Source organism: Mesoplodon bidens (assembly GCF_964165515.1).
Source record: "Mesoplodon bidens genome assembly, chromosome: 1".
In the NCBI taxonomy this organism is placed as follows: Eukaryota; Metazoa; Chordata; class Mammalia; order Artiodactyla; family Ziphiidae; genus Mesoplodon; species Mesoplodon bidens.
In genome coordinates, this window is record NC_138176.1 from 198383794 (window position 1) to 198455882 (window position 72089).

Genomic DNA, 72089 nt, shown 5'->3' on the forward strand with positions numbered 1-72089 from the left:
AACTAATTTAACCATATGAAACGCTGATGTAAGAAAGGATTTCTGTGACTTCATTCACATACCATGTGAATTTTTAGGCTACAAAACAAAGTCTGCCAGTAAATCGTCTGAGTCAGACCTTTCAATAGATGATCAAGTAATAATTTTTAATAAATTAAAGGATTAAATGAAAATAAGCTGTTGATCAAATGGTAGCATTCAGTTCTTAAAATTATGTTTATTATGTTTTGAAAGTTGTTAAAGTTTCAAAATTTTTAAATCATGACTCTCAAGAAAATACAATTATTTGGCTCTGCAGTCAAAAATTTATTAAAGCAAAACTTTCAAAAAGGTAGAACTGCAACTCCTATGCAAATGTAAAATGAACATATGTCAAAGATTTTATTCAAATAATTAACTAACAAGGGAACAAATAAGATGGTAAAATCATTTCAAAGAGTATTTCAAAGCTAAATATTTACAGGCTATGTTAGGATAAGATTGTTGGACTAGATATAAAAACTGGTTAATGTCCAACAGGGTAATAAACTGTAAAACCATTAGGGTTGTCTCTTCTACCAGACAGAAATTATTTGCATCTCCCTGGGATAAAAATTGACAAGTTAACCTCTGCTTTAGAGCACTGTTAAATAGTCCATTCAATAAAAGATCAAGCCCAACCTTGCACTGAAAGAACACTTCTGGCTATTTCCAAGTGTCCAGAAACTTCTCTGACAAGTCGAATCATCTTTCATTCATGAAAGTTCTTAATTCTTGATGACACTATTTAGTTTTTAGAGAAAGGTCTTCATCATCTTTATTTGACCCACGTACAATTCCCATATCATATTTTCAGACTAGTGTCCTAAATGGGTATTATTTGTTCTGTGCTAAGATAAACATTAGAATTTCATAAGACAGTGTGTAGATGAATCTACAACTAGGTTATTTTAGTCATGAGCTGTAATCTAATGTATATTTAAAAGTACAATGGTATAAACAGGCTGTTACACAAGTTCAGGGATTATAAATATTTTGAGCATAAGTCTAAAACATTTTTTATTTCAATAAGCTCCCCAGGTGCCTAATAAGCTTAATAAATATGAATACTATGAAGAAAACTTTAAACTTAATGGTAAGACTCACCCAAAGCAAAGAAAACCCCAAATTAGTGTTTTCTTCTAGTTTATGATACCTGTTAACTAATTTGCATACCACATAAAACAATGCTAAATGTACACCAAGAGAAGGCATGAAATCACTGTTAATGATATCAAATACATGCATACACAAACACAATCCAGTATAATTTTTGACTATTCAATTTTTTCTTTTATCATGGATGAAGGCAGCAAACATTCTCCTAGACTTCACTTCTGAAAAGCAACCCATCTACAGAAAAACAAAAACAAAAACAAAACAACAACAAAAAAAAAAAACACCTATAAAATAAAAAGCACACATCTTTAATTTCTAATATTTTTTATTATACATTTTTTAGATATTTATTTTCATAATATCAGCTTAAAAATAATCACATAAGAATAAGCTTTTGTATGTCTGCCCAGGTAAATTGCTCTATTTTAAATTTCTCAAGTTACAAATAAACCCCATAATGTGCTATGTGAACCAAACCATAGCATAATGAGTATACCTGAAAGGCACAGAGTATTCCCTTAGTTTCAGTAAGAGCAGAGTATTACTTATTAGAATGAAAAGCCTGGCCTTCAGTCATCCATTATTCAAAAATAATACAGCATGAATTATTCACTGATTCCAAAACAAAATACACTGTGGAAAAGCAAAGGTGACTAAAATAAACATGTGTTCCTGGACCTTACAATAAGACCCACTAGTGGGAGGGCCAAGCTACCCCGAAATGGTGTAGCTTGAGATGCAAAATTAAAGCCGCTTCTGAGGAACATGGAATTCCCAGCATCAATTTCACAAATATGCATAAGATGGTATATTCCATAAAAAGCATTTTAAAATGCAAATATGCCACATGGATAAGACAAGGTATAAGACAACTTGACAAAGAGTTATTTTAAAGTAGAGTCTGGATCTCCAGACTTCTGTTAGGCCAATTTTTCATTAATGTGCTGATTACTGAGACATAAAGCGATCTTAAAAAGCCCAAATACAGCAGGTAGAAGTGGAGACTCATGAGGGTCCAAGCATACACTGAATGTCTAGGACCAGGGGAGGCACTCAGGGCTACAGAGGAGACAGTGAAGAGAAGATCATCTGAAGACCAGCTCTCCAAGTGTCAGCCAGCAAGGGAAGGTACTGAGAATAGGGCTTGAATGCAACCCTAGAAAAGTTATAATTAGATGATTGAATGATTCCTTTTCCCTTGGTCTGTCTTCTCTTGTGTTCAACATGCTATTTTGACATTCTGCCCCATTCATTAGTGTAAATTATAATCTATAGATATGTTAGCCTTTATCAAAATGTCTTCAATAGTTCTAATTTACAGTGATATTGAGTGACCCTCGATCAGAACACAGAAAATGGAGTGCACTTTAGGAATAACATGCAGAACTGAGAAAACAGAGGATAGAATGCATTATAAACATTCTTAAATTGTATTTTTAAACTGAAAGAAGAAGTCAGTAGAGTAGCTTCTTAATAAGGGATGGGGGGAGGGTAATACTGATTTGTTCAGGATTTGAAATCTCTATGTGACCATCTATCAAACACCATTATGTGGACACCTTCAAGGACATGAAGACTCAACACAGGAATACTATGTCTTCACATCCTTCTACCTCATTAAAAAGTGGGTAGAGTTCGGAGAGAATTATTTGAGCCTAAATAATTTTGGCTGTTTCAGTTCTAGTCATGTGCTTTCACTGAGGAGAATTGATCAGCATGGGGTTTTAATTGATGTTGTTCATATTTTTCATATTAGAATAAGCCAAACAATATATTTAAACACATTCAGTATCCGGTCCTATGGTCAATATCTGGACAATATCAATTAATTCGGTTTAAATATAATTACCCAGAGCAAATTAGAAGAAACTCACTGTTATTAATGAAATATACAGAAATTATAGTATATCCTTGGTAAAGATGATAAAAAGTGTAAAAAGAGCATCCACTTAACAAAAAGATACTCTATAAGTATAGTTTCACATGTATAAATACCTTATAACCGTTGAATGTCTAAGCCACTAGATGTAAGTTGGAGCAAAACTGAGAGAGCAAAACTACCTAACGTATAAATCTTCAGATATGGATGGTTTCTATACTGGCAACAAATACCTTTCTAAAAAGGAATGGAAAATGCAATTCTTGAGCTCAGGATCACAGAGCTGGCTGATCATTTATAGGTACAATAGAATATACACTGGGGGGGTTTACAAATAAACCGCCATTTCTCCTAAGAATTACTGTAGACTCTGAGGTTTCTGCAGATCATATGCCTCCATTTTCCAACATAGAGTTGCCTGTGGGTAGTGTTGAGACTGCTCCATGTTCTAACAATTAGCAACGGAAGGACGTCCAGAACTGTTCCCATCAGAGCAGCAAATTATTAAAGGAGTCACTACCTCTGATTCACACTGTCCTATTAACCAACACGACAGGTATTTTAACACGACTAGATGGGATAATAATTGCAACCTTTCTGTGCTCAGATGTTGCGACTGACAGGTCATGGTGTTAAAGGGAAATGTACACCTTTTATCGCAGTATAATTGTAAAAGCTTTTAGAGTCTGCTTATAGTGCTCAGGCTCATCATATATACTTGATTAAATTCATTTATTTTGTGTATTCATCGCTACTACCTCATCCCTAAAAGGACTTGAGGTTTGTGTACTTGACCCCAAAACAAAAATGCATAAATATATGTAGACCTCTGGCCACAAGACCTTTTGCTACTCATTCATAGGTAACACTTTGGCCCCATGTGCATTGATGTAGGTGAGCAGGATTTTGGCTCTCTGTTCAACTACATCAATAAGCTTCTCAATTCCTTGTCTACCTCCCTGACTCTCCCAGAAAACTTTATCAAGAAACAGAGACTGAAGGAGTTTCTGCCGTAAGTGCTGGCTCTTCAAAACAGAAACTGCAGATTCAGGGAACCTAAAAAGAGAAAATGATATTTCATTCTTCGTAATTGCTTGGAAATATTATGCCTTACCCAATGGCTCTGTCCTTCATTAATCTGGCAGAAATCACACTATCAGATAATACCCTGAGAATCAAAACATTTTTTGTCACTGTCAAGCTGACACATCTCTTAATAATTACATACTAGAAGAATAGGTTTCAAGGGAACTTCATTTTCTATACCATTGAGAACTTGACATAAATACCAATGTCTAACTTAAGGTTATAATATGTAGGCAAAGAGAGGCATGGAATTAGAATGGATTCTGATAACCTGGAAAAATACTTTGCTCAATCTTAAGCTCCACTGCACCCATAGAAACCACTTTAATCAGTCAAGTAGAATCGTAACCTTATAAGTGTCAACATGGGGTTTTATGCAAGGAAATATGAGAAGAAAAATGCTGACAATTTCAGTAAAGTACTCTTCTAGAGGAGAAGATGCATGACTGAATTTAATGAGAAATAATCCAACATGTATGTAGTAAAAAGAAAGAAATCATTCCAAAATGCCCAATTAAATAAAGAACTGCCCTTGGTTCAGATAATACTTCAGGATTTCTAAAAATCTGGGAACATTCTATTAAACCGGAATACTAAATTGTTTTCAAATAAATTTAGCAAAACTCAAGTTTGAGACCCAGGGCATTCCACAATGAAGCATCTCTCTGGAAAACCTGAGGTCAATTTAAAAGGATCCTTGCTGAATTATCTAAAGAGACTGCATTGCGATTTCCGCTCTTCATTTAGGAAGAATAAAGCCAGGGGTCTAGCATATACATTATCTGAAGGACTTAGTAAAATTTCTGGTTCAAAATTACCTGCAATGTTTTGCTGCATCTCCAATTTGGCCTCTCTCCAAGCTTTCATTAAAATGCTGATGAAAGCACAGTACAAATATTGGGGTGTAACAGTAAACTTAGTTGTTCCTTAAAAACTAAAACAGAACATATAAAAACTAAAACAGAGTCCGTGAGCCATAGCCGCTGAGCCTGCGCATCCGGAGCCTGTGCTCCACAACGGGAGAAGCCACAACAGTGAGAGGCCCTCATACAGAAAAAAAAAAAAAAAAACTGAAACAGAACATATACTTGTTTCAAGAGTACAGTCTGCCAGGAGTTTCAGGCCTCTAAGCACCTTCTCCAAAAGTCAGTGGAGCAAGCTGTGGGAGCAGGAATACAGCAATCCACGTGTTCCAGCATTTCTGATGCTGCAGAGAGACCAAAGGCCACAGAGCTGGACATGCTTAAAGTATGCTAATCAGATGCTCTGAGCTCCCCAAAGACATGTCCTATATCATTGAGTGACCATAGTACTAATTAAGTAAGAATTTTTCCTCTATGAAGTACTAATAATCCATGATTTATAAATTCTATGGCCCTTGAACTAATTTAGCTGTTGCAGAATGTACGAGATGAAACTGCTAAAACCATGGATCTCTTTAGCGACTAATCCTTTACATAAAGGAAAATCAAAAAAAATTACCTGACTTTGCATTACACTGATTAATAGAAATATTCTATGCATAAATCTGGGTTAGCAAAGTCTTCAGTTTTGCTGTTGAATGGGTAAATTACATATTCAAAGAAGATTTAACTTTAAACTCATTACTCCTCATAATGCATTTAAGGTTAAATCCTCCTTGAAAGCATAAATAAAACGTTATTCATATTTTTATGAATGTATAGGATAGATGGATTCTCCAGGCATACACTTAATTCTAAGAGGAAATGCAGGGATTTAAAGAAGACCCCATAATACCAGCTCACTAAGTGATGCCTCCGGTATGTAAACTTTCCTACACATAAAATTTCCTGAGCTTAGACACTTAGAGGAGAGAATCTAAGAGAATCCACATATTCTACCTTCAATCCACAAAGAGATGCGAAGAATGAGTATTAACAGGAAAAGACACAACAAAAACTCATGAAAGTGGGGCTCCTGAAACTCTCATTGTCTCTAGTGTCAAAAGACCATAAAATCCACATTACCTAATTCATGGAGCTAGGAAGAATTGTTGAAATATGCTTCAGAGTTTTATTAACAACAGAAATAGGAACAGCAGAAACAACAAGAGTCACTGCAGAAAAATTACTGGAGTTGGACTTGGAAGACCTGCCTTCTACCCTCAATTTTAGGCTCGCTCATGTGTCCCCAGCTGTCACTCAGTTTCACAAAAGGCTGGTTGACTGTTTCACTAAAGCACCCTTCTATCTTCAAGTTCAGACACACACCCCAGTTTCTTACTGACCCTGATTTCTCACTAAGGTACAAAGACTATGAAGTGTGCTTATTGGGGGGAGCACTGAAATGTAGCCTCAACTTCCATGGTTGGGGGTGAATAGCTCAGACTGCAGTGAGATTCCTGCCACTATGGAGTGTCTTAGTTTCCTATATTTCCAAATACTTCTTGAGTGTAAGCTCAAGATACTTTCCCCCATAATCTATGTCAATGGAAGGATTTTCAAATGCTCAGAAACACTCCTACTTGAATTAAACAGCCATTATCCTTGACTACCATGTCTTACTCAGCTGACTGGCTCTGACTTCCGATGCGCTGATCAAAGTCACTGAGTTTATTCTGCCTTTGGACATCCTGCCTTGTCAATATCAGCCCGTCTGTTAGTTCCCCGGTCCTGTGCCCTGGTAATGGAGCCCTGTCACCTGCTCACCCCTGCTCTGCCGCTTCCTATTCCACAGACCTCCACATGACTCCAACCTCACCCACATGGATTTTCACAGTGAGGGTCAAGCAACATGATGGAGGTGAAACATAACAGGACCTTTGTAGGTTGCACAGGTCAGTGACGGTAAAACCTGGTGGCACCCTAATTCTGTTCCCCTTGGGTTTGGTTCCCTTCTCTGGGCTTCCATCCCCAGATTCTCTTTAAGGGCTAAATTGATCAGACACAGGATGTGAGTCTTCTCCAGCCCTTACTACTTATTCAAGAGAAATGTAATGTCCTGCAGAGGTTACTACATCAAGAAACTTACTCTTTGATGCCTTCTAACAGTTTGAAGTTCAAGTTATCTTCACTTCTGTCAAAGAAACCCTTGTTGTCTATAAAGACCAAGTGCCTTGGGTCCTGCTTTCGCTGGACAATGTGGGCTAGAGCCACGGCATCCTGGTTGTCACACTTTGGCCTCCGTCCACTCTGTACACAGGCATCTTCCTTACGAGGTCGGAACCCACAGCAATTTGTATCTAAGCGATTATAAATCTGAAAAGGCAAAACAAAAACAAACCCAAGATGCTGAGTAAAAACAAAACTTGGGAAAGTCAGAAGATTTCCAAAGAATGAGTGCTTTCTAAATAGCTTGACTTGCCAGAATCTAATTGGGGCCAGGCTCATTTAATTAAAGGCAACACTTAAAGTCCAAGGTTCATATCCTTCTGACTCAGCGATGGGTCTAAGCATTGCCAGATCTGCTAACAGCTCCAAAGGCAGATCATCCAAGCTAAGCATCTCCACCCTTAATATTCAGACTTCCCACTGACATCATACACCGATGCATGGCCAGAAGAATCTCTGCTCTGATGCTACTCGGGACAGAAAAGAGAAACGATTGTACTTTGACACATCCAGAGAACCTGAGTTATCTCAGAGGCTCTAAAAGTTTACTGCACCCACTAACCTCTCTGGATTTCAGTATTGCAGTGTCTAACCTGAAGTAACAGAGAAGAAATCTATTGAAAAGATGTGCGATCCAGTAATGATAGCCAAGAACACTCTATGTATGGAGCCCACAATTAGATTTTAAATAAGTAAGCAGAATGAGCAGAACAGTTGGGCCTATTGGTGTTTATTGTGGGTAATAGGGCTACTACCCTCTAGAAGAGGGCAAACAGATTAACTAGGAAAGGGAGAATTGGGTTATTTCCATTTCTTTTGGGCAAGGGAAGAAATAGTATTTATTAATCAGGGTAAAGAAAAGCCTAGGCTCAGGAGTTAGATAAATTTAAACTCAAGTCTCTTCTCTCACACTTTTCAGCTCCGCGACCTTGTATAGATCTCTTTACGTTACTGACTCTCAGTTTAATTATCTGCATAATGGGAATGAAACTATTCACCTTGCGCATTTAGTGGGAAGATTAATGAAAGTGTCTGGATACACACCAGCCCTGACCCAGGCATCTAGAAGATACTCCAAAAAAAAAGAAAACTGTCATTGCTATTGTTGAGACACAACGCACACACTATATGAAGTGATTTACCTCAGAACAAGCTTCCAAGGCAAAAGGTAATTTCTCCATTTCAGTGAAGGAAAACTGAGCCTCACAGAGGTTAAATAATCTGCTCTGCTACTTAAATATTAGTAAGTAGCAAATTTAAGATTCAGACACAGTTGTGTTTGTCTTCAAAATGCCACGATTTTCCCCCAATACGTCACATTGAATAGTTTAAGGCTAGTCGAAGATTGTACATACGCTCAACATTCAAAAGATGGCTCAACACAGAGTGTCATTTTTATTCTTTTGTCACTAAACTCCCATCCTTTCTCTTCTTCCTGGGTTTTTGCAGATCCTGTGGGGCTGTGGCCACTTGCTAAGGAACAGATGCAGAAAGAGTAGTACCAAAATTGAGCCTACTTTGAAACAACTCTTCATTCATTCATGCAACAGATGTTTATGTAACATCTTCTACGCCCTAGCAGTGGGCCAGGCACCAAGGCAAATGTCACCCATGGCCAGCACCCCTCCACCAGCACTACTTCCTGAGGAAAATGAAGTGGTTTAATCTTGTCTCACTACCACAGCAAACTTTGAGAACTGGACAAAGTACCCTCCTCTCTGTTTTCTGCAGGTAAGTAGACTTGGTATCAAATAGCACACTTTGGGAAGCAGGAATTATAAGAGAAGTTAGCATAGGCCAATTTTCTATGAGGTTTATATAAAAGCAGTTACATGGGATGGGGTGGCCCATGAACCACGAGCACCTGCACAGTTCAGAGGATACATTGCTGGCTGAGAAAGTCTATAGATCAGGAAGGGCTCTGGCAGAGCTGGCTCCAGGCAGCCAATCCATAGGGTTATGAACCTAACCAGTGGTTTATCCAAAAATGTCACATCGGCTGACTCCAGGGCATGATGAGTTCGCAGGGCTGGTTCAAAGTTTCCCAAAGGTGGGCAAGAATGCCCAACCACATGACTGCAGGTTAAATGAAAAAAGTATAAGTTGGAAACTATTAGAAAAATGTACTGAGCACTTTCTTCTCAATTTGATTTATTTTATGTAGCAACCTGACTGCCTTTGAATATAAGAGAAACCAAACGATATAGAGAGATTGTATGTGCTCACCAGTTTTTAAGTTACCATAGGGGGGGTCAGGGGGGATGTAAAATTAACTCTTCTGGAGGCTGCTTCTCACCCGATGTCCCCCCTTTTTGGGGTGGGGTTTTAAAACTTTGCTTATTGAACTCAAGAGGATTTTTGAGAGTGGGCTGACAAATTTTGTCTATAAAAATATACTGCCAGTCACTTTCCAATGTCTCTTTTTGATATACATTAGCTAATAATTCTCAAAGAATCCTTTACACTTTTCCCATCATCTTCATATGTTTTTATCCAATTATAATGACATTATATACAGGGGGGAATACTTAATCCTCTTTCATTTTGGCTACAAAATCAAGGTGTGTTGTGTTGGATATGTGTGTTTAGAATAGAACTTAAATTTTAACAACAGATCTACCAGCAAGTTCTTAAATGGTGCTCTGAACCCTAAGCTCTTTCTTCATTTTTTATTTCTAGTAGCGGGAAAGGACCAAGACATATAGCAGTATTTCTGTTGTTTCTACAACAAGGACATGAGTATCATATATGCTATTGCTAAATAATAAGCACTTTAATGTTCAGGCCTAAATTTAGTACTTCTGTAAATATTATACTTTTCTATTTTTAAACTAAAAGAAAGCATTAAAAGTTAGAAGTGGGATAGACCGACTTAGGGCATCTTTTTACTATCTTCTAACATTGGACTGTTTCAAACAGTGCACTTTTAAAGTGTTTTGTCTGATCTCATTTTGAATCACTCAACAGTCTGTGATGATTTCACCACTTCCCTGTCAGACTGTTGTGCCCTTAAAGTCTCACAGACCTTGTTATTGAAAGTGGGTGTGTGCGTTCAGCTTAACTTCTCTTCCAAAAATGTTTCTCATTCCTTTTATTCAGATCTATGCATGTACCTGGTGGGTATGTTAACACATGTTGAGTGTGTGTGGTGTGTGTGTGTGTACACCTACAGATAGAAAATCAGACTGCAATGCTTTAAATACTCTGAGTTTTACTTTGTTTTTCTTAGCATCCAACTATAGTAAATTATGTCTTTGTATTAATAACCTTGTCTAGCAAGGGCTCAAGCAGCTCTTAAATCTTGTTCCTAGCTCTTCCCAGAATTCTGTTTATAGTCTCCCTTTCAAATTGACATTCAATGTACCTAAAATAATTTGACCACAAAGCCATAATCCACTCCCTTAAATTCAACACCATTTTGCTTGGCATTTAATTTAGTTATATATTGAATATATTTCCACTTACACTGAGGAGAGTTTACCCACTTTTTAAGGCCCAATAAAGCACATCCTAGACATCTATATATCCATAAATATGGTTTTAATATATGTACTTGTTTAGTCCACACATTAAAACAATCATTTCATTTAAGTGTCGCATGATCAAGCACCATAGTTACCATCTACATGTCTATGTTCTTAGATAATAATCCTACAAAGAAGCCTATTTGGGGGTAAATCTTGTCAGTTAAGCAGTTAGATGTTGATCACCATTACTACAACTTGTTCAAATTCGCATCTTCTTACTCTTTAAAACAAGGAAAATCTTTTGCAAAATTGATCTTCTGAATCTGAAGACTCCTGCCAATGATGATTTTCTATAAAATTACTCTTTCCTCCTTTAGGAAAATATATCTTTTCAAAGTTTACCTAACTAAAATTATACTCAGAAAATTCAGGTGTTCCTGCCAAATATTTTGTTGATGGGGATATTTTTAGATATCTTGCCTTCTTCTCAAGTTTCTTTTTTAAATCCCATTTTCCTTTTGGTAGTGTGAGTTTTGTCTGTAAGAAAAAGTATCATAAGAATGACTCAAGTTATGTACCCAGATCCCATACCAGGATGCCTCAGCTGCCCTGACTAGCTCTCTAAGGCCCAGTAGAAATATGCAGAAATCCAATCAATCACTCTCCATACTTCTGCACCCCACCCTTTCTACCTGTGTCTTCAAAAAGTGGATCTGTGGGAGTTTCTTATCTCTTTTTCCTCAGAGCAAAGCAATTAAATGATTAATTTTATTGCCTGAACAAAGGCAATAAAAATATTCTAAACATGCTGCTAATATTAATAATGAAAAACATAATAGCAGTCATTTACTGAGTGTTTGGTATGTGCCAGGAATTGTGCACTTAATTCTTTACATGGATTATTCGATCTTTACATGGAGATTCGATCTCCCGATAGCATCCACTTTGCATTTGACTATTTACAAAACTCCTCCAAAACATTGTCTTCTTTGGGAAGACTCAAGTAAACAAAATGATTCTGGCAGAGTAAGATGTGGGTCTTTTTAGAACAGCATCCAGTGAATTGAGTGGGAAAGATTGGCAGGGAGCAAAGAGCAGCGCTGCCTGTGCTCCTCGTTTGCTCCTGGTTGGCGTCTTTACATGGTTCAGTTTCACTAACTGTGGACCATGGAGTCTCACAGCTCACGGGGAGTCCATGGAACACCCTGCATGCAAGAGGCATTTGAAAAACAACACACACATGTGACAGAAATAACAATAGCATTGTAATTTGCAGTTTTTTGGAAGATTCCTTTGAATTCCAGTGATCTCACTTGACACCTCATTTGTTTTTAGAAAATTCACGGAGAGAAAACTTTCAGTACTTACTTTATCTCAAACAGGCAAAAAAACAGTGAGAATTGTCACCCCCACCCTAGGAAGAGAAACACAAGCATATGGACTTCCTTACTTGTCAGCTAATAACTCACGTTGGAAAATCCTTGTACTTGGATTTGTCTTGATGTCAGTCAATGCACTGTTGCCATGTTATCAGTGGAACCAGATTTGGATCCCTGTGGTCTAGTGGGTGTGTGGATCTCTACTAGATCACAGAGAAGGGCAACCTCAGACAAGCACCCCGGCCCCTATGGTACTTGTGATCACAGACCTAGGCCCATACCTTGGGAGCTCAACAAAGCAAAAGCAAAAGCAGCCTTCTCACCAGTCTGCACCTGTATAGCTAGGGAACTCTCACCTCATGAAATAATAGGTTTCATTTTTCTTCTGTGCTACCATGGCAGCAGGTAGCCTGTTAAATGAGTATGCATGCAAATCTGACCAGCAGAGTAGCTGGTGAACGATGAGAAAAGTAAAAATCATTTGCGGTACATATATCTAACTACGGGCATCGGTTCCCCTGTGCCTCGGCCTCTGTAAACAGCAGTCATGGCTCTACACCACCTATACTCCAGAATTCCACACTTAAAAATAACTATCAGTGTATACCAATTTTATGCAGACTCTCCAGTTTCTGTCCCATTACTGAATCATAAGTAAAGACTAACAGTGTCTTTTTATATATAAGTAAAACTATTTTTAATGCTACAATACATTTGGATCTATTTCTACAGATGCAATATTTGAATTCATGTACCTCTGAATAAATACCAGAAGTCAAACATCATTCTGCCACAGAAAGACTCTGGAAAGAGTCACTTGTCACCAGGCAAGTGACAATCTATTTTTAGAGAAAGAAAATTAACGTTCTGTAATTTGCACAAGCAGAGCTGCATGAAAATAGCCTGTCCAAGCCACACCCACCTTCTTGTAAAGATTTACAAAGAGCACTTGGACTAAGAAAAACAGTAAATATTTTATGAAATTCTGATTTATAGAATGGATTCATATGAAGCAAATATTTAAAACAGCAATAAAATAACCTTAATATAAGTACACATTCTTAAAAATACTTTCTTTCAATGAAATGAAACAGCATTTTTAATGAGTTAACATTAAACAGGGTTGCCAATAATTTTTAAATGATGTACATTTACATCTCAGAGAACAGTTTATTCAAAGCTTTTCCCTTGCTTGACTTGATGTGTATTCATTTTTAGCATTCTTATGGAATTTCTATCTGTTTTATTTTCCTCTATTATGTAGTATTTTATTATAAGGATAGTGACAAAAATGAATAAAGATAAACTAAATGACTATACTAAAACACAATTCTGATTATGGTGACAAAGATTCTTTGCTTGACAAAAGTCAGGCTCCTGAACTTTCTCCTAGGCTTTTCACGCACTTCCTTATAAAATCAAGTTTCAGCAAGAACCCTGCAAAGTCAGTTTAACCAGAAGCCCTCACCTTACAGCTACCTTATCATGTTCAATACCTAACCTGGGTCCTCAGCTTCCACCATCCCAAAGGTGCTGTCTGAGTACCTATCTTTAGCAAGAATCTGGTTAAGCCACTTTACCTGGAACTCCCCTTCCCCCGGATGTTTGCTCTTAGCCATTTTTCACCCCATGACCCCTACTCTGCCCCCTGGCTATAAGTTCCCACCTGCACTGCTGTATTCTGGGTTCAGCCCCATCTCTCTCCCCACTGTACTATCCCACTGCAGTGCGGGATTGCAATGGTCCTGAACAAAGGCTGATTTACCATCTTTAACAAGCACCATGGAATAGTTTTTCTTTAACAATGATTAACACAACCTAATGTAACATACCCCAAAGTTATTGAAACTTATTTTTTATGGAAATCAGCTCTCTTTATAAGAAAGATAGACTGATTATTTTCTGGTTCTTTAAAAATAAATGCTGCTTGAGAGTAGAATGTAGATTGCCAGGGGCTGGGGAGTCGGGAAGATGGAAGATGCTGGTCAAAGAGAACAAACTTTCAGTTAGAAGATGAATAAGTTCTTAGGATCAGACTATATTTAATAATACTGTATTGTACACTTAAAATTTGCTAACAGAGTAGATCTTACACATTCTCACCACACACACACACACACACACACACACAAGGTAACTTTGTGAGGTGATGGAGGTGTTAATTAGCTTGACTGTAGTAAAGATTTCACAACGTATATGTAAATCAAATCACCCCATTGTACACTTATGTATATGCATTATATTTGTCAATTATACCTCAATAAAACTAGAAGGGAAAAAAAGAGAAAATAAATAAACAAATTCTGCTTTACTAAATTAGACTTTTTAAAAAAAAGATTATTTTTACACATATGTATAGAATTTCCTGTTTGAAAATGTATTTGTTTCTATGTTCCCTGGGTTGGCAAATAGCTATAAAGTAAAGCCATTTATGTAGCTTAGATATGAAATCCCAGGATACTGCAACAGCATTTTATATCATGCAGTTACTAATTATCAAAATAAACCAAAAGGTTAGGTATCACATTACAAATAAAGAAAAGGCTCAGAGAGGCTAAGTAACCTGTCCAAGGTGACACAGCTAGAGAATGATGTGGATTTCTACTAACTTCTGCCTTTTCCACACTGCCTCCCATCATGGAGAAGACAAGATTCCTGCTTTCACAGAGATTCCAATCGAATGCCTCTAGATATGATTCACTGTGTATCTTCCACATCAACCAACACCATGATTTGCACAATGAAAATACTCAATAAATGTCTGTTGGAAAAAATGAAGGAATGAACGCCAGTTCCTACTGAAATCTGTCTAATGCAGATAGCTAATTACTAAAAGACCTCTAATCAGGCCAGATCTCCATGTTTTCCTGATCCAGTATCTTGTAAAAAGCTCAGAGTGTTAAAATCAAAATCAAAGAATCTTAGAATTACAGAAACGTCATAACGCTGAAGTTACCAGAGACTATACAGGCAAAAGTGAGTTTATTTCAGAAAAGTTACCCTAGAGCCAGAGTTCTCAAACTTTTTTATTTCAGAACCTTTTGGCACTCTTAAAAGTATTGAAGCCCCCCAAAATCCTCCTTTATGTGGGTTATTTATCATATAGAAATTAAAACTGAACAATATTGAATAGTTACATATTAACTCATTTAAAAATAACACTGATACACCAATTACATATTAACATAACATATTTTTACAAGAAATTGCTGTATCTCTAAAAAAATAATAAGAGAAATGGAATTGTTCTTGCAAGTTAAAATGGTGTTAACAGAAAAAACAGCAATGAGTTGAGCTCCTGATTCAAACAATTGTATAAGCAGTTTTCCTCAAGAAAACCACTGGACTGTGGGAAGCAATAGAAGTGTTTTATATACACTTTCCACTTGCTCACCCAAAATATTAAAAAGATGTACACTTACAGGTAGAGACTTAAGAACATTAACAGTTTTTAATTGCTTCATCAAGGACTTTCTTAAGCGCATCAGGCATTCATTCCACGTGTCTTTTCACAGGGGTCCATTGGCCATGAAAGGAGAACAACTCTTGGTAGAGTCTGGTGCCAGCTTCGATTCATCCCAAGGCACCAACAGATTCACCCATGATTGCAAATTTTGTAAATATTGTAAAAAAAAAAAAAAAGCAAAAACTCTGAGTTTTGTGACCTCACAGACCCCCCTGAGAGGGCCACAGAAAAGCCATCACCCCAAACATTCCCATTCAATATGACCACAATCAGTAACAAATGTGAAAAGTCCCATTTATCTTTAGTTATCTGTGTCTATAAACATTTTGAATATGGTTGGGAAGAGCCTGGCACTAATAGAATGCTTATGGACCAGCTCTCCCTTAAACCTCTCTGAGTCTACTTCCTTGGGCAAAACAAACCATGAATCTTTTGAAAATAATTACATACAAAAAATATATATATTGAGTCAGATAAATAGTTGCTTGCCCTCTCATTGTTGATATGGCAATACTGTTGGTTTGCTTTTTCCACTGTTTCCTTATTTACCTCCTGGCAGATTTATCTAGATTCAATGCTTAGACCTCCTGTTTTTCTGGAAAACAGCAGTCAAGGATGGTTTCAAACTGTCTGTGTTTCCATGGCATAGGATCAGTGGCGAAGCCAATCCCAAAAGCTAGCTCAAACAGTGCATTAAACAATCTTTGAGTCTCAAAAGATTATTTATGGAATCACACAGGCTTCCTCTAATCCCTGATCTCTCCAGCCCAGCTATGGATACAAGATTTAGGATTGATGTGTACTGACCATGCATTAATCAATTTCAGCACAACCTAAAAATTCCATGGCAAGGGTTGAAATAAGCAAAAATGACCTGTAATTGAGGAAAATAGACTGTGCTTTGATTAACAATTACATTAGAATTGACCCAGAAATGCTCAGTTGGTTGTCACTTGGCAATATGAAGTTTATGAATATAATGTATTTGACCAGACATTTCTCCTTTGATTCCGACAGATACAAGAGCAAAGACCTATGTCAACCAGCCCACATTTTACACAAATGAGGCTTTAGCATAATCCATGCCAGAAAGCTCTGAGAATAAATGCTAGACAGTAGGTGGAAAGGATACATAAAATTCTAAAGGCTTTGAAGTTGGAAGCAGACGTCTGAGCAACTCTGTGCTTCTTCCCAGGAAGGAGATGCTTTGAGACACAGAGAACCCTTAACAGGAAGTGGGCCAGGATCCAGAGAAATACCTTCCTGCTGTAGAGGCCACGTGGCCAGTAAGCTACACCTCTGTCACGGACTAGGGTTGGTGTGGCAGCTCTTTATCTTCAAAGTTGCATCCTTGAAAAATCAAATAAATAGCTTAAATTCTGTGGAGTGAGAATATGTGGTCTCTAAGACGTCTCCACCAGAGAAAAGATGTCGAAGCCCAAAAGACAGACTGACAAAGGTCAGGGCCTTTGTATTTACTTTCTCCATCCTGTCATGTTCTTGTAGAGAATTTTTAGCACAGAAGTACATTCCGTGTAAGGACCATAAAAAGTGAAACTATTTGCCTTTTGAAATAGTGCTGGTTTCCTAATCTCCACGAGGTTTTGAGATGGCCTAACTCCTTAGTGGGAGGGATGATCTAACAGGTCTATTTCTGCAGGAGGAGACTTTACCAACTTCCTAGATGGAACTGGGTGTGTGAATCAACAAAGGGGCCATCTTTTCTGGGAAAGAATCACACTGAGAAATGAGAGAACAATAGTTCCCAGGCCTGGAGATGACATTGTGTCAGATTCAAGACACAAAATCTGAAATGATGCCTGAGGCCCACAGATTGGGTGGGAATTCTCTAGCTAGAACACAGAAATCCCTCAGTCCAAGTTTGTTGAATTTAATTGAACCCTGTAAGCAGTATCCTGTATGCTTATAATTCCTAGTTTTGTTTATAAAGTAAAATGAAAAGTACTAACATATGCTTATAGGAAAAATAGAACAGATGGTTGTAAAGCAAATTATTTAAATACAACACCTATGAAGCCAAACAAAGCCTTTCATATAATGTTAAAGAGTCCAAAAGCACTAATGTGGTATTTGTCGCATTAAGACTCCAATTCCAATCCTGGGGAAACTTCTTGGCTGCTGCCTTGCAGACCTATACTCTCCAGAATAGAAGCCCCTCTAATCTCCACCTCCCACCCCCCATTTCCGGCATCTTAAAGCTACAGACTGGCTGGACCCTGCCTCTCTCTAATTGTTAAAAGTAGGAGCAATTTTTAAAAGATGGAAATGACAAGTCACAGGAAAATGCATGTAGTCAACTGCATTTACAGAATGTAATTAAAAAACACATACACAGATATCCACTTATTATGTGTGTAAAATAATTTTTAAGTTGGCTGAAAAGGTGTATACTAATCTCATGACAGTGACCAGCTCAGGGAGAAAGTGCAGGAAGGAACATGAAGAGATGGTCGAAGGGAGCTTAACTGACTTTAATGTATTTCTATCTCTAAAGGAAATTCTTAAAGCAAATACGCACAGGAAGTTGACAGGACAATTCTGGAAGTTGGAAACATGATATTTGTTAGGTTCATTGCTGTTCTTTGGTATGTTTTATATGTCTTGATGAGGAGACCTCACGGAACAGAATCTGAGAATAAAATCCCAGCTAGCTTCTCAAATTCTGTCAGCTGAGGACCCTGCAGTTAACAAACACAGAAGAAGGTATTGTCTGCAATTCCCCCATCTATGCAAAAAATACCCTTCACCCCAACTTGACCGGGATGGTAAGTCCATGGAAACTGCCTTCCACGCCCTCATGGTTTCCTACAGCACCAAAGGCTACCATGGGCAGCTCTATGCTGTAGAAAATTCAAAGACAGTCTTACATGGTCCCTACCACTAAAGGCTTGCAGTATTCAGAAATTCAGGAAATCATAGCTATATATACATATATATACTTACAGTAAATTCAGATTCTTACAAACAGGGTGGTTCTAGACAATAACGGTGCTGATCTATTGACTACTTGCTCTCCGTCCATCAGTGTCTTAGTCCCTTGAGTGGTTACCACAAATTTATAAACAACAAATATGTATTTCTCACAGTTCGGGAGGCTGAAAGTCTGAGATCAGGGTGCCAGCGTGTTCGGGTTCTGGTGAGGGCCCTCTTCGGGGCTGCACACTGCCGACTCCTCACTGGGTCTCCCGTGGCAGGAGGGACTGGGGGGCCCAGTTGGGCTTCTCTCCTAAAATCACCAATCTTATTCATGGGGCTCTGTCCTCAGCACCTCCTCAACTACCAAAGGCGCCACCTCCTAACACTAACACCTTGGGGGTTCAGAATCACACAGAATTTGGAGAGGAACAAACATTCAGCCCTTGACAGCCAGATACCAGGACAAGTACTTCATGTGCAATAATTCGTGGTATTCTCAGAACAAATCTCCAAGAGAAGTAAAATCATTTTCGTTTTCATATAATAAAGAAATTAAAGCTCTGAGACATTATAAACTTGTCCAAGGTTACAGAGCTGTCTATTACAGAAGTTGAGATTCGAACCCAAGTCTGTTTTCTATAAATGCTATTCTATGCCATTTCTCTATGAATTTAGTGAACTGAAAACTTGTAGAATTTTTTTTTTCATCTTTATTGGAGTATAGTTGCTTTACAATGTAGTGTTAGTTTCTTTAAACAACTCCCAAGTCACCTCTCTGTTGGTCCCTCTCTATGGAAATACCCTTCAATTTCCCATCAAATAAACAAAAAATATAAATACAGGGAGAACTTTATTAAATAGAAAAAACATTAAATATTTTCCATTCAGTTGATTTTTCATTTTCTAAACATCTCATTATCTGCCTTTAACAAAACTTTACTTCTTTACTGCAAGTACGCTTTTATTTCTTTCACTTTTAACACTTTTTTTCCCACATCTTTATTGGAGTATACTTGCATTACAATTTTGTATTCGTTTCTGCAGTATAAGAAAGTGAATCAGCTATACATATACATATATCCCCATATCCCCTCCCTCTTGCTTCTCCCTCCCACCCTCCCGATCCCACCCCTCTAGGTGGTCACAAAGCACAAAGCTGATCTCCCTGCGCTATACAACAGCTTCCCACTAGCTATCCACTTTGCATTTGGTTCATTTGGCACTTTGGATTTAATATTTTGATATAACTAGGTAAGTTTTCTTTGATCAAAAAAAAACAATGCCCTGAGTAACTGTGACATTTTCAGACACACTGCTGCTAATTGAAAGGTTACAAAGTTGAATAAGGCAGGGACTTGCCCTTGAGAAATTCATAGCTTATTAAAGAAGACAGACTAGTCAAAAATAATTAAAACTTAATAGGCTAAAATCTAATTGTAAGTTTGAAAATATTACACGGGAGTAGAAAAAAATGAAATGGTTTGGGAATAACTTATAATTTAATAAGTAAAAATAATGATAAAATATTTTACTTAATTCTTATATCGATATTTACCTCTACTATTATTTCTGGATGATCAATTTCTTAACTAATATGAAATGCTCACTGAACACCTCTTGTGTAACAGGCGTTATCCTAAATCCTTTATGTGTATAGAAGTACTGAATCCTCAAATAGCCCTCTATAAAAACAATATTATTATTCCTATTTTCAGATGAGGAAACCAAGGCAAAGAGAGGTTAAGTAGCTTCTCAATGTTCAAAAATTAGTTATTAGCAGTTGGAATTCAAACTTAGCAGGCTGGTTCCAGAATCTCAGTTTCTAACTGTTATACAGACTATATCTGAGGTCAAAAAGCAAGTTTTATACCCCTTAATCTTCTTCTGTTATTTTATTTAATCTTTTGAAAGGAATTTGACCAAATCTTGGAAACTCAAATGCTCTCTAGAATACTACCCTTTGTCATCCTAATGGGGGAGAATTTTTATCCACTCAGTTCAGATACCCACGCTTCAAGAATAAAAGGTTACTTGTGCCTCTATCATATTTAACAGACCCAGTAAAATGCCATAGCCTTTGGGAATGTCGATTTGTTAACTGGGTGAAACAGAAAGAATGTTGTGTACAGAAAATTAACAACTGCGTTCTGTATTCCCTTGCCCTTGCTGTAGCATCAGAGCAAGTGATTTCAGTTTGCTTCAGGCATAACTTTTCTAAGACTGCTCACAAAATCCACCGAGTATAATCCAACATATTCCCAAACACCATTTAAATAAGGCATATATTTGACTTTAAAATAAAAATTTCAGTGTAATTGATGAGAAGCATTATTGTATAAAAAACAACTATTTATTATGGTATTCATGAAAAATGGCCTAAGCTTGTTCATTTATTCATTTATTTGCTCAGTAAACATTTTCAAGAAACATCTCTCTATAAACATTGTATGATGCTAAATATAAGAGGCAAAAAATAAATAAAATAAGATCTTACAAAAAATGTAAAATATCTCTGGAGTAAAATCTATTAGAAAAGTCAAAAGAGGACTTCCCTGGTGGTGCAGTAGTTAAGAATCCACCTGCCAATGCAGGGGACACTGGTTCGAGCCCTGGTCCGGGAAGATCCCACATGCCGTGGTGCAACTAAACCCACATGCCACAACTACTGAGCCTGCGCTCTAGAGCCCATGAGCCACAACTACTGAGCTCGCATGCCACAACTACTGAAGCCCGTGCACCTAGAGCCCGTGCTCTGCAACAAGAGAAGCCACTGCAATGAGAATCCCACGCACTGCAACGTACAGTAGCCCCTGTTCACCACAACTAGAGGGAAGGCCTGTGCACAGCAACGAAGACCCAACGCGGCCAAAAATAAATAAATTTTTTTAAAAGTCAAAAGAAAAACAACAAAGTAAGAAAAATTATTTGAGACATTTAGGGTTGGATAATGGCTAACTTTCATCACATAAAAATGTTTTTATAAATCAATAAGAAAAAAGTTATGGAATGCAATAAAAACATTAATGATTTGAACAAGCAATTCACAGGAAAAAAAACACAAATAATAAATGTATGAAAATATGTTATCCTCAACCTCACTTGTAATGAAGGACCTGGAAATATATACAAGACCCCATTATCCTCCATAAAATCAGCAAAAACATTTATTAGTTTTCCACTTCCCAAAGTTGGTAAGAGAGAGGGAAGCAGACAGTCTAGCACATTACTGGTAGAATTGTGAAACACTGCAACATCTAGAGAAAATTAGCCTTTGTCTGTGACTTTGGGACAAATAAATGCTGGATGAGTCAAAAATGTAAATCCATTCTCACAGATGCCACCCTTGTATATATAGTTTGATCTACTTTTGTAAACAGTGACCAAATGAACTCTTAACAGTCAAACTAACTTCTGACTTTTCGATTCAGTGCTTTAACCAGAGCCAAAACTGGGAACTCCAATCTTGGTGTCTTATCTTGGATGGTTCCAGGTTAAAGTCTTGCAAATGTCTTATCCTCATGAATTATGGGGGATGAGAAAGACTCCTCCCTCTATTGCACCCTTAAGAGATTATAATATACTATAATATACTATAAACATAACTTTTATATGCACTGGGAGACCTAAAAATTTGTGTGATTCACTTTATTGTGATATTGGCTTTGTTGTAGTGGTCTGACACCAAACCCAAAATCTCTCTGAGGTATGCCTGTATTTAGGATGCACTAAGTATCATAGGAACATTGCCAATCCCATGTTCTTTCTTATGGTTTCCCCAACCTCTTTATCATTCCCAGCCTATGATCCCACTCGAACTTTCTCCTTCACTATTTTATGGCAAAAGTTCCTTCTTCTTTTGACTGCATAACAGTAAGAACTTATATTATTTTCGGCCAGCCATCCTTACATTGATCTATATTTTTGCTTTATACAGTATAGTCTCCTAACTAAGTAATGTTTTAAAAACCAAACTTGGCGTGCAGCAGTGGGGATAACCATCTCATACTACTTCGCTGCCCCTGCGGTGGTTTTCTATGGTTTAATGCACAGCAGATGTCGCACAAATATATCTTCATTGGTTGAACGATGGTTGGAGCTTCCCTTAACAGAAAGCAGAATGATAAAGACAGATGGTAGGTTGAGATTTAGCTGAAGGTTCCAAAATTAAAACAAATGTCACCAGAGACAACTTCTAACAGGGTTTGCCATCTAATCATTATAGGTTAGCTCTTCTGTTCATCAGCTGCAAACCTCAAGGTCTATCCCTTCTCGTAGACTTCACCACGAAGTTCATGAATCTCCTCTCCCTCCCCCACCGCCTACCATAGTCATCATCCCCAGGACCTTCAACATCTATACTGACCATTCCCCATAGGGAATACCCTTACCTACTTCACCCTAGTAACCTTCTTCCATTCTCCACTGTATTGCTACTACATGTTATCACACCAACATCTTCCATTAAACTAAGAATAACTTGGTAGTTGTTATGTAATAATAGTTAGAAATATGAAAAATACAGTTAGCCAAACTTGCTAAAATCTCTATTTGGGAACTTACTAGCTAAGTAACACCAAACAAGAGAGGTAACTCTTGAGAAACAGTTCTCTATGGCATTTCTGCACACCTCATATCAAGTTTTCTTCTGCACTATCTCTTCAAGGATGTCAGTATAGCAAACAGCCTTGGAAGATACAAAGTGTGTCTCCCTCTGGGGTGGAAGACTGATTTGTTTCCTGACCAGGATAATAAAGATAATGTCTCCTTCTGGGGCAAATGTTGGGCAGTTGTGTCAGCAGCCTCTTATAAGACTGGAGGTTTCCTCAAAAGGTACAAAACCCCACTGGGTGTAGCGTTCAGTGGGGCGACTCCACATCGCCCCAGTGGGACCTGAGGGCAGAGGAACGTGAGTGATGAAGTCATTTGTCGCTGACCCGGGAGGCTTTTGTCTTCTGCTAGCATCTATGGCTGGTTAACTTGTTAACTTTCAAGCAGGGTAAGACCTCAGACCCTTCACAGTTCTTGACAGGAACTTCTTTATGCCTTAGTTTCCCTACCTGTACAATGGAGAGAGGGTACTTACCTCAGAGAGATAGTGTGCTAATTAAATGGAATAATGAGGGTATACATATACGGAGCCCAGCCTGAGTCTCGCCGCTGCCCTTTTCATCAATATTCGGTGACTCCTTGCCAAACCAAGTGGCCTGCTCTCGACTCAGTTCCCACTGGTGGCTCTGAGGCACAGACACCAGAGATCATCTCTTCTTCTCGAAGTTCCTAAACCCTAACCTGCACTAAACTGGTTTTCTTCCTACGTTTTTGTAGGAAGGTAGTCCTAAATTGCCACAAATATACTACTTAACAATACAAAAACAGAAAACCAGTTTTTCTAAGGTGGAAGAAGGGGAAGGCAGGAATTGGAATGAGGGGGTAGGGAGAGTCATGAGATCTACATCACACGGAGGTAAGAGTTATTAAAAAACCTATAAAACATCAAGTCACTCAGTTATGTAGATGGCCAATATTTATTATTCTCCAATGTCTAATCTTAATGACATATTTACAAAGAATTACTGGGAAAAAACAGGGGAAATGGTGGCTGTAAGGTATGTGGCCAAGTGACCATTGAAACAGTGTGGAATAATAGAAAAAAGACACTTTTACTGTCAACAGATCCCAGGATTCCAAGCCCCAGATTTTAGTAGTTGTGAGAACTTGGGTGAGTTACTTAACCTCAAAAAACTTTGGTTTACTTACCTCCCAAGTGGGGTAAGACTCTCTATCTTGAAGACCTGTTGATGGGTTATCTCAGTAAATTGTATCTATGATGGGTATGACTATTCCATGAGTAAAATACTGAAGAATTACTTATTCAGAAATTAATATGAGGGCCAAGGGACATTTCTGAATATTTCCCAAAAGGATATAACATCTCGTGATGTGGTACCAGGCTTGCCAAATACAACCTTATAGAACACCGGGCTTGCCAAATACAGCTTTATAGAACTTAAACTCTGGCTTATAAAAACCCAAGGTACAGAAAACTCCTTAGTGGCAGACTTCTGTAACTCTGCATCAGTCTCAGATAACCACTTACTTGATTGAACTTACCTGTAACAAAAAATCAAAGAGAGCCATCTTGGACCATTCGTGGTGATGTATTTCAGTGCAGCCCCATTCAGGTTTGGGTACGCGGCCATTCTGCCAGCACTTCTGTTTCAGCAACTGCTGATAAGTTCCCCAGGTGAGCTTAACAGAAGAGTGGGTCTCATTACTCGTTGGAGATAAAGATGAGTCCCAGAGAATGAAAGGACATGGGCGGCCATCTATAGAATCCAAAAACACAAAAAAACACACTTTTAGAATGTTACTGACTCAGTGTGTATTCTTGGATGTCATTCAGTCTTTCACAGTTTCACACTCTCATCTGTCACATGTGAAAGTTTGATTAGATGACATTTATGATCACTTTCCCTTCTGAATATTTACTATTTTTATACCTCAGTGATGCTTCCTGATAGGAGTCTTATCAGATGGAAAGTTATTGTTAGACAAGGAAAGAGAAGATTTTTTTTAAACAAGATACTTTATAGATGTGGCAGTAACAGGCCACTAACCACCAATAACAACGTCCTCTGGTTAATGTGGTTTTATTCCACATCTAAAAGCAGCCACCATGAAAAAGGAAAGAATCCAGACATTTATAATTATCTATTCAGTGTCTGAGTGGAGTGGCTCTCTATTTGTTATAACAACTGTCTGATTTTCTGAGGCCATATTATGATGTCAGGAAGAAAAAGAATTTTTAGAAGTTGCAAATTTAAAAGTGAAATTGTATGTTTCACACCAGTCACTATAATGTCCAAAGAAAGAAAAAGGAAGCAAGAGGGGTTTTTTGGTTTTTGTGTTTTTTTTCTGATAGAAACAACAGCACTCCTGGTAATGGGTCATTTATTCACATAAAACCTCACAAAGTGTATTTAAGCAAATGTCATTTCTTCAACTTCCTGTGCATAGAATATTTTTCAAAAAAATCTGTCATTCGAATGTTTTTGTCTCATTCTTGATAGTTTAGAAATTTCATTGGTAAACTGTACATTAAATGACACTGTAAGCTTAAAGCCAAAGCATCCCTCTCAAGCTCCATGTCTGTCAAATAAAGTCACTGAAAGATGATGAAGAGCAGCTTTTCTTGTAACTTAAAACTCAGAATGATCTCTTGGGAAAAAAAAAAAAACCCACTAAGTCACAAAGGTCTGAAAAATCCCATTTAACTCATTCTTAACAGGCCTGGGCATTCGAATCCTCTGAAACTATGGCTGGAATGTCAAGACACATCACAGGGATTTTTAAAGCTCTTTCAAATGACCTGAGAGGTTCTCAATCTATAACTGTTTTTTGTTAAAGACTTTTATTTTCCCACCTTGCTTATTTGTCTTCATGTAGAGCTCTAATCTCTGGTCTTTAATGCAAGGACAGTCACTCCTCTAACTACTCCTCAACGTGGTGTTACAATGACCTTAATAATATTAATAACATTCACTTACTCATTCTAATCACCTACATTCCAGTTTTGTTCAAAAGAAAAATCTTCCTCCTTTTAGCCTTGCAATTTAGGCCAGGGCCAGTAGCAAGTCCTTTAGATTGTGGAAAATAGGCCACAGTCACTGATGTACAGTTGAAAGAAAAATAGATAAAGAAACATGAGCCATATATAAAGAACTTAATTGTTATCTCTCTCCTTTTTATTTCCTTTTACTGTACGAAATGATTTGGGGCTGCTGGGACCCAATTATCTTCTTAGGTATTAGATAAATATAATGTTAAATGTATATGCTCCAAATACTATGCCAATTTTAAAAAAATAATAAATTCTAGGTAAAAACAGGCCATCATATAGTGGGAGACACACATAAACCAGTGTAACCAAATAAATGTAAGAGACACAACACAGCTTTCAAAGATATGGGCACTTCAGACTTCTAACTGTCAACACCAAGAGGCTCTATCACTCAGTGTCTTTGGAACAAACTGATACACAGCTAGCACTTTGCATTCTCAGGGCTGGGAAGTATTCAAAGGGAGCTGAAAAATACTGAAATGCAACAACACAAATCAATACACAAGACAGACAAAGTGCCAGTTTCCTCAGTTCACAAGGCCCTCAGAGAAATGAGGAAATTATGCACATAAACAATTGAAACAGTTAACTTCTGTGCTGTTTTTCCTTCCCTTTAGAAACATTTGTTTCATATTTTAAAAGTAATTAAGAGTAAATCTACTCATTTTAGGAAATGTGGAATAACATTAAAATGTATAGCTAAAAGATGACATGATACTACATATAGGAAACACTAAAGTCTCCACCAAAAAAACTACTGGAACTAATAAATGAATTCAGTAAAGTTGCAGGATATAAGATTAATATACAGATATCTGTTGCTTTTCCATACACTGAAAATGAACTCTCAGAAAGAGAAATTAAGGAAACAATCACATTTACAATCATATAAAAAAGAATAAAATATCTAGGAATAAACTTAAAAAAGGAGGTAAAAGACCTATTTGCTGAAAACTATAAAACATTGATGAAGGAATTTGGAAATTATACAAAGAAATGGAAAGACATACCATGCTCTTGGATTGGAAGAATTAATATTGTTAAAATGGCCATACTACCCAAAGTCATCTACAGATTTAATGCAATCTCTATCAAAATACCCATGACACTTTTCACCAAACTAGAACAAATAATCCTAAAATTCATATGAAACCATGAAAGACCCCAAATTGCCAAAGCAATCCTGAGAAAAAAAGAAGGGAGCTGAAGGAATCATGCCCCCTGAGTTCAGACAATACTGCAAAGCTACAGTGATCAAAACAGCATGGTACTGGCACAAAAACAGACACATATATCAATGGAACAGAATAGAGAGCCCAGAAATAAACCCACACACCTTTGGTCAATTAATCTACAGCAAAGGAGGCAAGAAAATACAATGGAGAAAAGACAGTCTCTTCAATAACTGGTGCTGGGAAAACTAGACAGCTACATGTAAAAGAATGAGATTAGACATTTCCTTACGTCATGTACAAAAGTAAACTCAAAATGCATTAAAGACCTAAATGTAAGACCTGAAACCATAAAACTCCTAGAAAAGAACACAGGCAGAACACTCTTTGACATAAATTGTAGCAATATGTTAAAAATCTGTCTTCTAAGGCAAAAGAAATAAAAGCAAAAATAAACAAATGGGACCTAATTAAACGTAAAAGTTTTACACAGCAAAGGAAACCATAAACTAAATGGAAAGACAACCTACTACATGGGAGGAAATACTTGCCAATTATATGTTTGACAAGGGGTAAATATCCAACATATATAAATAGCTCATACAACTCAATATCAAAAAAAACAAAGATCCCTTAAAAAATGGGCAGAAGACCTGAATAGACATTTTTCCAAAGAAGACTTACACACAGCCAACAGGTCATGAAGAGATGTTCAACCTTGCTAATTTTCAGAGAAATGCAAATCAAACCACAGTGAGATATCAACTCACACCTGTCAGAATGGCCAACATCAAAAAGACTACAAATAACAAATGTTGGTGAGGATGTACAGAAAAGGGAACCCTCCTCCACAGTTGGTGGGACTGTAAATCGGTGCAGCCACTATGGAGAACAGTACGGAGTTTCCTTAAAAAGCTAAAAACAGAGCTACTATATGACCCAGCAACTCCACTTCTGGGTATATTCCAAAGAAAACAAAAACACTAATTCTAAAAGATACATGCACCCCAATGTTCATTGCAGCACTATTTACAATAGCCAAGATATGGAAGCAACCTATGTGTTCATCAACAGATGAATGGATAAAGAAGATGTGGTATATGTACACAATGGAATATTACTCAGCCATAAAAAAGAAGGAAATTTTGCCATTTGCAACAACATGGATGGACCTAGAGAGTATGATGCTTAGTGAAATAAGGCAGACAGAGAAAGACAAATATTCTATGTTACATCACTTATACGTGGAACACAGAAACAAAACAGAAACAGATTCACAGATACAGGTAAAAAAAATTAGTGGTTACCAGTGGGGAGAGGGAAGTGGGGAGGGGTGAGATACAGGCTATAGGATTAAGAGTCACAAACTACTGTGTATAAAACAAATAAACAACAAAGATATACAGTACAGGAAAATATATCTGTGATTTTAATAACTTTAAATGGAATGTAAAACTACAGAAATATTGAATCACTATGTTGTACCTGAAACTAATAAAATATTGTAATACACTCTACTTCAATACAATAAACAAACATAAAAAAATGTCTAGCCTAGAAAACAGCACTCATCTACAATCTCCTACCCTAGTAACCAGTTCTGTTATTTGTATATTTACATCTGGTATTTTCCCATCCCTTTCTTTCACACCTGAAAAAGTAAATTGTTTTTAGAAATTTAAGGAGTAGAGCTTATGGTTAGAGTTCAGACTCTAGAACCCAACAGACCTTTTGAATTCTGATCCTACTACTTCTTAGCTTTGTAACATTGGACAAGTTATATAACCTTTTCAAACCTCACTTTCATCCTCTGTAAAGTGTGGGCAATACTGTACTTTCCAAAACAAACTTTGTTAAACATGCGTTTAAAGTTCTCAGCCTTGTGACTAACATATATGCATATCCTGGAAAGGTTTTGCTATGACTATTTTTATATGCATGCATTATACAATCACATAATTCATCAGCCTTCTAGCCCTTACTTGTTTATTGAACATCTACTATGTCTCAAGCACTATTCTAGGCCTAAAGCATACAGACATACATGCCAGGTTTTCAGTTGTTTGTTGTTCTGTGGGATTTTTTGCTTTCATAGAGTATACATTTCCAGCAAGGAAAAGAGGCAAAAATTACACAAGGAAAATAAGCTATTTGGAATCACCTTATGTATATAGTTTATCATAATTGTTTCACTAAATGTTACATTGCAAACATTTCTTTTACAATTAAATATTCTTAAACAGTGTCACTTTAACTGTGATACAATAATGTAGCAAACTTGGTCAAGGGCAGACGGTGAGTATTTCAGGCTTTGAGGGCCATACAATGTCAACTAGCAAGTACTCAACCCCATTGTGATACGAAAGCAGTCAAAACAATATATAAAAAAATGGTGGTGACTATGTTCCAATAAAACTGTATTACACACCCTGAAATTTACATTTTTTGTAATTTTCAAGTGTCCTAGTAGTATTTTTTGTTATTTGGATATTTTTTTCAACCATTTAAAGTTGGGGAAGCCATTGGTAGCTCAGGGACCACACAACACAGGCTGTGGGCTATCTCTCACCCACAGACTGTAGTGAATCAACCCCTAATGTAGTGTATGGGTTTATTGTGTTTCATTTACCATTTCTCTCCTTTAAATCTTAAAATTTTTTTGAATGATTCATTTTCTATTACATGGTTCTCAAACTGCCACAGGGAGCTTTCAACAGATAGGAATCATTGGTTTTCAGTTAACATCCTCTGTTTTCCTCCACATGCATCTCCCCTCAGCAAAATATTCTGTCACAGAAACACATTCTGTCCTGCCATGCCTGGCGTCAGTCACCGCAGGGAAAGGGTCTTCCAGAGAGCAGGTTAAGAGGCAGTTCTCAGGCTGAGCCAGGCTGGATGCCCTTCCTTGCAGAGTCTTTGTGCACGTTGCCCAGGCTGGTTCCAGATCTCAGAGCTGTGAGCAACTACTGTGAGGTGCATTGCACTTTGTATAAAATATAGCTGATAACAGAATTAAAGGAACCTTGATAGATCTGAAGGGATGACGGAAAAGTACCCTCTGAAAGCAGCAAACAGGTTAAAGCAACTTACCTGAAGTGTTTCAGAGATGAGGGGCATTCATCTCTTCGCATGTGGGTTTGTCAGAATGAGGTAGTACTGGGCTCTCTAGAGAAATCTTAACGGTGAAGAGAGAAAATTCTACCTGTCAGAATGGGGAGGAAGTGGGGTATTAAAAGAAATGTGGGTGTTCATGTGAATTAACGGTTATATAGCTGTCTTTTAAAAACCTGAGACTTGCCAGTAAAACTTATTTTTTCCAAAATCTGAACATCTCCCCTGAATTTTGATGTTCTCCCAAGTCATTCTTTATTCAAAAGCACAAAGAAGACATTCTTGTGGGAAGACGAACGTGAAAGTCCACTAAGAACGAATGCTCTACACAACCTCCTCTGCCCTGGTTTATCAGGTGTCCTTCACCTTGAACCAACGACCAGTTTTGTTGAACTACAGGGGGAGTTATCAGTGAATGTCTGCATCTATCACTGGGCAAAAACAAGTAAAAACATCCTGAGCTCTGAAGTCACAAGCCTATTTTATCACATGGGCCAAGTTCCAAGCTTCTCGTGAACAAGACAAAAAGGAAAGTGACAGTTCAGCTCAGAGCCCTTCATTAAAAATGACTCCAAAACCCTCTAAAGAAAACAAAGACCAGCCAAAACCTGAGGCTCATCTTTGTTATGGGAAACAAATTCTGTCATGTTCCATTGCAACTGTCCAATGCATTGAAGGAAAACTTGAATGTTGCAGATCTCTAATCTAAAAGCAAGTGTTGATGTGGGCGTACTCCACTGAGAAGGTAGCAGGTGTCTGATTGTTAATGATCCCTTAAGTACTATCTGCTCTATTTTTCTACTGTGCCTCCCACAGTAGGGTTCTGGCTATTAAAAGTGAAGAAAGCAGGTAAGATCTCTTGGCTTAAGGATGGTGAAAATGTGGACAAGTCAGTCAATGTGAGGGAGGGTGAAATAGGACGCTGTGACAGTCTGGCCGGGGAGGAAATGTGGAGGATAAGATGCTCAGGCTTTTAAACATTGTTAATTCACTTATTCCCAAAGCACATATTTACCATTGTCCCCCAATATCTGGACGCATTTGGTTCCTGTGTTTGGGATAGAAAGAATTCAGAGTGAGGCATCCCAGAAACAGAGGCCCGGCAAGATCCCAGTCCCAGGCAAGGCCTGGGCCACAGCTGGGAGTTTAGTGGAAACAGACAAGCACGCGTGTAATAACAATCAGGTTATGTGCCTGCCAGTTGAAGAGTGCTTTAAAGGGACCAAGTGAAGGAAGGACTAAAATAAAGGCTGAGCTCTCAGAGTCAAGCCAAGCAACGAAGAACTGCCGGGCCCCAGCATAGCGAAATGAGCAGCTCTGGCCATTAACAAGGAGAAGAGCCATGTCTGAAGAGGAGCTGAGTGCGTGGGGTGGAAAAAGAAGTCACGAGTGTTGATTCTACTCTTGACTGCATCTCTGGTCTCCAGGGGACTCAAGCCCAGTCCTCCAGCCACCCTGACTGAGGCAACGGGTTCCCCAAGGCATGAAAAGTGTGAGATCCAGAGACACTGAAAATATAGCACTGTCAGATATTAGAAAGAATCAACCTATATTTGGTTTTAAAAGGGGAAGGTGGCAGAGAAGCAGAATTCCATAGATTTTATATGTGTAGATTCCATGCAGCCAACCAAATCCTCAATACAAGGGCTTGTCTTAGGAATCCAATTTCTGGGTGATTTCGAATATCGTTCTTCCAACAAAAATATAAATGTATTTAGTTACTTTCCTAACTGTTTCACTAACTGGTTTTCTCAAGGTTGGACTGTTAAAATAATCTCCATGTTTCCTCAAGCGTTAGCTAAGCATGAAGCATTTGTAACTTCCTCTGCCACAGACGACTGAAACAATCCAAACCATTGGTTCTACTTTAAAAACATATGACCCAGCAATCCCTCTATTGGGCTTATACCCTGAGAAAACCATAATTCAGAAAGAGTCATGTACCACAGTGTTCATTGTAGCTCTATTTACAATAGCCAGGACATGGAAGCAACCTAAGTATCCATCAACAAATGAATGGATAAAGAAGATGTGGCACATATATACAGTGGAATATTACTCAGCCATAAAAAGAAACGAAATTGAGTTATTTGTAGTGAGATGGATGGACCTAGAGACTGTCATACAATGTGAAGAAAGTCAGAAAGAGAAAAACAAATACCGTATGCTAACACATATATATGAAATCTAAAAAAAAAAAAAAAAATGGTTCTAATGAACCTAGGGGCAAGACAGGAATAAAGATGCAGATGTAGAGAATGGACTTGAGGACATGGGGAGGGGTAAGGGTAAGCTGGGACGAAGTGAGAGAGTGGCATGGGCATATATACACTACCAAACGTAAAATAGATAGCTAGTGGGAAGCAGCTGCATAGCACAGGGAGATCAGCTGAGTGCTTTGTGACCACCTAGAGGGGTGGGATAGGGAGGGTAGGAGGGAGACGCAAGAGGGAGGAGATATGGAGATATATGTATATGTATAGCTGATTCACTTTGTTATAAAGCAGAAACTAATACACCCTTGTAAAGCAATTATACTCCAATAAAGATGTTAAAAAAATAAATAAAAACAAAGTGTCCTCCTTTGTTCTGAAGCTTTGACTAATGGACGGGAACTTCTGCTTTCTAGGTCTGCCCTGGACTTCCGCTATAAAAATGGGAGCTCCCAGACACTTCCTGTCTGAATATTCCCTTTAGAAAAACAGGAACCGACCTTGATTTCAGAGGGTTGTGATGATGGAGTCACTGCCAAACTCCACAAACGATTGCATTTTGCCAGTAAAGTCTTGGTCACATCAGGGGGACCTGGTCCTGGGCCATTTAATATTGGTTAAGGTAGTTGAAGAAGCCATGAATTCCTGACTGGAGTGAGCTTCCTACAGTCGAAAGCTCATCACATCACCTCTCTTCTTCAGACCCCTGAACGATTTCCCATTATCTGTGGGATGAAGTCCATGTCCTTCCATAACATAAACCCACCCACTCTACACTCACCACCGCCAGCCCCTATTCCCCCTTTTCCAGAACGGTTTGCAGTTTCCACACACACGCTGCCTTCACAAGCTTCTCACACCTCGATTCTCTCCACCCTTCTGTACCCACCCACAGTGACTTTGAAGAACTAGTCTGACATTACCACTTCTAGAACCTTCTGCAGTCCCCCTACCCACCCCCCTATACACACACATCCCTCTCTGTGCCTGCAGGCTTCCCTAAACATATCTCCTGGAGGTCTTTACCCTACCTGTCTTTTTTTTTTTAAACATCTTTATTGGAGTATAATTGCTTTACAATGGTGTGTTAGTTTCTGCTGTATAAAAAAGTGAATCAGTTATACATATACATATATCCCCATATCCCCTCCCTCTTGCGTCTCCCTCCCACCCTCCCTATCCCACCCCTCTAGGTGGTCACAAAGCACCAAGCTGATCTCCCTGTGCTATGAAGCTGCTTCCCACTAGCTATCTATTTTACCTTTGGTAGCATATATATGTCCATGCCACTCTCTCACTTTGTCCCAGCTTCCCCTTCCCCTTCCCCATGGCCTCACCTCCATTCTCTACATCTATGTCTTTATTCCTGTCCAGCCCCTAGATTCTTCAGACCATTAAAAAAATTTTTTTTAGATTCCATATATATATATGTTAGCATACAGTATTTGTTTTTCTCTTTCTGACTTACTTCACTCTGTATGACAGACTATAGGTCCATCCACCTCACTAAAAATAACTCAATTTCACTTCTTTTTATGGCTGAGTAATATTCCATTATATATATGTGCCACATCTTCTTTATGCATTCCTCTGTTGATGGGCATTTAGGTTGCTTCCATGTCCTGGCTATTGTAAATAGTGCTGCAGTGAACATTGGGGTGCATGTATCTTTTTGAATTATGGTTTTCTCAGGGTATATGCCCAGTAGTGGGATTGCTGGGTCGTATGGTAGTTCTATTTTTAGCTTTTTGAGGAACCTCCATACTGTTCTCCATAGTGGCTGTATCAATATACATCCCCACCAGCAATGCAAGAGGGTTCCCTTTTCTCCACACCCTCTCCAGCATTTACTGTTTGTAAAATTTTTGATGGGCATTCTGACCAGTGTGAGGTGATACCTCATTGTAGTTTTGATTTGCATTTCTCAAATAATTAGTGAGGTCAAGCATCTTTTCATGTGACTGTTGGCCACTTGTATGTCTTCTTTGGAGAAATGTCTATTTAGGTCTTCTGCCCATTTTTTGATTGGGTTGCTTGTTTTTTTGATACTGAGCTGCATGAGCTGTTTGTATATTTTTGAGATTAATCCTTTGTCGTTTGCTTCATTTGTAAATATTTTCTCCCATTCTGAGGGTTGCGCTTTTGTCTTGTTTATGGCTTCCTTTGCTGTGCAAAAGCTCTGTCCTCACCTGAGAGCCTGGCACAACATGAATTGTGCAGCTGCCACTCCCCTGCTCTGGCAGCCGTACCACCAGCGTGGAGCTCACCGCACGGCTCACACGGACTCGAGAGGAGAGAGGAAAGCACCCACTGTATTTCTCCTGCTCTGTGATGAGACGAGGTAATACAATTCAGAGAACAGTGAGCACATTGGAATCTACACTGAATTTAAATGGAAGGGGGTGAGGGGCCTGCAGTTTGTCATCCAAGAAGCCCTGACACACAGAGTTCCTGGAACGAGGCTACCTAATCCGGTCTGACAGCTCTATGGCCGTAAAGCGGCATCCTAAAAATAAAGCACACAGAATGCATTTCCCATGCTGGGCATGAAAGACAGTAGGATGCTTAAGTGCTACCAAAATGGTAGCCCTTGGGATTCATTTGCATCTCTGTGCAGACTGCTGGGGAGCTTGGCCAAAGTGCTCAGTTGACAATCACAGGGGGGCTGGGGTTCTTCTGCTCTCTACATAGACATAGTCTGCTTTGTCTTGTCTTAGATACATATTTTTAAATATTTTGTTTAAAAAAGTATTTAAATGTATCAGTATCACATAGTATCTGGTGACCTCTATCATGATTGATGATTTTTGCAAGGACGGTTTGGCAGAAAACATACTAATACATTCAGTCGTATTTGCATATACACGACTGTTTACGGTAAAACAAGAAAATCTGGGAAGCGTTGGCTTGTATTTAAACAACAACAACAGCCCTTGTAGCCGTGTTCAGGGTAGTATGGCCATACTTCCTTTGAGTGAAAATATTATCAATGTTAAGTGGTTGAGTTGAAAAAAGAAGTTAAATAGAAAGATTGGCATAATGGTAAACCAGAAATCACATGTTGTCACTATCCCATGAGTATATCAAGTTATATTTGAGAGGTCATGTAGGTCAAGAGAAGCAACGTGAGGATACTTTAGTAACAGACAGAACTCGGTACAAATTCCACTTCCACTGCTCACTTGCTATGCGTTCTTGAGCAAATTTCACACCTCACCGAGCCTCAGGATTCCCATATATAAAGTATCAATACTATCTGCTGTGTGGAATTGTTAAGTAATGCAATAGTCAAATGACACCAAATGCAGTATAGACATGCTGTGAGGCATAACACTAGATTCTTTATAAGTTTACAACTGAAAAATACATCATTATTGCAAACATGGATTTCTTTACAAGGCCTTTGATGCTATATTTCAATTCACTTTTGTATTTCCCACACAGATACGCATAGGATGAGACTCTGGTCCAGTGGTCATGGCTGGATTTTGTCGGGTGGTACCCTCCTGGCCCTCCCTACCTAATTACAACCTTGTCCTTCCCCAAGTACAACCTTCTCATTTTCTGGGCTATCTTTGGAGTGACACCTGTCAGAAAATGGTCCAGTATACAGTTCAGGGCCAGTAAACCTGCTAATTTCACATATATATTTTTGGATTCAAGGAGAGTCATCTAGAATTCAAGTTATACAACCAAGAACCTGTCCCAGAGGAACCTGAGCTACTGGCTCTGGGCTGATAGGATCACCTGTGTCAGTTTTACAAACAAACAAGCAAATAAATAAATACCTGAAGATGAGTTTTATCATTGGGACCTTTTGTCTTTGGTCTGGATGAACAGAAAGTTTCATCCGAGAGGCTGGGGCAGGCATATCATTCAGTCACAGCCTCTGATGCTCTTTTACATCTCCCTTTGCATCATATGTCTCCTTTTTACATCCAGGTAATTTACATGACTTTCAACAAAGGTATTTAATTACACTGGGCCTTTACTTCCACATCCACAAAAGGTCTCTCATAGAGTACCCACCTTATAAAAAGTTTAGGAGGATTTATTGAGATAATAGGTGCATGGTACTTAAAATAGTGCCAGTATATGGTAACATTCAATATTACTCTTGCTATGGTTACAGTTGTTGTCTCCTTGAGAAATAAGAGGTTCCCATAGCCCGTATCTGTGCATCAGTACACAAGTCATCGAGGTCTAGTTGTGTGAGATAACCAGGTATACAAATAGGTCATGGTGATGGAGAAAGAAGACACACCTTAAGGCCCCCCAAAAGGATTTGGTGAGGAAAGCAGATTGATAAAGGGGAGTCTTGGAAGTTACAAGACAAGGGCTTGAATTCTTTCTGGACAATTAACTCATTGTATGACCTTGAGCTGCCTTCTTCTTATCCTTCTTTCTTCTCAAAATTGAGGTAAGAAAGTGTCTCCTGCATAGGTTTCTTCGAAAGATTAACTGCGATAAGTCAAATATCTATATTCGACTCACAAGAGACTAGCAATGTTCTTGGTACTAAGCATGAATTTATTTTCACAAACATTCATCAAAAGTCAGAGAACAGAAACAACACTTAAGGCAGATTATTTACAGGACTGGCTGACTATCCACTCTCCCAGATATGAAAAGATCTCCTCCCAGACCAAGCCAGATCATCAGAGAAATGCATTACCTAAGCTGAGTTCTATTTTTCCTCCTACAGAAAACTCATTATCAAATTACATTACAGTGTGAAGCCACAGACCATATTATATTTATGGTCCTCACAAGAATAAGCTCCATAAACCTTATTATTTGCATAATACAGATGCTGTCAAGGATATTTTTCTTTACCTTTTCAATGAGTTATTTATAAGAATCTCAAGGAGAAATCCCAGCCTGGATTTAGGACTAAAATGGTAGCACTTGTCCTGAGTTTTTGAAGCCAGAAGCAAGTACAGATTTACTGTTTGGAGTCAGTGAAACAGACCAAAAATGCATTCTTGCATTCATTCAAAAATATTTATTGAGCAACTACTATGTGCCAGACGCTCCACTGGGATCTGGACATTCAATGATGAGCACGACAGGAAATGTCTCTGCCTTCACAGATCTAGAGCCTAGTGGGAAAGAAGAGATGATTAAATAAGCAATTATAATTATAAAGCAATGATATAGAATGAGCCAGAAACAGATGCTGGGTAACAAGATAAGATCTATCACCCCCTTAGGTAGCTAGGGAGGCGCAAATAAAGCTAAGCTTGGACCAAGAGAAGACTAGGAGGACTCTAGAGGGAAGAGCCACACATCTGTGGAAATCAAGGGAAGAAAGACACAAGTCAGGAAAGACTAGAGGTAGGTGAGTGAAGAGAGATACCAAGAACCTAAGACTGCTAATCCTCTACCATGACCAGAACTGATCTATTTATGTACTTTACATCAGTACAATGTCTGCATGAGTAGAATTATATTGTGTAGAGTGCTCTAAACTATAAATCATGTCCTAGCCTCCTGAGGAAACTGGTCTGATTTTATGACTCTCAATAACTACATTCTAGTAGAAAGTATCAAAGAGAGAATAAAGAAAGTTCTGGTATTACTTGAGATACAGTCTTAGTTATTTAACTCATCATATTGAGAGTCATGTCAATACAACCTTGTTGGTTTCTTTCCATCATCACTTACTTCTGCAAAGAGAGAGGAACACCAGTCTACATTGGAATTAGAAATGCCTCCTTCAAATTTAGTGCCACTGCCTTTTTCATTCCCAAAGATGCTGGATATTCAGAGAACAGAATTAAATACCTAAGAGGTATCCTGACACCAAAAATTTTAAGCCAGCAGGAGACCTAGGTTTTAGTCCTAGCCCTGTCACATGAAGAAATGATATGTATCCAGAGAAAACTCTAATTCAAAAAGATACATGCACCCCAGTGTTAATTGCAGCACTATTTACAATAACCAAGACATGGGAGCAACCTAAATGTCCACTGACAAATGAATGGCTAAAGAAGATGTGGTATATACACAATGGAATATTAGTCAGCCAAAAAAAGAATGAAATAATGCCATTTGCAGAAATATGGATGGACCTAGAAATTATTACACTAAGTGAAGTAAGTCAGACAGAGAAAGACAAATATCATATGATGTCACTTATATGTGGAATCTAAAAAAATGGTACAAATGAACTTACTTACAAAACAGAAACAGACTCACAGATATACAGAACAAAATTGGTTACCAAAGGGGAAGGGGAGAAATTAGGAATTTGGGCTTAACAGATACATACTACTATATAAAAAATAGATAAACAACAAGGACCTGCTGTGTAGCACAGGGAACTATACTCAATACCTTGTAATAAACCATAATGGAAAAGAATCTGTAAAAGAATATATATATGTATAACTGAATCACTTTGCTGTACACCTGAAACAACACAGCTCTGTAAATCAACTAGACTTCAATTTAAAAAAAAGAAATGATAGGTGAGGCTTGGAGGCTATATGAGTAACTCGGTGAACATGGAACCTCATGTGCTTCGTGTAGGAACACAAATAGCAGTATTTATTGAAGATTTACTGTGTGTCAAGCACCAGGTCTACGTGTGTTCCCTGTATTATCTAGCAACAAACTCATGAGGTGGGTACTGTTGTCACTTAGAGCTGAGAACATGGAGGGTCAGAGAGATACTGTGACGTTTCTGGGTCACACAGTTGGTAAATTCAAACCCAGCGGTCCAGCTCCAGAGCCCAGGCTCCTAACCACTACTTTCCTCTCTCAACTTCCATCCAGGAGCTCCCAGGGAAGCTGGAAGGACAGATCAGAGTACCGTGCCTCAGGATACATTCAAGCACGCATCACCTCTTCTCAGGGCCTTTAGGACATGAATGAATGGCAAGGGAGCCTTCCAGGGGGACCCTCTGCCCCGCTTGGTCTAGGACAGGCTCAGTGTGTGCCTGCTTCTCCATGCCCACCCACATCCTCCCTCTCTCCAGGGTGCACCTGTCTGGACAGAAGTGGTAGCGTCACCTAAGCCCAATGGCTAAGAGCTGACGTTTTGAAGTTTGCTGGGCCTGGGCGCAAAACCCAGCTTACCCATTAACATGAGGCCAGTTACTTTGCCTAAATAAGCCTCAGCTTTCTCATCTCCCAAGTGGAGATAAGAATCGCACCTATCTCCTAGTACTGCTGTGAGAAACACAGGAGTCAAGATGTATAGAGACTCTATGTCTCAGTCAGCATAACGCTTAGCAGATAGTGAGCACCCTCTAGAAATGAGCTTGTACCACCATTTGATAGAAGGTCTGAGAGGCTTTCTCACATCAGCATCATCCTGGAGGAAGACTTTGTGAATCTGAGGCATCGAAACACACCTGTGAATCTGCAGCACTTAGCCACGAAGCAGGATGAGTAGGGAATGCCAAGTCTTTCTAAATAAACCAGTGGTACTTCAAGAAGTACCTATTCTAAGACTAAATTATACCCCTGAAGCCATTGAAAATGCAGTTTGGCTTTTGGCCACTGCCAAGGCTTTAATCCATTCCAGTCCAGACTCCATGGGAACTGGGCTGAAATGCTACGTTTGGTAAGGAAATAGCCTTTGAGCTTATAATCTCTTTGGGGTCCTTTTTAGCCTCTTGGACCAGCCTGGATTCAGAGTGGCAACTTCTGGGATCACTCTGCTTTCAAACACAGCCAAGGACCCACCCTACTTTGTGTTGGAACGCTGGAATAGCCTTAGGATTCAGAGAAAATCCTTTCTATGGCATGAGCATTGTCACACACCAGCCCTGACGCCTGCAGCTGTATTGGCAGGCTGCACACCCCAGAACCTGCCACAATGTTTGTCACCTGACGGCACCTCTTGGCACTCAGGCTCAGTAAAGCATAGTCATGGACTTGGAGAGACCACGTGGCTGGTTGGTATATACACTGAACAAATCACCTCTTTTGGCCTCATTTTCTTTGTAAACTAAAGCGGTTACGTCCATCGTGAAAGATGAAGAGGTCGAATCTAACATGGTCTGGCCCTGGGCCTCTTAAAAAGATTCCATCTGCCGAAGAAAGATAACCCTCTTTGCCTTTATTTTTAAAAACTTCCAGTGCATAGGATTCTACTTACTTCCATACAAACCCAGTTACTAATATGCCTGACTGTCAGCAAGCTCTTTGCCTCCACCCCGGCTCTCTCCCTCATCACACAAATTGTCACTGGCTTTCATCAGATGTAATAAGCCTCCGGGAAGCGCTGCGAGGGAAACGGAGAGCACAGATTGCACAGAGCGGGCTTCTCTCGCGTGTGCAGCACAGCATCGCCCGGGCACTCTCGTGTCCTCCCAAAGCTGAGAAGATCGAGGATGCCAAGCGTATGGAAAGACGCGCTGCTGCTGTCCAAATGGGAAACGCGGGTGGAGAAAATCATTTAGAAAAAGTGGCTGAGGGAAAAGAGAAAATCAAGCCCAATCTCCAACAGCTGCAAACAAGAAGCCCAGGAAATGGTTACCTTGGATGAACTCGGATTTCCTGCTCACAGAAGGCAGGGTCCGGTTGAGTCCCAGGATCCTGTCCAGGTGGAAGGCAAACACCTCGCTCATGTCCAGAGGCTGCTTGAGCAGCCCGCAGGGGCTGGGGCCGCAGGAGGGCCCCGCGGGCTGGCCGGTCCCCTGCAGCACCAGCAGGTGCGCTCTGCTCCTGGGCCAGGCCGGCTGGAGACCCGCCACCGCGCCGTCGGCCAGCAGGCGCATCCGGCCGATGTCTTCTCCGCTCAGCCACGACGGGGCGCTCTCACTGTAGATCCTGATGTTGCTTCCCTTGGCCCGGGGCAGCTGCACATCTGCGTCCCCACCTTGCGCTCCCAGACCCTGCATCCACCCCCAGGGTCGCTCCCCAGCCTTGGCCAGGTTTCCTCCCCGGACGTGCCCGGGCACTTCAACATCAGCTGCCCTTGCAGCTTCCTGAGGCCGAAGGGACGGTCCGACCAAAGCCCTGGGTCCCGGGGCTTGAGAAGCCACCGCATACTTCTTCCTGCGCTTGGGTTTCACGGTGCCACGGATGCTGGCGGGCTTGCTGCGCTTGGAGCGCAAGGTGATGTACACCACGTTGGGCTGCAGCGTGGTCCCATTGCCCTGGGACTCGGGAGGGGCCAGCGTGCCGTCCAGGGGTATCTCAGGGAAGGGGGCCTCGGCGGTGGCCCGGCTCCAGTGCGGCCCCCTGCGCGCGCGCCCTCCGTGCGGGGCAGAGGCGCGCCCCACCTGGCTCACCAGGAAGCCCAGGTAGATGGCGCAGGCCGTACCCAGCAGGAGGGTCCTCCTGGTCCTGGGGCGCCGGCTGCTCCAGAGTTTCCGCACCCTCGGGACGCACAGGGAGGAGAGGAACCAGTTTATGAGTTGCCCTGGCTTGTCTGGACAGCTCATTTCTGAGCCTCGTCCGCATGCTGCACAGAGTTTAAAGTCTGCCGTTGGCTCCTTCTGGCATGATGCATGGTTTGCTGAACGCAGCTGTCGCCTCCACTCAGGTGTCTAAGTGGTCTCCAGTGGGTCGAGGAGGAAGTTAAGGTCTGCTGATGGAGCCGGGAAGGCTTCTGACACTGGCCACAACAAACCTTCTAAACCCCGCCAGGCTCCCCGAGGAGAAGTCTAGCTAGTTCCTGGGAATGAATGGAAACAGAGCGAACTGAGTCACAGTCTCAAACTCGGTCAGTTCCTCCACAAGAGGAAAGAAAAACACGGAACCGTTTCCTTTCATCACTATCACCACGAAATGATTTTTTTAAGTGACGTTTAAAAAAAATAGAAACAAGATAGACGTATAGATTTGATATTCAGTTTCAATTAGTGAAAACCAACCACCAAAATCCAAGACTGTTTTATAACTTGTAGCTAGAGTCATTTAATTTGATCCTGAAGGAAAAGCATTAAAATTGGACAAATCCAGGCTTTTCGTTTTGAAATTCAAAAATAATTTAAGAAAAGTAACCAAAGGTTTTAGAAATCTGTAGCTATCTTCTATTTATTTTTAAAAGTCCTGCATTAACTAATTGGACAGAAGCACCAAGTATTAACATTCAAATTCAGAAACATGTTCTCTTAGTCGTACGGTACAGCCTTTTCTTCATAATATATTCCATTATCTTACTTTAAGGGTTATCATAATATAAAGCTATACATGCCCATGTATCTTGGAAGCAATTACATTTATTCAGTCACACACACGCACACACACACGCACACACGTAAACACACATCTAACTGCTTTTTATTCCTTTTCTTTTCACCAAAGTCAGCTGAAAGAAGAAAACCAAAAGCCCTCTAGCTCTACTTTTTCACATTATTAAAAAGAAGAACTGGTAAGCAACCTTACTTACACAGCTGGCCCCGTGCTTGGCTCCAGGAAGAATGTAATCCCTGACTCTAATGCAAAGAACTATTAAAGGCTGAGGCATGTAAGTAGAGCATATTTCATGGTCAAGAGTGTTCCACATTTCAAATATTTCAGCTCTGCTTTCAAAGCTCCCTTGAAAATTCCTGATTGCAAAGCAAAACGGGTACTTGTTCACTGGCTGCTGGCAACCCACTTTTAAGATGTGTAAGCGTTTTTTTTTTTTTTAATATTGTAAAAAATAAACTTTAATTTTAAATTCTGGGGAAAAAAAGCAAATGCCGTATTTTTCCACTTATTTTTAACTCCTGGGAGCCCTCTAGTGTCCTGTATGGAAACAGACTCAGAAGTGTCAGTCTTTTGGGTGTTACAAAGCATTAGAGAGTGTTCACTTAGCAGCAGTGAAATAAACACCTCATGAGGTGAATGCATTCACCTCTCTGTCCATCCCAGCCACCGGGGATTAGAGCACCACCGCTGCCAGGGACTTACCTTTCCATCATGGCTGTGTCCAAAGTAACACTGGCCTCCCTCCGCTTCTGAGAAGAGAAGGCCCAGAAGTTCATAAAAAGGCAAGAAAGGGTTAATGCAAATGAGGGAGAAAAAAGAACAGGCCGATAAGAGTGCACATCGGTGGGAAGAGACATTTATAGTGTGCCGTTGCTCGGTGCAACAGTTCAGAAAAAGAAGTTGTGGATTCTCCCTGATTGGAGGTTTCTTTTAAAAACAGGTTAGTGATTGCTTTGGGTGGCTTGCATGTCCGGGCACAAAGGCAGGGGTTGATGACCTCCGGGTCTCACTTAGACTTATTGTTTTTGCTTCTACAGCAAATAGAGTCTAAAAGGCACACAGGCAGGCAGGGGACAGGGAATGTTTTCCCCACAGGAAAAGAAGGTTGTTATAGGGGGGTGAGGGCAGGGAGTGGGAATTAGAGTATGGTGTGTAGTTGTAAAAAGACTATATTTAACAATGCGGAAAAGATCAAGGCTTTGGAATATGTATAGAGGGAAAGGATAAACTTTCAAGTGATCAAATACCAAAAATTATACTAGAACTGTTCCTGTAGCACTCAAACTCAGACGATTCTTCCTAGAAGCACCCATAGATTCTGGCTAAACTGCATGAGAACTTAAGCATCAGACTGATTTCCTTTGTTCTCCAATACTCTTTTTTTAAATTTTATTTTATATTGGAGAATAGTTGATTAACAATGTTGTGTTAGTTTCAGGTATACAGCAAAGTGATTGTTATATATATACATGTATCTATTCTTTTTCAAATTCTTTTCCCATTTAGGTTATTACAGAATATTGAGTAGAGTTCCCTGGGCTATACAGTAGGTCCTTGTTGGTTGTCTGTTTTATATATCGTAGTGTGTATATGTTAATCCCAATCTACCAATCTATCCCTCCTACCACCTTCCTCCCTGGTAACCATAAGTTCATTCTCTAAGTCCGTGAGTCCGTTTTGTAAATAAGCTCATTTGTACCATTTTTTTTTAGATTCCACATATAAATGATATCATATGATATTTGTCTTCCTCTTTCTGACTTACTTCACTTAGTGTGATAATCTCGAGGTCCATCCATGTTGCTGCAAATGGCATTATTTCATTCTCTTTTATGGCTGAGTAGTATTCTATTGTAAATATGTACCACATCTTCTTTATTCATTCACTGTTGATGGACATTTAGGTTGCTTCCATGTCCTGGCTATTGTAAACAGCACTGCAATGAACATTGGGGTGCATGTATCCTTTCAAACCATGATTTCCTCCGGATATATGCCCAGGAGTGGGATTGCTGGATCATATGGTAGCAATACTCTTAAAACACACTTCCATGAGCCCAGAATTATTTTCTAGATAGTAAATATTAACTTTTTGAAAGGAAACTATAACCAAGCCAGTTTGTAAAACTATCTTGTTATTTTCAGTATTCAGAAGAATAACTGACCTGAACTCTTTAAAAAGTAAAAGTAAGTCTTTGGCAAGGCCAGGTTCTACTAAGCAGAAGACTCTGCTAGCTCTTTCCAAAGCAGGTTTTTTTAGTGGCAAAATGCTTGGGAAGTAGATAAGAGTTGTCTGACCTAGTAAACTTGGTTGACTCCTCCTCTCGCCCCCAAAATGTTTGTCCCTGACATCTATTGAACTTCTTGGAGGCCCTTCTCCCAGCCCTGGCATCTGACAGGGAGTCACCACTGCAGCAGGGGAAGGTCTCTGGTAGAATTAGGAACCAGCTCATGGAATCATGGGTGTAGCTAATATATTGATATTACAAATACACTGGATAAACAGGGCTCAGCAGAGAGAATCAGAAAACAATTTGAATCATTCTTCCCACTGCCTATTCAAACCCACTCTGGGCACTAGTAGCCCTTTTCAACTCCTTTGGATAAAAATTCAGGCGTAGTTTCTGTAGTCCGACTTTTTAAAATTTCTCCATCCTTTGAGCCGTAGACACACACATACACACACAAAAACGAATCAAAAGTTAGATTCTATGTAGTAATCGAGATGTTCACATTTCTTTTATGTTTACAGCCTTTCCCCTCTCGGGCAGCTTGCTGTTCCTCAAAAAAGTATGGCCAAAATCTACTGAACAGGGTGAAAGGAAATCCACTTGGGATTGTTTTTTTCTGTCTAGACTACCCATTCCTCATCCTCCCACCCACCCGCTTGGCTTTGAGTTTGGCTCTGGCTGTTCCAGAGGTGAAAGGTGGTGGGAAGGGAGAGAAAACAGCAAAAATGTCCTTGCTGCCCTCTGACGTTGTGAATTGGCATGCCAGCTCTCGGGGCTGGGCAGGTGCGTGAATCTGACCCTCTAGGGAGGAAGGTGCAGTCACTTTGAAGATCATGGCCTCTCTGGCTGGCTGTCGATGTCTGCTCAGCCCCTTGGAATCTGGCAGCCCACTATTCTGCGGAGATCACCTTGTTTCTTCAGGCCCTTCTCTTGGAAAGCATTTGAGATGACCAGCAGGCTGGCTTTCTCACTTGGGCCTGTATGTATCGCCCACAAATGGTCCAACAGACACAGACACATCCTCTGCCTCAGCAACCTCAGGCTCCCCAAGACAGCAGCCACCTTCCCAGGCACAAGATCCCACACCACACTTTGGAATGTGCAACCATTCCCATCTGTTGCTCAAGGTCACGGCTGAAACTGAACAGAAAGGTATTTTCTCCTGTCAGGTGTCATGGGGCTCCAGAGCGAAGTTCCATTCAGTTTTAGAAAAATAAGCCTGAATTCCTTGAGTGAGTCACGGTTTGAAAATTTGTTGTCACGATATAATATTCACATACACCACGTGAGGACACATAGAACACTCAAAATATTTGTTACTGCTCTGAATATTATTAGCTCAGAGAGACTGATACGATAATATTACCTCATACCTAAAGTATTCTCTCTCCATTAAAAAATAAATCTATGAGCAAAACAAAGTGGAAGGGTAGACAATAAGACAGTGGTGTGACCCATTAAAATAACCCGGGAATTTTTTATATCTTTATGGAGAAGTAACACGGGTTTGTAGCAATGTTCCATTTCTTTCTTTTATTTATTTATTTATTTTTTTGGCCATGCCATGCAGCTTGCAGGATCTTAGTTCCCTGACCAGGGATTGAACCTGGGCCCCTGCAGTGAAAGAGCTGAGTCTTAACCACTGGACCACCAGGGAACTCCCTAATGTTCTATTTCTTGACCTAGATGATATTTATTTGGGAATAATTCCTTGGCTATCCATTTACTATTTGTGCACTTTTCCGTATATATCTTATCCTTTAATAAAACTGAAAGAGGTGGTGGGTAAACAAATATTCATTTATATTCTTTGTATCGTGGATATAGCTATTATACCCCCATACAGAAAGGGAGTGAGAGAGTAATAATGTTTTACATCTTTTTTTATTTACAATGAAGAGGTCCTGATACTTTCATCATTCAAGAATTAAATTAAAAACTTGAAGAACAGGGCTTCCCTGGTGGCGCAGTGGTTGAGAGTCCGCCTGCCGATGCAGGGGACACAGGTTCGTGCCCCAGTCCGGGAAGATCCCACATGCCGCGGAGCGGCTGGGCCCGTGAGCCGTGGCTGCTGAGCCTGAATGTCCAGAGCCTGTGCTCCGCAACGGGAGAGGCCACAACAGCGAGAGGCCCACGTACTGCAAAAAAAAAAAAAAAAAAAAAAAAAAAAAAAAAAAAAAAAAAAAAAACTTGAAGAACAATGAAATCACTGAAAATTTGAAAAATAGATGCCTAGGTCCCATCCAGCTCCCCAGAGATTCTCCTTTAATTGCTGTGAGGAGGGGCCCAGAAATCCATAGTTTGAAAAATGTCCAATGTGCAGGGTTATAATTCACTCTTCTAAAGGTTAAATGGCTAGTTTCAGAGGCAGATTAACAGCTTTTCATAGTCAAGTGATACTCATTAGGTTTTACTGTTTTACAGGGAAATAATCTTTAAATCCTTCAGGTCTTCCAAGGGAAAGATCCACGTGTGGAAAGGCTGTTTCTCCTTCAACCTGGGAGAAGTCCAGGACCAGGGCCAACAGTAGGAAGGAATCTCCTTTCCCCACGTCTGTCAGGTGTACTGTTTGTTGCTGCCGTGAGAACAAGCTCACCCACCAGAGGGATAGGTAAGGGCTCCAGTCACTGAAGGGCTAAGTGTTAAGCTTTTCCTTGCTATGGTTGACCCAGACTTGTTACATAGACTATAGACACACAGATGGATACTCTATCCCTGGTCTGTGCTGTCCAGACCCTCCCCCAGGGTCCCTAACACTTGCCCACCATCCTCCTGACCTGTAGGACCGACCCACAGCTCTCTTAGAACCATAATCCTGGCTTTAGCCTCGGTTCTTGGGTCTGCCCTCTGTCCTGCTTGTCATGAGGAATTTGCTAGTACTTTTGCTACCCATCCTAACAGCAGGCCTGGGCGGGACCAAGCTGGCCTGATCTGTTGCTGAAACACTCTTAGCCTGATAAGCTTTGAAATGTTGTTACAAAGGGGTTTAATTGGTACCAAGAAGTTGGTGGTTCCTTCCGTAGTGCTTAGATCTGTCTTTAAAACCTTAGAAAGAAGTTACAGGTTTTGTGTTATGTGTTGTAGAAATACGGGCACTTTTATCTGACAGTGATGGTCACTGCTAAGGACACTTCTCCTATGGACCCATGCCACCACACCTAGTCTCAACAGGAGAAGCACTTTCAAAGAAAACCCCATGTCTTCTCAAAGCTAGACTTACCCATCTATGAAGTGATGCTGAGTGTCCTAGGTCCATCTCTCACGTGCGACAAAGAGAGCACCAATAGGCCTATTTCTAGGGGATGAACAGGCTGGCCTTTCACTGCATTGGGTCTCCTCCCCTCTGTCTACTCTTATATCTGGTGAAGAGTAACCTTGCCTTTTCCCGGTGTAGAAATCTCCCACAACAATCCCTTTAGCCTCATCTCCCTAGGAATGTTGCTTCCATTTATTTAAAGTTGTGTTTGTGTTAGGATGGTCCCGCCACGTGCCCAGAATCTGAGCAATGTTTCCAGAAACACAGCATAGTATAGGAAACAGGTAAAATATATGACAGTCAAGTTGACACATGTCGGAAGCAACAGATATTCGTAGGGTTGTCATTTCACTTCTAGATAATTAGATGGTCTATGCATGTGATAATAATCAGCATTTGTTTTATAATTCTAAAACCCAAGAACACACCGACTCATTGTGGAGTACAGAAAAAGTAGGTTAAGTCTGAGGTAAGTTCCTTCTAAAAGCCCCAGACAGTCTAGACAACTAAGCTTCTCTGTTTCAGCCGTGGATACTGAAGGCCTCAATTCTCTGTTTCCAACCCACACTCCCAGGGAAGCCAGGACAGACAGACACGCTGGCCCTGGGTCGTTCTTGTCTTAGGACAGGATGCCCCAAGCAGCAGTGGTTTTCAGCCTGTGTGGAAGGATGAAGATGGGATAAAGCACTCTCGATCCTTAGGCTCCTTGCAGGAAACTAGTGCAGAGGATGGATCTCTCCTCTCCTCCCCTAAAGCAAGTTGGTGTCAAAGAAATAAGCTGCTGGGGGAGTACAAGTAAAGGAAGGAAAGCCCCCTGGCGATCCTAGATTAAACTGGGCACATTAGAAATGGAGCTATAAATAAACACCTTAAAAGTACAGGAAGAGAAGACAGAGAGAAATCTGGGGTCGTTTTTCCACTTGTATCTCGTTTTGAGACTCAGTTGTGTTCCCCACGATGGTTCAGACATGTGTGGTACATCTGATAAATTGTTGGGCTCTGAAAACCACACACACACGGTTATAAATTGATACAGAAGCTGGATTAGAAAAGACAGAATATGTTAGTGTCATGTATCTGGCCCGTCCACCCTATGCATTCAAGCCCCAGGAAAGAACTACAGGCAAACCTTGATGGAGCGATTTTCATGTTTTATTCTGAGACACCGAGGCCCTAGCAGTACACGCTGGCTTCCAGGCAGGAAATGGGGTGCAAGGTTAGGGAAGAGCCCATCCTCCCTGTCCCACTTCCAGACGTTGGCAGTTTGCCGGTTGGCAGCTGAGAATCCCTACACCAGTGGTTTTCAAACTCTGGCCTTGGACCAGCAGTATCAGCTCCACCTGAGAATTTATTAGAAATGCAACCCTTCAACCTCACTCCAGATCTGCTAAATTAGAAATTCTGGAGGAGAGGACTTGTAATCTGTATGGGAACGAGCCCTCCAGTTATCTGATGCATGCTTAGGCTTGAGACCCATTGCCCTGGTGGACAAACCCCAAAAATAATAGGGCAGGGCTTCCCTGGTGGCACAGTGGTTGAGAGTCCGCCTGACGATGCAGGGGACATGGGTTCGTGCCCCGGTCCGGGAAGATCCCACATGCCATAGAGCGGCTGGGCCCGTGAGCCATGGCCGCTGAGCCTGTGCGTCCGGAGCCTGTGCTCCACAACGGGAGAGGCCACAGCAGTGAGAGGCCCGCATACCGAAAAAAAAAAAAAAAAAAAAAAAAAAAAAAAGAATGGGGCAGGCCAGGAAGAAGAGAGGAAAATGCCAAAAGAGGAAGGATAAAGTAAAAAGTTCAGAAGACTCAAAACCACATTATGTGAGGCCGCTCTGTACCTTTTCTCCCTTTATGAATAGTGTTCTATTTCCTCCTAGACATTGCATGCATTGGATTAGAACACACAGAGAACAGGTTACATCACAAACTCAGCCATTCGCTTTCACCACCCAGCCCTACGATTCGAGCCCCTTGCTCAAAGCAAGGTCATAACCTATAAATACTGGGAAAAGAAGAAATTTGAGAGAGACTGCCATTCACAATCATGGAATGAAAACCAGGAGCCCCCTCATGGCTGGTTGTGGAGGAAAATCACAGAAAGAAATCAGATCCTCTACAGGCCAGCACCAGTTCTGCGTCCATAAAGATACCTTTTACAGTAAAATCACAGTGGTTTCCAAAAGGCAGTCCTCAGGTTCCCATGGCCACATGTAATGTGTATCGTAGCCAAAAATTATAAGCCAAAGAACTTTGGTAAGAAGCTTGGAATGGGTTCTGCAATTAAAAAGGTGAACAGATACAAAGCACTGTACACGTAGAAGAAAATCAATTATTTTTATAAGAATGAACATGTTGCTTCTCTAAATATAACACACCCCAATTATTTCCCTACAGGAAATAACCAATGCTTTGGTTCAAAAGGCACATTATTTTGCAGGTCTTTGGAGTATGAAGACAACCTTGATTGAGGTCATCACCAGCTCAAAGGCAATGCTCTTTGCTTTACCTTTGCACTAATTACTTAGGATATAGAAACAGCCAGAGAACAGAGCTGATGACAGTAAATCTGCATTTAAACTCAGTGGAGCTGAGGAACTTATAAACAAAATATTCTTAGCGAGGTGCTTTTGGCAGGTGCTGTGGACTGAATGTTGTCTCTCCTCAAAATTCACATATTGAAACTCTAGTGGCCACTGTGATGGTGTTTTGAGATGAGGCCTTCGGGAGGTTGTGAGATCATGAAGGTGATGCGCTTGTGGTGGAATTAGTGCCCTTGTAAGAAGAGACAGAAGAGCATGCCTCTTCTCTCTCTGCTCTGGGCCGGGTGAGGATACAGCAAGAAGACAGCCACCTGCCAACCAGGGCGAGGGCTCTCAACCAGAGCCTGGCCACATTGGCACCCCGATCTCAGCCTTCCAGCCTCCAGAACAGTGAGAAATAAATGTTTGTTGTTTTAACCACTCAGTCTATGGTAATTTCTTATAGTAGCCTGGACTAAGACACCAAGAAAGTTCATTTTGCTCAATTTCCTCATCTGCAAAACTGAGGTTATTGTATCTAGTTCAAGTGTTGTTCTAACAATTAAATTATATGCTATATGTACGTAAAGCACTTGGCACAGTGCTTGATCCACAGAAGTCATGGCTTATTCACCTGCTCTCTTTTTCTAGCAAGGATGACGCGGATGACTGAGCTTTCTCTAAGGAGACTATAAGAAAACACCAGTGGGTAAAACATTGATCAACACTTCGTTTCAGGTTCAAGAAACAGTCATTGATCTTACTGAATTACTAATCCAGCAAATTATCCAGAATTTGATTCACTATTTCCTTCTATACTTAGCAAAGGACTTAAAAGATAATCAGGTACATTCTGCTGGCTACTTTGGATTCAAACCTTCAGTGATTTTTGCCTTTATTTAAAATTAGTCTATGGTAACTGCTGGGGGGCTACAGTCAGGAGATCTTTAGCAATGTAACTGACATCACGGGGCGTTTGTCATGCAAGGTATTACGTGTGGATCACACTGGGAAGGACTTCCCCTCGGGTGGTTTGACATCTTCCAGCTGGTTAGACCTCCAGAACAATATTACCAGAACAATAATGACTGATGACAATAGAAGTATAATACTTTAATATTGGTTTTACTTTTCTTAATAATAGCACCTCATAGGGTTGGTGTGAGGATTAGATGAATTAATAAATAAAAGCCCTTAGCATACCAAAAAGAAGTTAACTCAGTCATTACCAGGACACTGTGGTGGGGGAAAATAGACCTTAGAAATGTTTACTTATCATGGCCAGAAAGAGATTCAGAGTTGACCACTGCCTTTTGCTCACAGCTCAGGGGAGGCGTCACCGAGTTGTTGGACGGTTTTAGATGGTCCTTCACCAGGCAGGTATCTCCCTCCTTGTAAGGGGTTATCAGAGCTTGAGGTGTCTGTTGCCATATCTTTATACTCCTACATTAGTCTTTTTGTTTTTTTCATTTAAAATATCCTTGCAGCAAGTACTTTGTGACAGGCACTGTCGAGTCCCTTTGGACGTAGCTGTGGAGAAGAGGGTTGCTCTTCTTCTTGGATCTCGCCGTCAAGGGGAGTTTGGGATCCTATCTTCCAGGCCAGACTCCCCAAGAGCTTTCAGCTCTGTCTGTTCTCCACCCTCTTCCCCAGCCACCACCTTAGGAGCTGCCCAGACATAATGTCTGGTTTCAAACCCAAATTCTTCCCATCCTGTCTGGTCTCAACACACTTAAGCAGATACCTCCTACACACAGCCTCAAATATGACAGTTCTAATCAGGCCAAATTTGCCATTTGCCAAGTGGCAGAACTAGACTGCTTTGATTAGTTTTATAGATTATTCATTTTAGTTTGATGAAGAATTCAACTACCAATCTGTCGTAAGTTTCAAACCAAACCAAAGCTTATTTTCACTTATTCACTTATTGGACCTTGGAAAAAAAGACATTGTCCTTTTCTTTAAGAAAAAAAAATCCTTGAAAATTAGTCAAATTTTAGCTAACAGGTGAATAACTTTCCCCCTAGAATATATTAATTTTTAAATAAATTTTAAAACATTTAAAAAATGAGTATAGAACTTCAACAGCTGAAGCTTTTAACTGTTTGAGAAGCTTAGTGAATCTAAGTTCATCACTAAACATTTTACCACTTTTCTAAGTTTTCCACAGAGAGCACAATTCAAGAATAAAATGTGTAACTTCTGCTTCAGCATTATGTCAGAGGCCATTACTCTCAAAGACCTTTGTACTTTAAACCTAGACTGAGGACAAATAAGGAAAAACATATAACCACAGTTTGCAAGTTCTCTAAAAAGAAACAATTCTCAAATTTAAATTTTCCACAAAAGAATATCAGTTTATATGAGATGACTATCAGAAATCACCAATATTCAAAAGAAAAAAAAAGAAATTTTAGAATTAGAATCCAAATATAAATTTAGTATATACTATATAAATAATGTTTAAGAGACAACAAAGTGAGCATGCAATAAGAGGGGATTAAAAATGATTGAGCACATATTTAAAAGAAATTTTAAAGTAACGTTTAGAAACGATAATAGAAATTGAAATTCAATGGATACAATTTTGAGCCCTGAGCCCAACATTGTAGCTTATATTGAATGAAACCTACCAAAATTAACTTTAAAAGTTGTAAACACATATAAGCAATCCTTTGAAGGCCTTGGAGAGCCAGCAGAAGTGGTTTGCAGCAGCTGGAATCCCTAGAAAGGGATACACACAGGGGACTCGAGTCACCTCAGAAGTCTCCCGTGGGCATCTTCCAACTCGTGGCCAGGGCAACAAGGGCCCGAGAAGAAGGCAGGGGTCTCACAGGCTGAGACACACATGGGGTCCACGAAGCCAGAGGCACTGGGTTTGAGGAGAGAGGATCGGCACAGAGGGTGACCCTAAGTCTGCATTCACCTTTCCCTCACATGGCTGGGCACGTGGCTGGGCAACCTTGGGCTGTGAGTGTGCAGAGCAGGCCTGAAGAAGTGCAGGAAGCAGCACCCATCCTCGGGGTCAAAGCTAAGGGCCAGGTGCTCCATGGGGTCCACCAGGGGCTGTAAACTGGAGGTCAGGAAAAGTAGAAGCAGTGCTGTTGGCACCCCTCCCCTGCCCATGGCCCAGAAACACCACCAGGCTTTGGAGGGTGACCTCCATCCAGGGGGCAAGGTGCTGATGTGAAGCTGGGGCTAGCACATCCACCCGGCCCCCGCAAAGGGCAGTGTAAGTGAAGGGCACCTGGGCTCAAGCTCCTTTGGGTCCATGGCACATCTCCCTGGGCATAGAGCCTGGGTTAGGAGAGGCCCGTTTCTCCAGCAATAGTCCGGAGCTACGCTGACAGAAGCGCTGAATTCTCTCCCTCACAAGAGAGGACCTTTTTGATCTTTCCTGCACTCCTTTCTGCCAGATGAGTCCGTTGTCACCTCCTCTCTCTCCCTGATTTATTCTTCCTCTGTACGTCAATCCCTCTGTTTATTTCCAATACTCTACTTATTCCATGGTGTTGTAATTTGTCATTGGTGCCATGCTTTTTTTTGTTTCCAGGCAGCAGGAAACCTAAAAACCCAATTCAAGCACCCACAAAAAGAAATCGTCTTGGCTGGTGTCACTGGAACAGTCAGGGATAGAACTGGCCTCAGTGTCACTGGATCACGTCTGGCTATGATTCTCTTCACTCTTTTGGCTGTGCCCTTGTCAATGGCTGACTTCCTCAGGCTGATCCCCAGGTGGGTGGCTTCCTGAAGCCACAGACTCTACGTGACCCCTCTTTCACCTCTAGGAGAAAAAAAAAAATTATAAGCATCTCACAGCCACCAAACAAGATTTCTGAGCTTCGTGCAGAAGCCAATCCCTATAGATGAAAGAGTGTCATATAAGTTTACACTTTGGTTACCCGCTCACTGCTGAACCAATAACTATAGTAAATGACTTTGAATTATCCCTGGAGCTGCGTGTGATATGAATCCCATACAAATCCTTAACCTCCTGACTGCTACACGGTGGGAAACACTTAGAATGGTGTTGGGTAGACGAATAAAGCATCGTTATAATCACAGTAGGTTTCTTTTCTACTGTCCCCATAAAACCATAAGAACCTGTAAGAAAGGGAGAGTCCTGACATACCTCTGTGCCTTCAGATACTACTCGTGGATGACATACGATCAGGATTCTACAGATTCAGATTCATTCACCTGAATAAATGGGCAAATAAAATAATAGTTGATTCTCCTCAAAAATATATTTGTCAACCATTCCTGTAATTCTTTTTTTTTTTTAAGTCTAGTCTTTTGAATTTATTTTATTTTTGGCTGCATTGGGTCTTCGTTGCCGCGTACATGCTTTCTCCAGTTGTGGCGAGAGGGGGCTACTCTTCCTTGCGGTGCGCGGGCTTCTCATTGCAGTGGCTTCCCTTGTTGTGGAGCACAGGCTCTAGGCGTGTGGGCTCCAGTAGTTGTGGCACGTGGGCTCAGTAGTTGTGGCTCGTGGGCTCTAGAGCACAGGCTCAGTAGTTGTGCGCACGGGCTTAGTTGCTCCGCGGCATGTTGGATCTTCCCGAACCAGGGTTCAAACCCGTGTCTCCTGAATCGGCAGGCGGATTCTTAACCACTGTGCCACCAGGGAAGCCCCCATTCCTGTAATTCTTAAAGCATATTGTAGTTGCAATAATATCCGTACAACACCTCATTTTTCAACCCCACCCTGCATGGTTGTAAGATTTACCTATTGCTTTTTTGTGGTTCTTTCACTTGATTTCAACACATTACTGATTATATTTAGAGCTGCTATTAATACAGACTTCAATTGCTGTCCTGTTTTTCCCCTTGAGCAGTGAAGCAGTTGCCATGGAAACAGAATCCAATACCTCTCTCTAGAGCTTCACATCAATGCAATTTGATGAGAGGAACTCACACACCACCTCCTACCTCTATTTTGTAAGTCTGAAGATCTATTACCTCCAAAAGATGCAAGTCATCACAGGGGTGAGGCACCTTTGATGAAGTGTGGGTTTGACAGCTTGTCCAAAAAGATGTATCAGAGCTCTCATCTGGAAATAATTCCCTAATCAGACTTAGAGAAAGTTATTAACGCTTGAATTAACAAAAAAAAATTCCAAGTCACAAGGTAGATTTTATTTATAGGTCGGAAGAAGGATCATTTTAATTGACAGCATGCAATCAGCACAAAGTCACAGACCCATAACCACATTACCTGCTGATTATGTGGTGGAGGCATCATTCCCCCCAACTCCACCTACGCAAAAAGTGAGTTTTGAAATCTAATCTAGGTGGGCTGATGGGGGAGGGGAGTGTACGGCCCCAAGCCTCTCTGGGAGGGGCAGCTCCTCTCAGCCAAAGGCGAGGGCAATTCTCTGGAGGAAGCTGTAGTAGTTCTAAGCTTGAGCTCCTCTACTCTGAGCCGCTGGGGGAGGGCACATTGGCTACGAGAACTCTGTGGGGAACCAGCAGCCTCAGCTACTGAGTAGAAATGATTGATCACCAAGTCCTAAACTCTCAGCTGGAACAAATTTTCCAAGACCAAGTTTTGACCTTGTCAGAACTCCAGAATCTTTTACTTGGTACCTGGATGCGCTATGATGGAATTTTCTATCCTGTCCTGAGGTGTTTGCACAGTCTACCTCTGTGGGTGTATCTCTGAGGGTAACCTGGGTTAATCCAAGGATGTGGTCTGGAGAAAACCAGGATGAGGTGGATGCAGGGGACAAAGAGGCAGCAGGGGAAAGATCACAACACTAGAGCCTATTGTACCATCAGGGACATAAAGCATAGGGATCTAAGCAAAGCAAGTAGCCAGTGGACAAGCCACAGCCAAGTCATCATAGAGGTATTGACTCTTAGATACTGGCAGCTAACAGCAAGCTCATGGATGAGACACAAAGCCTAAAGGGTACATGTACAGACCAGAACAGGATCAATAGACAGAGATCAGTACCAGAAAAGGAGAAAAGGCAGAAGATGAGGCTGGTCTGTAAGAAAACAGACAGGATCCCATCCTGATTCTGTGGTGAAATCCCAGTAGATTTTGTTGCGGGATCTTTTCCTTAGTGCAATGATTTTATATTTGTTTTCTTTTTGATTATCTGCTTGCTTGGTTTATAATCCTGAACTTATCAAGATGAGACCTTAAAGATGACACAGTGTATTTGTTCTTGGTCTATGTTTTCTCTGTCTCAAGGAAAAGGAAGATTATCCATGAGCTGGATCAAGACTGATTCTCCCAAGTGCCTTGGTTGCCACGGTTTTGTTCTTTGCTGTGTTACCCTTTGCCCTCATCCTAAACCCATCCCAGTGTTCCCAAGGAACATTCAATTCCCATCACTTTTCTAGGAGATGAAGAGGTCAATATTCTTAGTGGAGTGTATTCTACATACCACCAGATTTGGAAATATTTTTTGTCCAGAATTGCACAGGGTCCCCAGCTCTGATACTGCACAACAAAGCCAGACCACACTTGACCCATGTCTACCCAGGGCTCAGGGGCATTCAGGGTTGCCGGGTTCTCTGCAGGTACTAGTTGTGGCTGTTGTCTTTCCTTCTTCATACTAAGCCTGTTTCCAAGGGACTGGATAGAGATCATGCTCTTACTTGATCTGCTTTGGACAAAATTCCTGACCTGCTCCTACTCTACCTCTTACTTGCTTGCTCTGTACAACTTAAACCCCGCCCTTCACGCCTGCCCCCACTGCTTCACTCTGTCCATCTTCCTTCTCCCCTGTTCTTGTTTTAACAATCCTACTGTACTCCCTACTGCCCCTCCATTCTAGGATGGCTAGGACGGCCAGGCTAGATAGACTGAGAGGGTATCATGTCCCAGGAGAGCTCAGAGCAAGGCCAAGGCCATTGTAAAGACGCTGACTTTTACCCTAGGGAATTAGAGAGCCGTGGAGGGTTTTCAGTCGAGAAGTGGATGCGGTCTAAAAATGACTGAAAAGCATCACTCTGATTGTTGTTTCAGGAACAGATTGTGGTGGGGGGGTGGATCTGTAGACAATCAAAATAACTCTGATTGGGACGATGGAGCCCTGATACACAGTAGTCACAGGAGAGGTGGTAAGATGAGGTCAGATCCAGATGTATATTTTAAAAGGCAAGGTAAAAGGATTTCCTAGAGTTTCGAATCTAGGATATGAGAGAATGAACAGAGCAAGGCTGACTCCACAGGTTTTACTCTGAGCAATTTTTTAAAGACTCACATATTATTTCAGGGATTCACAACTATGCCAGACATTATTCTAAGCCCTTGGTCAATCACAGCTCATGTAATCCTCGGAACAACCCTATGATATAAATGTTATTAGCATCCCCATTTTATGGACAAGGAACTTGATGTACAGATCACTTAAATGACATGTGAATGTAATTGCCATTAGCTGAGAGGGATTGTCTAGGAGGTGAACACATTGGAGCAATATGAGGAGTTTGCTTTTCTACTTTTCAAGATCTAGAGAACACTAACTACCCATCTGTCTAGGCTCAGTCCACCTGTGCTTTCATGGTACACACGTCTTACCTGCAAGTGTTTTATTAGGTACTGCAGGTTGGCACCAGGGCTCCCACAGCTTGGTCTAACTCTGGAAATAGCGGTATGATGGGAAATGTTTCCCAGTCCCTTGGAGGGGAGAGTAGGATTTTCTGAGTATTTGCTCATTTCTGTGTAAATATTCAAATTCAATTTCAAACAATGTAATTTTATTGAATATGGAGTTTGAGAGAGATGTACACAGTCTCCCATCAGCTGCACCTTACCACTAACTGGAGCCTTTATGATAATTTTAAAGGGTTAGTGAATATCTGTCTACCTATCTATCTACCTATCTACCTAGTATTTGGGGCCCCTAAATGAGGAGGAGAATTTATGGTTGGAGACATGGCCAAAGTAGATGGGAAAAGTAATTTAGACTTGAACTAGAGGTTGAAGTATGGATGATAAAGCAAGAATAGACAGAATAAATCCAAGGATGTGGAATTATGAAGGGACTACATAACTATAGGAGAGCTCAGTGGTTGAAATAACTGATTTTGGGCTGATGGCACCAGGGTCCAGAGCAGAGATGACCAGGATGTAAGCATGAGGGGACTCCAAGGCAGGTCGGCCAATCAGGAGTCTCTGGAGTAGGTAAAGGAAGAAACTCAGTCAGTGTAGAGAAGAGGCATCACAGGACCCCGAGAGCAGGCAAGAGCAGACATACTCAAGCTTGGTGTTTGCCAAATGACCACTTCTACAAACTGTCTGCTTCTGAATCTCCAGGAGTTCATTTCAAAAAATATTTTTGATACAGTGAATCTGGGTTGAGTCAAGGAACTATGTGCTTCTTAAAAGCTTCCTAAGTCACTTATAGATAATATCAGGTTTGGAAACGTGTTAAGTACCAAAGACAGAAGGAGTCAGGATATCAAGGAATCCCAAGAGCCAATAAAAGTCACCTAATTATGAGATTAGAGTTTAGGGCCAGGACAGCAATGCCTGAAAGGAATAAGACCCAGATAACAAGATAACACAGTAGCCAAGTAGCAGGATACATAAGTAGGAGCTGATGCTGAGACCTGGACACCAGGACCATGTGAGGCATCCTCAGCAAGGGTTCACAAGGGTCCCAAATGTGTCACCAGGACTTTTTTAACTTCTTGGCAATGGGTCCAAGAGAAAAATGTATTCAGGGAATTGACATGATCATTTCACTTTCACAGTAGGATGGTGGGCAGAGTGCAAAGAAACAAGACTAGAAGAAAACTAACCAAGGGGAAAATCAAACAAAAGATGATGAAGGTGTGAACAATGGCTATGACCATAGGGATGGAAAAGTGAGGTTGGTTTTAGAGACATTTCAGAGTTAGAACTGCCATAGGATATCTGATTGGATATGGAGGGGGAGGGATAGGGAGAAATGGAGGATAATTCTCACATTTCTGGTTAAAGGGAGAGGAGGAATGGGGAGAAATGGAAGAGGATGCCCCCACCTCCAACTAGGGCAATCTGGTAAACAGCATGCTGCCGGGAGATAAGCACCTAAGAAGAAAAACAGAGATGAGATCAGGACTCTTGGTGGCGAATAAGAGAAAATAACTCAACTGGCTCAGACAAAAAATGGCTTTTCTTGTTGCATAGAATCAAAGAAAGGCTTGAACCAGCAACGATGTAGTGAACTGTGGTAGCTACTGTGCTGTCTTCGCAGAATGTATTTTCATAGCCTTTCTAATCACAGTCTCCAGGTTTCAAGTACAGCTACCTCTGACACACTCACAGACACAGGAGCAGTGGATGAGTGAGGACTGGCCAGTCAGAGTGCCCCACACTTTTGGCCAGAGTGACCAACTCAGAGGTGGTCATAAGACCTGAGCTTGCCAATCAGTCTCAATTCATGAGGCTTCTCAAGCAAAGCCCGCAGAGACTTTTCTCCTGAAGCTGTTGTCTTCGAGGTAATGTTTAGGCAGGATGAACAATTGGAGCAGCCTTCAACCCCCTTCCTCAGCAACCTAGAAAAGAGTCTAATTGCGTGAAGTTCAGTTGAGACCAACTCAAAAGCTGAGAGAAGAGGAGGTGAAAGATGGACAGTGTGAATTCCAGGCATAAGTAGAGGCCGGGGTAATGCAGTATTTCTTTGATCATATTAGCTATTTCAATATCCTTCCCAATCATATGAGGAAATTAATTCTTTTTTCTCCCTTTGGCTAGTTAGCAAAGGGTCTCTGGAATCTAAAGTATTAGGTTCTCCATGAATACCTGCTGAAAGGCCAGAGCTACAACAACTGGGTCTCAGGAAAAACTCTATTTGGGGACTGGATTGTCAGCAGAATCTTGTCCACCTTTCATCTGCACCTCTCTCTGGATGCTGGTGTCATTCTCTCCCACTACAGACTACTTTCATTTACATCATTGGCCATGTGGCCACCACACATCTCCCTAGGTTTATTCTTCATAGGTTCTGTCTCTATTTTTGAACTTGGTTCTATCTCTGTATTTGAATTTGAACCTGCAGAGAGTAAAAGGCAGGCGGTTTTACTCTCTGCCTTTTACTCTCTTTACTTCCAAGTTCAAAATTTTTAAGAGAGGATTCTGATTGACTTGCTTCGTGTCATGTCATAGATCAAGCAATCACCGCAAGGATATTGCAATCCTATAGCTGGCTTAGGTTGGGCCAGGATGACATCCCTGAGCCAATCAAATGAGGCCAGCAGAGCAGACTCACGTAAGAAAACAGCCATGCTCGTGGAAACCACAAAATTAAAAGAGGGAGAGGAATAATTCCAAGAAGAGCAGTACAATTCCTGGAAGAAGGGCAAACATAGCCATAGGTGTCCCTTACTGAAAGGATAATGTTTTAAATATGTTGACTCTGAAGACCCATGGAGGGTGAGAAGGAGGTATGGATGGTCAACATTATTACTCAGGTCTGTAAGAGACAATTTATGTATGTAATTGATTCTGATGAAACAGGTCGTCTCAGACTAAACTTCAAAGTTAAACTGTAAACTGGGTGTAATTTTACCCCAAGGTTACCTAGAACTCTAGTTTTCAAAACAATTTTGCTCACTCTCAAATGGTTATGGGCTTTAGTAGAGTGGACATTGTATAGTAAGAGAGAAGAAACGGGTGTGAGTCACAAAGGGGCAAGACCTCATGAGCAAAAAATCCTGATCTGTGTTTCTCCCCTCTTGGGCAGGAGACAAGATCATGAGCTAGCAGACCCTCGGGACCCCAAGGTTTTTGGTCTGAGCAATAGAAAAATGAGGTTGCCCTTGACAGAGGAGAGGAAGATTATGAGCAAGGCAGGGGTGGGTAAGTTTGAGTTTTCTCTCAAGACGTTTATGTGGAGAGGTCAAGGAAGCTCTTAGAAACATAGGACTGGGTTTCAGAAGAGCAATCTGGATAGTCTCATAGTTCTGATTGAATTATTTGGTTTTTGTGTGATTTCCTCTGTTTTTAATATTTGACTTTGGGGAGTGGATTTCATGATTTCAACTTATACATTCTATTTAAATTTTGGTGAATGCCCCTTTTTTGTCATTTTTTTTTTGAAGTGTAGTTGATTAACATCGTTGTGTTAGTTTCAGGTGTACAGCACAGCGATTCAGTTATATATACATTTATACCTATTCTTTTCAGACTTTTTTCCCATATAGGTTATTACACAATACTGAGTATAGTTCCCTGTGCTATCCAGTGGGTCTGATATCAAGACTCCAGGAATAAATAAGGAACCATCCAAGCAGATTGATGAAGCCTTCAGAGTATGCGAGGAAAAACAGGAGGATGTGATGTTCTGGAAGCCATGTCAGTGAAAAACATCAAAGAGAAGGGAAAATCACTGTGACAGATGCCGCTGAAGGGTCACGGAAATAACGACAAAGAATTAGCCATTGGACTTAGCAGTGTGGCTGACATTGGTGATTTTGACAGTTTCCATGAAGTGATGGGAGCGCAAGGCGAGAGTTCCGCGGGAGCCATGAACGCCAGCAGAGTAGACACAGATTAAGTGGGACGCTGTCCTGGAGACACAGGATTCCTACAGCACAGCACCTTCGGGCTCTGACTCAGCCAAGTTCATAACGCCTCGTAAGCCACACCCCTCCCCCACGCACAGGGACACCCCCTGAGGGAGATGAGCAGGGCTGGGAGGATACTGATAAACTGAGCGATGTTTGTGTTGTTTCTATTTCATTAAGAGAATCTGAGTGTTAAATAAAGCGTCTGCTTAAATGAGCAGATCACACTAAACCTTAAATAAAAGTTCATATTTTTCCTTCCTATCAGCCGGTGGGGAAAAGGACCAAATCAGCTACAGACAAAACTGAAAGAACTACATGTTATCCTCGTGTTGGATTTGTCACCTGTGTTGATAAGTTTTTGACCCTAATTGGATTAAAGTTTCATTATAATTTTTTTCAGCTTTATGGAGGTATAAATAGAATTGTGCATATTTAAAGTTTGCATTGTGATGAGTTGATACACATACGTTGTGAAATGATCACCACAATCAAGCTAATTAACACATCCATCACCTTCCATGGTTACCTTTTTGTGTGTGGTGAGAATGAATAAGATCTACTCTTTCAGCAAATTTCAAATATACTATATGTATATATATATATATATATATATATATATATATATATTTTTTTTTGGCAGTACACGGGACTCTCACTGCTCTGGCCTCTCCCGTTGCAGAGCACAGGCTCCGGACGCACAGGCTCAGCAGCCATGGCTCACGGGCCCAGCCGCTCCGTGGCATGTGGGATCCTCCCGGACCGGGGCATGAACCTGTGTCCCCTGCATCGGCAGGCGGACTCTCAACCACTGCGCCACCAGGGAAGCCCCCAGTCCTCATTCTTAACGTATGACCTTATTTTCTACTTCACAGATAATTAAGAAAAAATCAGAAGGGAATGTACATAAGCCTCCAGCACATCTTCCCAACCTCCTGCAGCTGCACCTGTATACTTGTCCCTGTGCATGACCTTCCTGTGCATCCAACAAGGACGCCTCCCTCTGCTCTGCACTAGGATCCCATCTGCTTGCACCCACACAAGGACATTGTTCCAGGAATTCTCTCCTTTCTTTTTCCTGGTGGTCCACCTTCATAACAGCCCTGGATGATCCTCAATGCCTGGTACCTGCACCGTGATGCAGTCCCCTCTCACACTGAGTCAGGGATGGACTGTATAACCAGCAGAATTCTGCAGAAGCCCCAGTGTGTGACTTCAGATGCCAGGTCATAAAAGACAATGACACCTCTGTCTTCTCGGAGTTCTCACTGTGGGGAAGCCACACCATGTCATGAGGACACTCAAGCAGTCCTCCGATGAGGCCCGTGAAGAGAAACTGAGGTCTCCCCCAAGCAGTGAGGGCCAACGTGCCTGGCCCATAAGCAAGCCTCCTCAGAGGTGGCACCTCCAGCCTGTCCACATCTTCAGATGCCTGGAACCATGGCCAGCATCTCCGTGCAGTTTTGGAGGAGACTCTGAGTGAGAACCCCACCCAAGATGCTCCCAAATTCCTGACCCACAGAAACTGTGAGAGAGGACAGATATCGAGTGTCCCCCAAGGCATTGCATTTGGGATAATTTGTTACATGGCAATAGATAACTAATACATCTCCTGTGATCACAGGACTTGAGCTGCTCCCCATCTTTCCCAGAGGAAAAGCCAGAGTCCCCTGCAGGCCTTACGGGGCCCCTCCCATCCTGTTCACCCCATTCTCACCACCCCAGCTCCACCCACGGTGACCTCCTTCCCTTCCTCAGAGCCCTGAGATGGGCCTCAGGGCTTCTGTCCTCACTCTTCCCTTTCCCCTCCCCCCCCCAGCCATCCCTCAATGTCTCCCTCTCTGGGAGGACTTCCCTGATGACCCTTCCAGAAACCCAGCTCCCCACATACACCCACACCCACGTCCACACACATTTGTCTTTCTCCCTCCTTTATTTTTTCCTTAATACATATTACTGTTTAATAGACCACATGTACTGTTTATGATCTGGCTGCCCTCATAGCTGAGAGCTGAGCTGGTATAGGGATTGCCGTCTGTCCCCAGTGTCTGTAACACTGTCCAGTTTACTGTACATCCTCCATAAAGATGTCTTGGATGAATGCATGAATGTTAAGGATGCAAGGATGCAAAATTAATAGTACCTTAAAAATGCTTGACATAGGCCTTTGTGATCCGACTCCACTTTATAAACCTGCCTCTAAAATTTACCACTAGTTTATATAGCAAATATATGGGTCCTTAGAATCTGCACCTTTTGTTTCATCTTAATTTTCTTCTAAGTTCTCTGTTTTTTAACTTTTATTCCTATTATTATGTCCTCATTCTACACTGCTTCAAAGACTTCATGAAATTAATATAAATAAATGAAATTTAGTAAGTAAATAGTGTTAGTGCTCTCCTAAACTCAGAATAGGTGATTAAAACTATCAATGGTTCAGTACATTAGAGAATTGTAAACTTTTTAAGGAATAAAGATCTAATTTTTTGTGAACCCTATTTTTAAAAGTCAGCAAAAGGTAATAGTTTTATTTTTCATTGAGGTAAACTTTATTGTGAAATAGTTTACATGAAAAATAAACTTTGGATCAGGACAGGAACATTTATTTTTAACATTTTGCCTCATCATTTCTCAGTATCACAGTGTAGTTTTTCTAATGTCAGGTTATTCTTGGAAATTTTCATTTGCTTTCTGGATATAATAAAACTCTTCTTGAAAATTATTTGTGATAAACTGATTCTTTCTTTTCCAAAGAACCCAGGGAGAGTTCTTTTAAAGACTACAGTGGGTGATTACACTATCTAGTGAATAAGCAGGTTTTTTTCTGCCTTCACACAATTCATAATTTCTCATTACATATAGAATCCTCAAATTTGGGAGCAGGAGAGCACACCCAGTAAGATTCTATATGATCATTTAGCAACTACTGGAGAGAGGGAGAGTAGCCTAGATTTTGGAAAGCCCTTACAGCCATACTCACCCCAAAGAGTCATAAAATGATAAACATCTGTTCAATGATCAAAATGGGAAATAATTGGTTTTGATTCTAAAGGAAAGAATAAAATAATACTTCTCAGGATATGTTTCACTTTGTAAGTACTTCTCTTATTTAGTGAATGGTTGAAAAATACAATCAAATGAAAAAATTATATATAGGTATATACCTTATCATATTTATGTGATTGATATATTTACCTGGCTGAGGAAATAGTGTAATTGCCATAAAATAGTCACAGACTTAACACTTTTGTAGATTTTTTTTAATTTACTTTTGTATTGAAGTATAGCTGATTTACAATGTTTCAGGTATACAGAACAGTGATTCAGTTATATATATATATATATACACATATCTGTATATATTCTTTTTCAGCTTCTTTTCCATTATAGGGTATTACATGATACTTAATATATTTCCTTGTGTTATACAGAAGGTCCTTGTCATTTATCTATTTTATATATAGTAGTGTGTATCTGTTAATCCCAAACTCCTAATTTATCCCTCCCCGCTCCAACTTTATTTATTAGAACAGCTCTAGATTTACAGAAGAATTAAGCAGACAGGACAGAGTTCCCATATACCCTGTCTCTCCTCTCTCACAGTTCCCCTGTTAATAATATCTTGCATTAGTGTGGTACCTTTGATACAATGGATGAACCAATACTGAAACATTTTTATAAGCTAAAGTCTGTAGTTTAGAGTTCACTCTTTAGGTTAGTTCTATGGGTTCTGACAAATGTATAATGTCAAGTACCCACCATTACATTATCATACAGATAGTTTCACTGCCCTTAATTCCCTGTACTTCACACCTTCATTCCTCCCCTGCCCCGCTTGAACTTCTCACAACTACCGATCTTTCTACTGTCTTCATAGTTTTGTTTTGCCCAGAATGTCATGTAGTTGTAATCATACAGTATGGAGACTTTTCAGATTGGCTTCTTTGACTTAGAAAGATGCATTTAAAGTTCCTTCATGTCTTTTTGTGGTTTGATTCTTTCTTTTATTGGTAAATAATATTCCACTGTATGGATGTATTACAGTTTGCTTATCCACTCACCTATTGAGGGACGTCTTGGTTGCTTACAGTTTTTAGCAATTATGAATAAAGCTGCTAGAAACATTTGTGTAGACATAAGTTTCCCTTCATTTTTTGTAAATACTTGGAAGGATGATTGCTGGATTATATGGTAAGACTATGTTTATCTTTGTAAGAAACCACCTAACTGTCTTCCAAAGTAACCACACAATTTTGCAATCCCACCTGCAATGAAAGATAGTTCCTATTGTTCCAAGGTGTCTCCATAATTTGGAATTGTCAGATTTTTGAACTGGAGCCATTCTAGTAGGTTTTGAAGTGTGATTTAATTTGCAAATGTTTTAACTTGTAATTGCCTAGTGATGTGATGTTGAGACTCCTTTCATATGATTATTGGCCATTTTTAAAACTTTTATGAGCTACCTGTTCAGATCTTGAGTCCACTTTTTAAGCTGTGTATTTGGTTTTCTTACTGTTGAATTTTAAGAGTCCTTTGTATGTTTTTGGATACGAGTCCTTTATCTGATATGTATTTTACAAATGTTTTCTCCTATATCAGGGTTGTCTTTTCATTCTCTTAATGTCTTTCTCAGATAAGTTTTTAATTTTAGTAAGTTCAATTAATCAATTGTTTCTTTCATTCATTGTGCATTTAGTGTTGTGTATTAGAGCTCATCACCAGATCCAAAGTCATTTAGATTTTCTCCTATCCTATCTTTTACAAGTTTTAAAGTTTCGTATTTTACATTTAAGTGTATGATATGTGTTAAAATTTTGTGAAAAGTGTAAGGTCTGCATCTAGCTTAGTTTGTTTTGCACATGGATGTCTAGTTATTCCAGCACTATTGTTAAAATACTGTCCTTTCTCCATTAAATTGCCTTCGTTTCTTTATCAAAAAGCAGTTGACTATATACATGCGGGTCTATTTGGGGCTCTCCATTCTGTTCCATGGATATATGTGTGTATTCTTTCACCAATACCACATTGTCTTGATTATTGTACTTTCCAGTAAGCCTTCAAGTTGGGTAGTGTTTCTCTTTATTGTTCTTCAGTATTGTGTTGGTAATTCTGGGTCTTTTGCCTTTTTGAATAAACTTTAGAATCAGTTCATCAATATTCACAAATTAAGTTTCTAGGATTTCGATTGGGATTTCATTCAATCTACAGATCAAGTTGAGGAGAAGTGACATCTTAACCATACTTTCTTCTATCCATGAACTTGGAATGTTTCTCCGTTTATTTAGTTCTTTGATTTTGCTCAAAATAATTTTGTAGTTTTCCTCACATGGATCTTTTACAAATTTCGTTAGATTTATACTAAATATTTTACTTTTTTAGTGCTAATGCAAACAGTATTTTGCTTTTAACTTCAAGTTTTACTGTCCTTTGTTGGTATATAGAAAACAATTGACTTATATCTATTAACCTTGAATCTTGCAACCTTGCTATAATTGCTTACTAGTTCCAGGAGTTCTTTCTGACAATTCTTTGGGATTTTCTATATATACAGTCAAATCATTTGAGAACAAAAACAGTTTTATTATTTCCTTCCCAATCTCTGTAACTTTTACTTCTTTTCCTTGTCTAATTGTTTTAGCTAGGACTTCTAGTACAGTACTGAAAAGCAGCTGTGAGAGGGGCTATCTTTATCTTATTCCTGATCTCAGTGGGAAAGCTTTTAGTCTCTCACCATTAAGTATGATGTTAACTCTGAGTTTTTAATAGGTGTTCTTTATCAGACTGAGGAAGTTCCCCTTCCTCAATTTCTAGTTTACTGAGCATTTTTATTCTAAGTGTGTATTGGGTTTTGTCAAATGTGTTTTCTATATCTATTGATATGATCATGTGATTTTTCTTTTTTAGCTTGTTGATATGGTGGATTATATTAATTGACTTTTGAATGTTGAACGAGGCTTGCATACCTGGGATAAATCTCAGTTGGTCATTGGGTATAATTCTTTTTATATATTGTTGACCTCTATTCGCTAATATTTTGTTGTGGGTTTTTGTATGTATATTTGTGAGAGATATTGGTCTGTAGTTTTCTTGTAATGTCTTTATCTGGTTTTATTATTAGGATAGTGCTGGCCTCATAGAATGAGTTAAGAAGTGGGTTTTTTTGTTTCTTTTTTCTGCAAGAGTGTAGATAATTGGTATACATTTCTTTCCTAAATGTCGGTAGAATTCACTTGTGAACTTATCTGGGCCTGGTGCTTTCTGTTTTGAAAGCTTGTTAATTATTGATTCAATTTATTTAATATAAGCCTATGCAGACTGTGTGCTCCTCTTTAGATGAGTTTTGTCACATTGTGTCTTTTTAAGGATTGGTCCAGTTCATCTAATTTATCAAGTGTGTGAGCATAGCGCTGTTCATAATATTCCTTTATTACCCTTTCAACATCTGTGGGATAAGTAGTGATGGCCTCGCTTTCATTTCTAATAATAGTAATTTGTATCTTTTTTCTTCAGTTAGCCTAGCTGGAGATTTAGACATTTTATTGCTCTTTTCAAATAAACAGATGTTTGCTTTATTTTCTCTATTGTTCTGCTGTTTTGAATTTCATTGATTTCTACTTTTTTTCTTTCTTCTACTTACTTTGCATTTAATTGGCTCTTCTGTTTCTAGTCTCCTACTATGGGAAAAGAGATTACTGGTTTTAGATCTTTCTTTTCTAGTATATGTAGTAAATGCTATAAATTTCCTTCTGTTCACTGCTTTCACTGCTTCCCATAAGCTTGATAAGCAGTATTTTCATTTTAGCTCAATATAAATTTTATTTTGAAAACTGTTCTTTGATGCCTTAGTTTTTTAGAGGCATGTTGTGTAGTTTCCAATATTTGGGGATTTTCCAGCTAGATATCTTTCTGTTATTTATTTCTAGTTTAATTTCATTGTGGTCTGAGAGCAGGCTTTGTGTGACACATATTCTTTTAAATGTGTTAAGATGTGTTGTACAGCCTAGAATGTAGCCTATCCTGGTTAACATTTTATTTGAGCTTACTGAGCTTCTATGTGAGGTTAGTGTTTTATGTGTTGTCTCTTGTGATTGGATGAAGTACACAACTGTCTTTTAGATCCAGATGATAATGGCGTTATTCAATTCAACTATATCCTCACTGATTTCATGCCTGCTGGATCTGTCCATTACCAATAGAGGGGTGCTGAAACTGCAAGTGTAATAGTGCATTTATGTCTCTTTCTCCCTGCAGTTTTATCTGGTTTTGCCGCATGTACTTTGATGTTCGGTTGTGAGGTTCAGACACAGGATTGTCGTGTCTTCTTGGTGAGTTGACCCTTTATCATTATGTATCCCTGAAAATTTCCTTGTTCTGAGGTCTGCTTTGTCTGAAATTAAAATGGCCATTCCAGCTTTCTTCTAATTAGTGTTAGCACTGTGTATCTTTCTCCGTTTTTAATCTGTGTCTTTATAATTAAAGTGGGTTTCTTGTAAACAACATGTAATTGGGTCCTATATTTTATTCACTCTGTTAGTCTTTATCTTCTAATTGGTGTATTTAGACAATTCACATTTAAAATGATTATTGATAGAGGTGGATTAATATGTACCATATACTTTTTTCTATTTGTTGCCCTTCTGCTTTGTTTTCTTTTTTGTCTTCCTTCCCTTTTTCTGGTTTTAATCAGGGATTTATATGATTCTATTTTCTCTCCTCTCTTAGCATATTAATTATACTTTTTAAAAGATTTTAAGGGTTGCCCTAGAATATGCAGTAAACATTTATAACTATTCTAAATCCACTTTCAAATAACACTATACCTCTTCACAGGTAATGCATGTTCTTTATAATAAACTATTCCCAGTTCCTCCCTCCTGTCCCTTATAACATTGCTGTCATTCATTTCACTTACCCATAAGCTATAATCACCCAACTTATTGTTGCTATTATTATTTTGAAGTTATCTATTAGATGAATTAAGAATAAAAAATAAGGTCTTATTTTTACTTTCATTTATTCCTTTTCTCAAGTTCTTCCTTTCTTCATGTAGATCCAAGTTTCTGACTATATCATTTTTCTTCTCTATGAAAAACTTCTTTTAACATTTCTTCCAAGGCAGGTCTACTCATGAAAAATTTCCTTCAGTTTTTGTTGTCTGAGAAAGTCTATCTCCTCTCCACTTTCAAAGGATAATTACACTGGGGCTTCCCTGGTGGCGCAGTGATTGAGAGTCCGCCTGCCGATGCAGGGGACACAGGTTCGTGCCCCGGTCCGGGAAGATCTCACATGCCGCAGAGCGGCTAGGCCCGTGACCCATGGCCACTGAGCCTGTGCGTCTGGAGCCTGTGCTCCGCAACAGGAGAGGCCACAACAGTGAGAGGCCCACGTACTGCAAAAAAAAAAAAGAAAAAAAAATGGATAATAACACTGGATACAGAATTCTACATTGGTGGATTTTTCTTTCAGCACTATAAATACTTCATTCCACTCTTCTTGGTTGCATGGTTTCTAAAGAAAGAAGTCTGATGTAATTCTATTCTTGCTTTGCCATAGGTAAGGTATATTTTTTCTTCCAGCTTCTTTCAATATTTTTTTTGTCTGATATTCTACAACTTGAATATGATACACCTACATGTAGATATTTTTGTATTTATCCTGTTTGGTGTTTTCTGAGCTTCTTGAGTCTCCAGTTTGGTATCTGCCATCAATTCTGGAAAATTCTCAGCCACTATTACTTCAAATAATTCTCCTTCCTCTCTTTACTGTCTGGTATTCCCATTACTTATATTTTACACTTTTTTGTAATTTTTTCATAGTTCTCGAATATTGTTCCTTTTTCAAAAAAAAAATCTTTTTTCTCTTTACACTTAAATTTGAGATGTTTCTATTGACATATCTTCAAGCTCATGTGTGTGAGTTTGTATTGTTTTTGTTTTCCAGCAGCTTCTTCTGATTCTTAGAGTTTTCATCTCTCTGCTTATATTACACATCTGTTCTTGCAAGTTATAAACTTTCTGGGGTAGAGCTCTTATCATGTTAATTATTTTAAGTACTTTAAATTCCCAGTCTGATCATTCCAAAACCTCTACCATATCAGAGTCTGGTTCTGATGCTTGCTTTACCTCTTCAGACTGTGTTTTTTCTTGCCTTTTAGCAAGCATTCTAATTCTTTACAAACCACACATGATGTATCAGATAATAGGAACTGAGGTAAGCAGGTCTTTAGTGTGAGGTTTTATGTTAACACGTTTGCTGTGTCAGAGGTTTCACTTTCCTTTAACATCCTTTTTTCTGTCTGCTCTCGTGTCTTTGGGTTTACTTAGAAACTTCTTTCTGAATGCTGTCTGTGTCCTGCAGCTCTCTCAGTTGTAATCCACTGTTACTGTACTGGAGAACTTTTAATAGATCATAAGGTATTGGGAAGGAGAGGCATTCTATAATCTTATGATTAAATCTTCCTTTTTATCCAGCAGGAATCCCCAGGCTATGACCTTCAAAATAGTTGTTCAGCTTTTTTCTTGTTATGATGACAAGCATGACAACTTCCAGCACCTTCAAATGTCCAAGTGGGAACCAGCAGTTCTTTTTTCTCTCATGTGAGACAGGTTAGAAGAGGCACAAGTTATCTAATTGTTCTCCCTGGAGGTCAGATGGAGCTCTAATATTGAAGTTTCCCTTGAGGGCTAGCCTTTGTTTCAGGAAAAGGAAGCTTTGGGTATATTTCAAAATGATTGCTTTTTCCCTCCCCTTGCCAGAGGCAAGAGAGAATTATTCTCTGATCTTCACAGGAGAGCCTTGTGGGCTCCTGAAGGTAAAACTCTTGAAAGTGTGTGTGCTCCCCTAAGGCTGGGTCCTGCTGCCCCAGAGTTTTCCATTCTC

The 72089-nt window shown here is 40.0% G+C and overlaps 1 protein-coding gene and 1 long non-coding RNA gene across 4 annotated transcripts; one reads left to right on the forward strand and one right to left on the reverse strand.

Annotated features, from left to right (window-relative positions):
* Positions 1-1444: 1444 nt before the first annotated feature.
* On the reverse strand, positions 1445-43026 carry GASK1B (golgi associated kinase 1B). Of its 2 annotated transcripts, none has more exons than XM_081224515.1 (5): positions 42891-43026; positions 41031-42173; positions 24534-24748; positions 7094-7320; positions 1445-4072 (listed from the first exon to the last, which is right to left on the reverse strand). In XM_081224515.1, exons 2-5 carry the CDS (start codon positions 41938-41940, stop codon positions 3865-3867), a joined length of 1560 nt encoding a protein of 519 aa, XP_081080641.1. In that variant the 5' UTR covers positions 41941-42173; positions 42891-43026; the 3' UTR covers positions 1445-3864. The 2 variants fall into 2 exon arrangements, with proteins under 2 accessions (XP_081080641.1, XP_081080642.1); XM_081224516.1 differs by having other exon boundaries at positions 42887-43026.
* A 187-nt stretch (positions 43027-43213) lies between these two features.
* Positions 43214-56365, forward strand: LOC308612194. 2 transcript variants are annotated; one of them, XR_014015083.1, is made up of 5 exons: positions 43214-43634; positions 47350-47536; positions 51355-51545; positions 54253-54434; positions 55538-56365. It is a non-coding gene; the product is annotated as an uncharacterized lncRNA (long non-coding RNA). The 2 variants fall into 2 exon arrangements; XR_014015084.1 differs by having other exon boundaries at positions 47374-47536.
* Positions 56366-72089: the final 15724 nt, after the last annotated feature.

Coding starts and splice junctions, on each gene's coding strand:
- GASK1B (XM_081224515.1), bottom strand. CDS start 41,940: ATGAGCTGTCCAGACAAGCCAGGGCAACTCATAAACTGGTTCCTCTCC. Junction 24,749..41,030: donor GAAATCCGAGTTCATCCAAG/GTAACCATTTCC, acceptor TGGATTCTATAG/ATGGCCGCCCATGTCCTTTC. Junction 7,321..24,533: donor TCTTTGATTTTTTGTTACAG/GTAAGTTCAATC, acceptor TTGCCTTTTCAG/ATTTATAATCGCTTAGATAC.